At 41.7% G+C, this 72,089-nt stretch overlaps 1 protein-coding gene across 2 annotated transcripts; it reads right to left on the bottom strand.

The window, feature by feature from the left end:
* Window positions 1-29,459: 29,459 nt before the first annotated feature.
* On the bottom strand, window positions 29,460-62,292 carry LOC120060094 (serine/threonine-protein phosphatase 2A 56 kDa regulatory subunit gamma isoform). Of its 2 annotated transcripts, none has more exons than XM_039009160.1 (14): window positions 62,125-62,292; window positions 50,680-50,879; window positions 46,035-46,145; window positions 45,442-45,534; window positions 43,493-43,623; window positions 43,265-43,324; window positions 42,934-43,042; window positions 41,848-41,901; window positions 35,639-35,809; window positions 35,148-35,275; window positions 34,381-34,482; window positions 33,927-34,011; window positions 33,150-33,269; window positions 29,460-32,557 (listed from the first exon to the last, which is right to left on the bottom strand). In XM_039009160.1, the coding sequence occupies exons 1-14, from the start codon at window positions 62,216-62,218 to the stop codon at window positions 32,420-32,422; spliced, it is 1,596 nt and encodes a 531-aa protein (XP_038865088.1). In that variant the 5' UTR covers window positions 62,219-62,292; the 3' UTR covers window positions 29,460-32,419. The 2 variants fall into 2 exon arrangements, with proteins under 2 accessions (XP_038865088.1, XP_038865087.1); XM_039009159.1 differs by lacking the exon at window positions 33,150-33,269 and adding an exon at window positions 33,497-33,536 and having other exon boundaries at window positions 33,939-34,011.
* Window positions 62,293-72,089: the final 9,797 nt, after the last annotated feature.

The raw sequence follows: 72,089 nt of genomic DNA, 5'->3' as shown, positions 1-72,089 counted from the left end.
AAAGCCCATGCCCTATGTGTTAAATCATCTCACATATCAAAGTAAAGCCCATGCCCTATGTGTTAAATCATCTCACATATCAAAGTAAAGCCCATGCTCTATGGGTAAATCATCTCACATATCAAAGTAAAGCCCATGCCCTATGTGTTAAATCATCTCACATATCAAAGTAAAGCCCATGCTCTATGGGTAAATCATCTCACATATCAAAGTAAAGCCCATGCTCTATGTGTTAAATCATCTCACATATCAAAGTAAAGCCCATGCCCTATGTGTTAAATCATCTCACATATCAAAGTAAAGCCCATGCCCTATGTGTTAAATCTCACATATCAAAGTAAAGCCCATGCCCTATGTGTTAAATCTCACATATCAAAGTAAAGCCCATGCTCTATGGGTAAATCATCTCACATATCAAAGTAAAGCCCATGCTCTATGGGTAAATCATCTCACATATCAAAGTAAAGCCCATGCTCTATGTGTTAAATCATCTCACATATCAAAGTAAAGTAACAATAATAAGAAAAGTTATTTTTTTCTTTACTGTTACACAAAGACTTCAGTGCCCCTATTAGGCTCACTGTTCTGAGGACCGTGTTCTCATTAAAAGTCATTCAGATGATCACTTAGATAAAGCACTGAGAGGAGAGCTTCTGTCTGATCAAACTTTCTGTGTAAAAAGGAATACTCAAAAGTATCCACACTTAGGGAAAAAAAGGTGCTATCTACAACCTTAAAGGGTTATTTGGCTGTCCCCATAGGAGAACACTTTGAAGAACCCTTTTGGTTCCAGGTAGAACCCTTTTGGGATCTATGTAAAACCCTTTCCAGAGAGGAATCTACATGGAACCTAAAAGGGTTCTACCTGGAACCAAAAAGGGTTCTCCTATGGGAACAGCCGAAGAAACCTTTTGGAACCATTTTTTCTAAGAGTGCATGTATTCCTGCCTTGAGGAACCATCATATAGAATACGCCGTTTTGACCGCACTTGAACAACACTTGTGCTGCTGTGGTTACACTATGTTGCATTTATAACATAATTGAGCGGTCGTAAAGTTATGACCCACATGGGTGGTTCCACAGCATTTCAGTCATCATACTTCATAAAAAACGATCTGCTTTTCTCTGCTTTGTAGCATTGAGAGAGAAAAACAACACTGGTTCAATCACCAGATATCATGTAATCAAACCAGAATGTCCTAAGAAGAGGTGGCCTTTGTGAAAATAACATTTCTGAAGGTCATATTGTGAATGCATTCTCTATGAATGATTAATAATATATTGTAACAAAGATTTAACTTTCTTGTCGCACTGGTTATGGTTGCTGCCTTTGGTCATGGCGACCAGAGTTTGAGCTTCTGTAGGGACAATATAATGCATTGTTTATGTATGGGTTATCCAGTTCTTTGGGCTAAACAGTCTCTGCAACAGCTTCAAACTCATGCACATTCTTTCCAAATGTGATCCTGTGTTTTTCACAGCGCAAGACACCCCTGGCTAGACAAACTCACATCCTGTAATCAAACCATTCTGTCCCTACAAGAGCTTTCATTTTGAGTTTGTGCAAAACCTTGGCAAAATGTATTTCCACCAAAACCAATCCCATTGTGCAAGTGTCCTTTCAATGATACATTATACAGGTCCTTATACAGGTCCTGACTCCTTTCTCCATACGAACAAGTGCACTTTTAGAACAAAACGTGTCCCTCTTCACGACTATGATATCAATTAGCGTGAGCCTGGAAGATCACATATAAATCAGACAGAATAGTCTGACACTGCTTCATTTGTCAGCTATTTCTGACACCGCACAAGTTCTTTCCCCCTGTTGCTTGGTTACTGTTTTTTCATAGGTCGACAAGACCTAGACAGAGAATCACAACAGAATGGGTTCTCCTTGCCAGCTCCTCACCAACAACTCAACCCACCAAATGTTTTATAACAGATTACCAATTATTTCATCCCAAACATCAATACAATTATACTTGTAATATCACCATTATCAGTGTTGAGAAGGTTATTGAGTTTAGACTCAGATTTGCAGATTTCTTTGTGACTCACAATTCAATGCATGTCACTGATTATATAAGATACAGCGCCTTTTTCAGTCTTAAACCAGTTAACAGGTTTCCAAGTTAACAATAAAATGTCAAATGTCTTCTACTGGGAGAACGTGTGTTTGCATTTGTGCCAGGTTTTATTACTGTCACAAAGATAGTTTTTTCTTTGTCGCCAGAAAGCAGTTGATTCGTTATACTTCCCTCTCTATGTTAGACTATGGTGGTACTATTTATGCGCAAGCCTCAAGCTCTACACTGAAGGCTCTTGTCTGTGTATCATACAGCCCTTCATTTTGTCACCAACCAGAGACGTCTAACTCACCACGGTGATCTCTACAGTACTGTCGAGTGGACATCACTAGCAACACGCAGGCTCAAACACGGGTACGTTATTATTTATAACGCCATTTTATGAAAACTGCCATTTTAGTCATCCTGTCTTCTAGCTGGGAATGATAAACTGTACAAGCTCAGATCAAATCAAATGTATTTATATAGCCCTTCTTACATCAGCTGATATCTCAAAGTGCTGTACAGATCTCCATCTTGTTTAAAATGAAAAGTCCCGGGCGTTATAACAGAGCGTGGTAAGAGGGTTCTTTCATTACTCAGCCCACTGGTCTTGGAATTGCCTCCAAGCCCACCTACAACTACAGGACCTGGTGTCCCTGGAGGAGGTCAAAGGACAAATACATGAACAGATTGTTGAGACATGTAGTTGTCTCTAGTTGTCACTAGTTTGCGTTGTCTTACGTAAGGAAGCATGAGGTTTTACTTTACACACACACACACATCCACTGTTTGCTGTTGTATTTGTGCTGTTGCCAGTGTCTTCTGTCTGTGTTGTCCATTTTGTCTTTCATTGCTGTCGTTTTTTTTTTTTTTTTTACCCAGCCCTCGTCCCCGCAGGAGGCCTTTTGCCTCTTGCCCGGCCATCATTGTAAATAGGAATTTGTTCTTAATTGACTTGCCTGGTTAAATAAAGGATACATAAAATCAAATAGTATCTGTGTAAAACAAAGAACTGTTGTTACTTTATTCTAATGTAATTTTATATACTGCATACATTGGTAACACTTCCTTGAATACTCTCTTCATAATGCACAATAAGCACATTTATAATGCCTTATGAGTTATGCATAATGCAACATAACACATATGCACTAATACCTGCTCATGAACATCTATAAAGTTGTATAAGCAGGCAGCATACAACCTTATGATGCAAAGTGTTGTAATGCCTTATATGTAGCCTTTATGCTTATAGGTGTAAACTAATTTGTAAAGGTGAGAGTGAATAATGTCTCTATAACTGTCTATGTAGTGCTTAATATACTAAGCATTGATTATCTTTTAAGTCTGATTGGTCTGAGTCTAGATCTGATTGGTCTGAGTCTAGATCTGATTAGTCTGAGTCCAGATCTGATTGGTCTGAGTCGAGATCTGATTGGTCTGAGTCTAGATATGATTGGTCTGAGTCTAGATCTGATTGGTCTGAGTCAAGATCTGATTCATTCTCTCCTCTCTCAGAGAGGCATCTACACTTATGTTACCAAGGCAACCAATCCAAAAACGACCAAATCTTTGAGGTCATCGTGTCGTGGATGACGCTTCGTGAGCTCCATCCAAATGTGATACGACGTTATAAGCATTAGGTTCTGTACACCAGGGCCCAAAATGTGTACGTATACCTAGTGTTGTGGAAAATGGTTCAGATCAACTTACTGGGTGCATCTCCAATACTATTAACTGGCCTCCTCTCCTTGTCTCCTCTCCTTTGTCTGCTCCTTGTCTCCTCTCCTCGTATCCTCTCCGTCTGCTCCTCGTCTCGTTTCCTTCATCTGCATGGTTCCGAGAATACAACGTAGAAAATAACGTAATGGATCTCACCAGAAATTAGCTCTCACCCCAGTCAAGTTACTTCACATCTGTGCAAATGTAGGAAAGGAGACGTGACGATTATTAAGATGCCCCCACTGTTTTCTTTGTCTTAACAAATGATTAGAATGTGCCTAATGTATATATTTAAAACAGGGTTTGTTTCCTGTATCTAATCATTTTGTTTAATGACTAATATGTTTGTGTAGCGTTGAGATAATGTCCTAAAACACTAGCTTTGGTTAACTCAAATGGCAATGGCTCATGTAGAACTGAAAACAAAACCCTTATTGAAACCATACAAATAATGCACTGATTGACATTGGCAAGTATGTTGGGGAAAAAAGGGACACAATGCACAGTATACTGGAAATCAGTTGATATCTGTAATCATTTGGAATTAATGTTTGTCCCGTTTTAAATCAATACTTCTGCCATAAAATGCATGTATAACCTTTCATTTCAGAGTGGTTAATGTCCCAATATGTTCAGTTGTTAGGTAAATGCCATCTGGGAGATACTTGGGCACTATGTGATTCGTGCGTAGTTGTTGAATTAGAACGTTCTGCGTTGCCACTTGCTTGCAGTGACAGTTGTCAGGGAACTCAGTTCAATGTTGGAAAAACATTATTCCCATGACGTGGTTTTGAAATGAGAATTAGCATCAAGGCTAAGCCACGACCCATTGGCGTCATTGGGAGTGACGCATTAATAAACAACATTTTTTTTTCTGGAAACAACAATTGGAACGCACTTTGATAATCATTGTACAGATGACTTCCCTTTTGATGCCAAATGTTCCCATAATCTGATTCCCTTCCGTCTCAACCAAGTTGTGTTTAGCTTTGTGGGTCTGTTCGTTTCTGTGTTTTTAAAAGTCTGTCTTATTCTGACAAATCAAGATGCTTGTTGGCTGTTATTAATTACATTGCTATAACTGTATTTGAACACACTGTTGTTGAGCATTTATTTTGTTCAACGTAGAACTCCGTCTCTGATAACTCTGTATAATTTGTGGCATGACTTTGATGCCTACAGGACAAACAGCAAGAAGATACTGGCTGCATGGTGGATTTTAAACACAACAATCAGACAGAAGTGTTCAGACAAATATTGTTAAGTCTTTCCAACACAACAAGGTATCAGACAAACCCTCCTTTCCATGGAAAACAAAAAGAACAAAAAAAACTAAACAGCTTACTGTTCATTTGTCTCATATCATAAAATGTATTCTCAGGTGAAATAAAACATGCTTATGTCAAACGGGGAGACTGAAAATCCCCAATCATCGTGAGCGACCGTGACAGAGAGAGAGAGAGGGGGAGGGAGAGAGAGAGAGAGTCAGACAGAAAGACGTGCTTTGGTGACGGACTTGTTCTGCGGCAGCTGCTTAGATTACTGTGTTTGGGCTTAAGCCTGCCACCCCGTCGCTCACCTCAACTGCACTCTACTCCTCAGTCATATCCTCCCTCCCTCCCTCGCTCGCTCCCCTCCTCCCCCTCTCTGGCTCTTTCTACCTCTCTCTCCAGTAGAGCAATACCTCCCCCTACAGGCCTTCTCTCTGAGTCTTCAATGTGCTGGCTCCACAAGAATATCACCACTATCACTGTCCACATGGCAAGCACCAGCAACCAGACAAATATTTGGACCTGCATGGACTGGAAGTTGCACAGGCTGAGAGGAGGAGAGGAGAGGGATTCCCTTGTCTGAATGGATGGCTGGCTGATTGATGGCTTTTCCTCAAAACCAGCTGAACAACAGCCAGTGTGAGCTGAGGCTCTGTGACTTTAGCTGACCCCTGTTGCGACGAACTGGCTGACTCCCGTTGGGACAAAGTGGCTGACTCCAGTTGGGACAAAGTGGCTGACCCCCGGTGGGAAGGCGTGGCCAAACGGTCAGAACTCATGCATCTGGTGCACGTAGCTTCACGTATGGACCACAGGGTTCAGAGAAGAGGAGTGGGGGGAAGAGGGAAGGCTTCCATGAGTGCCTGTCTGGGGCTCAGATCAAATGGGGACAGTGGTCAGTGGGGGTTGGTGGGGTAGGGGATGAGCAGGCCTGGAACTTCTTGATTTTAGGAGCAAGGCTATTTGGCCTTCTAGGGGTGCCCAATCTACCAGGGCCATCTGCCAGGGCACCAAGGCCATCTGCCAGGGCACCAAGGCCATCTGCCAGGGCACCAAGGCCATCTGCCAGGGCACCAAGGCCACCTGCCAGAGCACCAAGGCCACCTGCCAGAGCACCAAGGCCATCTGCCAGGGAACCAAGGCCATCTGCCAGGGCACCAAGGCCATTAACCAGAATAGCCCATTTAAATTGATTTGAAAACCAAAAAACACAAACTATTCTGTTAAGAAAAACCTAAGTGTATGTAAATGTACATAAAAGACTAGCCTACATGTCGGAGTGTAGGGGATAGCCTGTCATATTGGCTACAGCCTATCATGTCTACACCGATGCTGACATGATGGAGGACCCAGAAAATGTAGCCAGTCAAAAGTTTGGACACACCTACTCATTCAAGAATGCCAAGTTGTCATCAAGGCAAAGGGTGGCTACTTTGAAGAATCTCAAATATACACTGCTCAAAAAAATAAAGGGAACACTTAAACAACACAATGTAACTCCAAGTCAATCACACTTCTGTGAAATCAAACTGTCCACTTAGGAAGCAACACCGATTGACAATAAATTGCACATGCTGTTGTGCAAATGGAATAGACAAAAGGTGGAAATTATAGGCAATTAGCAAGACACCCCCAATAAAGGAGTGATTCTGCAGGTGGTGACCACAGACCACTTCTCAGTTCCTATGCTTCCTGGCTGATGTTTTGGTCACTTTTGAATGCTGGCGGTGCTCTCACTCTAGTGGTAGCATGAGACGGAGTCTACAACCCACACAAGTGGCTCAGGTAGTGCAGCTCATCCAGGATGGCACATCAATGCGAGCTGTGGCAAGAAGGTTTGCTGTGTCTGTCAGCGTAGTGTCCAGAGCATGGAGGCGCTACCAGGAGACAGGCCAGTACATCAGGAGACGTGGAGGAGGCCATAGGAGGGCAACAACCCAGCAGCAGGACCGCTACCTCCGCCTTTGTGCAAGGAGTAGCACTGCCAGAGCCCTGCAAAATGACCTCCAGCAGGCCACAAATGTGCATGTGTCAGCATATGGTCTCACAAGGGCTCTGAGGATCTCATCTCGGTACCTAATGGCAGTCAGGCTACCTCTGGCGAGCACATGGAGGGCTGTGCGGCCCCACAAAGAAATGCCACTCCACACCATGACTGACCCACCGCCAAACCGGTCATGCTGGAGGATGTTGCAGGCAGCAGAACGTTCTCCACGGCGTCTCCAGACTCTGTCACGTCTGTCACATGTGCTCATGTGCTCAGTGTGAACCTGCTTTCATCTGTGAAGAGCACAGGGCGCCAGTGGCGAATTTGCCAATATTGGTGTTCTCTGGCAAATGCCAAATGTCCTGCACGGTGTTGGGCTGTAAGCACAACCCCCACCTGTGGATGTCGGGCCCTCATACCACCCTCATGGAGTCTGTTTCTGACCGTTTGAGCAGACACATGCACATTTGTGGCCTGCTGGAGGTCATTTTGCAGGGCTCTGGCAGTGCTACTCCTTGCACAAAGGCGGAGGTAGCGGTCCTGCTGCTGGGTTGTTGCCCTCCTATGGCCTCCTCCACGTCTCCTGATGTACTGGCCTGTCTCCTGGTAGCGCCTCCATGCTCTGGACACTACGCTGACAGACACAGCAAACCTTCTTGCCACAGCTCGCATTGATGTGCCATCCTGGATGAGCTGCACTACCTGAGCCACTTGTGTGGGTTGTAGACTCCGTCTCATGCTACCACTAGAGTGAGAGCACCACCAGCATTCAAAAGTGACCAAAACATCAGCCAGGAAGCATAGGAACTGAGAAGTGGTCTGTGGTCACCACCTGCAGAATCACTCCTTTATTGGGGGTGTCTTGCTAATTGCCTATAATTTCCACCTTTTGTCTATTCCATTTGCACAACAGCATGTGCAATTTATTGTCAATCAGTGTTGCTTCCTAAGTGGACAGTTTGATTTCACAGAAGTGTGATTGACTTGGAGTTACATTGTGTTGTTTAAGTGTTCCCTCTATTTTTTTGAGCAGTGTATTTTGATTTGTTTAACACTTTTTTGGGTACTACATGATTCCATATGTGTTATGTCATAGTTTTGATGTCTTCACTATTATTCTACAATGTAGAAAATAGTAAAAATAAATACAAATTCCAAACTTTTGACGGGTACTGTATAGACTAAACGCCAGTCATGTTTGACAAATATAATGTAGGATAAATCATATTAACATCTAAAAGCTTGATTCTGTTGGCATCCTGGAATCACTATTCGTTCGTTAGGAAAGGACAGGAAGGCCATTGGCTGTAATCTGAGCGGAGGCAGTCAACATTTTTAAACTATTTAACCATAAACGCAATGGTTTAAAACCTGGATTTTTTATTATTTCATTTTAAGAGGCATGTCTTACCTTGTTTAAAGTAGCCTAGCCAAATTCAGACCATAGGAATGTTGAGGGAATTATTTTCTCAGCACTTCCTCATATGCCCTTGAAACCAGTAGGATATTTCTACTGGTTTTCAAATTAACCTTCTTTCATTGTCCAGCAGCGATGGACACAATCCTTGTTATATTAGCAACCAATGCTAGTTGTTGCATCTTTAGATCATATTTTTTCAAAATTTCAAAATTATGTTTTCATCTCGGTCACATGAAACCACTTGCGTCAGCCTTATTTCTTAAAAAAAAAAAGTTTTATGGAGAGTGGTTGTATGAATTTGGGATCTATCGTCCCACAACAGTCCCAGAGTCTGTTTGGAATTTCTTTATGCCACAGAATGACAAGCTGACCAATAGAATAGGTAGGCAAAATGTTGTACTATGGGGGGATAGTAGATTGACCAGAGACGGTTAGTGGGAGGAGCTATAGGAGGATGGGCTCATTGTAATGGCTGGAATGGAATATATGGAACGGTATCAAACACATCAAACATGTGGAAATTCCATGTACTACATTACCTCCTATAGCTCCTCCCACCAGCCTCTACTGAGATTGACATAGGCTAGTGATTTTGCTGTTTGTTACTCCTCTATTTGGCTGAGGAAAAGTAAAGGTGGACAATTATTTTAACATCTTCAATGTGCGCCTCGGAATTCGATAAGGAGACGCTCCGTTGCGTCCCCGATGTGTCTGTCTTCACTTGTAGCCTACTTCGGAGCTGCAATGCATGTGAGAAGGACCCAATCATGTGACGGGCATTGGCTAATAAGAATTGAGATATCTGAGAGAGCTATGTGTGTGAGAGGTGCTTCGGAACACGACTATTGGCAGCCGGGAGAAGGGAATTATAATTATTATATTCAGCCTAAGGGCAACTTTGGCCGCAAGGCATGGATCTTTTTAGGGCCACACAAGGGGCATGGCTGATGCCACCGGGAATTTTGAAGCCTGGGGGTGAGGGATGAGGACATTTGAAGCCTGGGGGTGAGGGAGGAAGGACATTTGAAGCCTGGGGGTGCGGGAGGAGGACATTTGAAGCCTGGGGGTGAGGGAGGAGGACATTTGAAGCCTGGGGGTGAGGGAGGAGGACATTTGAAGCCTGGGGGTGAGGGAGGAGGACATTTGAAGCCTGGGGGTGAGGGATGGGGACATTTGAACCCTGGGGGTGAGGGATGGGGACATTTGAGGCTCCTTTGGTCCTGTTAATGAAGGCCTCAACTTGAAATTCCCCAAATTATTTCAACTAGTTTGCCTTGGCAGAGACTTCTAAGTATTTCCAAATGCTATTTGGTTTACCAATTTTGCCAAGCAATCAATGTCAATATAAAAGTAATTGGAAGTACGTTAACAGGCCGACATTACACAAATGACATTACACAGAAGTTTGTTGTCAGTGAAAACGTTGGTAGACTAAACTTTTTCTCATTTGAGTGGATGTTCAGACACAGTTCCATGAATCTCCCGACAGTCATTTCTCAGACCTTATATATCTGCTAAGTAGCGATGTGATGCTGCAGAAATAAAGGTTATCACCATGACGTACCGCTTGACCTATACCCTGTGTGACACACAGGGTATAGGTTTACTATTGGGCTATCTGCCTAAGAGATTCTTTATAAGACTGCAAATCTAAATATTGTGATGTGTATTCAGAGAAAAAATCTATTGATTGGCAATAGTTGTGGCTAAAATGCTTACAACTACGTATACATATATTCTAAAATCAAGGAGCCACTTGCAATGGCGTCGAGAAATCTGGGGCAGCCCTTTCCTGCAGTCAAATGACCTAGTGGCCTCATGGGTGGAACGCTTGATTTTTTTTTCTTCCGAAAATCCAGTGTTTCTTTGTCAAGCGGTTCTATTATATTTCAGTCTTCTGTAATGTATAGAAAGTGTAATATTGGGATGGACAAACTTTGAAGCATAAAAATCACATTGATTAATAGTTTAACCCAATAGCCTTACAATTTTTCTAATTCGTTTTTCTAAAATGCACAAACTTCTTTTGTGTGTGGGATTTGGCAGATGTGAACGTTGCATGGTGAGATAATCAGGTCTTTTCTGCAGGGCCACTTTAGTTCTGAAACATTTTGGAAGTGCTTTCTAATTAAGTTAGATCCAATTTATTTAATTCAGAAAATCCAGTCAAGTCAATTAACCAGGAGCGGTCGGGGGCAGTGAGTTTGATAGGTCAGAGGTGAATCGCATATGGCCTGAAGCCCAGTCCAGAGGGAGCCTCAGGAAACTCCATAGAGTTCAGAGAGAGCGAGAGACATGCACTGTGGGTTCATGTAGTACTTTGTCCGCAATGACCCACGGGATTATTGCAGATGACAACTTGGACCAAGATATAACCAACCAGGTTAAGTTGTTATTCGCCGTCCTCTATTATAAGGGAAGAAGAAGACTGGACAACGAAGTAAAGATCGTTTAGATATCACTATCCACATAAAATACAATAGACATTGTTCTTTGCCTGGAGTCACAGTTTGTTATGGAGTCAACCTGACACCAAATTGATGAATTCAAAGCAAAAACACTATCACTGCATTAAGATAATCACAGGAGGAAATGCCTGTCTGGCTGCATGGCAGCTGGCCATGTTTGTTACCCAAGGCCTGTGTTCTAAAGAGATGACAGGTTTGCCTCCCACAGGCTATCTCCTCTTGGCAGGTGACCAGCTCAGGTGGGGCACACAAGGACAGGCTGCAGCGGGACAAGCTGTAGCCTGGAGATACTAGTAGACGTACAGCAAAACACGGCTCATTATGGAGAGCTCTGAGAGTTCCGACGTAGCTCCTCTGGACAACACCCACTTCTATCAACTTCTATCCGAACTACTGTCTCATTAGTGGCTGCTGATGGGAATCTCACCCCCCCGGGAATGACGAGAGAACAACTCCAGTGTCAGTCCAAGTGTTATGCAATACAATGAGGCCTTTTGAAAAACTGGAACTTTCTGTTCGTCTGGCACATTCAGATTCACAAGGCAAGGCAGCGACATGGCTCGGAACGTGGATGGCTTGTTTGTATCACCACAGAACAAGAAACTAAAACCAATAATACAAATATTTTTTATCTGGGTAAATCACATCTGTCATCTATGTAAGAACTGAGTAATACAAGTTTGGCTAGCTTTGATGTAATGTATCCTCAACACATGCTAAATGAGTTCGCACAGCACAATGTTTTTTTTGCCTTATCTTAAAATGTGTGTTTTCCAACACATAGCTACATAGTGCCGATTCCAGCTACAATAGTAATTTCAAATCAAATCAAAGTTTATTTGTCACGTGCGCTGAATACAACAGGTGTAGACCTTACAGTGAAATGCTTACTTACAGGCTCTAACCAATAGTGCAAAAAAGGTTAGGTGAACAATAGGTAAGTAAAGAAATAAAACAGTAAAAAGACAGGCTATATACAGTAGCGAGGCTATAAAAGTAGTGAGGCTACATACAGACACCGGTTAGTCAGGCTGATTGAGGAAGTATGTACATGTAGATATGGTTAAAGTGACTATGCATATATGATGAACAACATTAACAATGTCTACACTATATTTCTGATTAATTTGATGTTATTTTAATGTACAAAAAAATCTGCTTTTCTTTCAAAAACAAGGACATTTCTGTGACCCCAAACTTTTGAACTGTAGTGTATTTATGTGGCAAGTACATGGTAATAACTAAATAAAATATCACATAGATGTTGTGACTAGGTATGTACTTATAAGGTCCTCAATAATAACCTTTGGGACAAAAATATACTATTTCATTACATTTTACTAAGTATGTAGTACTTACTTGCTTGGTTCCTAGTAATTAAGTTTGGGACTGAATAGTTACCATGCATTTACTTTTTGATACTAGGTATTTACCTGGTTATTAGGTAGTAATTACCGAGCTGTAAAATAAGGATTGCCAAAAGTATAAACACAAATATGACATTCTGCATGACATTAGCAGCCTTGTGGTCCAAATAGCATACCTGCTCTCTTTTAACACCAATAAACAATTTAAATTCTAATGGTCTACACACTGATGTAAGATTGTAAATCAATTTGTGTACCATTGGAATTTAAACAAACTGATTTACAATTTAAACAATCTTGAATCAGTCTGTAGACCATTAGAATTTAAACAGAGGTCAGTAGACCAAGTATAAACCAGCATTAAGTGTTGAGGAGCCTATTGTTGTGCCTTTTACTTGGAGTTTGAAAGAGGCTCTTCAGGGTCTCCATCAGTCTCAGCCCATTGGCATTCACCTGGAATGTGATTATACCCAAGATCACCCAAACGCCTGTGAACCCTGCAAGAGGATACTACATGCCAGAGAGTGACGACACTCCTCAACCAACATCCTGAAGGCTCTCAGCTTTCACATATTGGCAGGTACTGGCTCCATCTGCACAGGCAGGGCATTGTCCCTCACGTCTAAATCCTTCTGACTACCACACTCTGTATTAGAAAGCCACACTGTGTGCACTCCACAACTGCACCTTCGATAGGATTCCTGTGATACATTTCTTTGATGTACAGTCCAAGGCTACTGGGACAGAGGCCTTAAGGACTTTCTAGTAGGGTCCCCTATACGGATTTGTCAAAACGTGATCCCACAGACAGACATTCTGAGAATGTTAGAAACATGGCGTTCACGTCAGCTAGAGAATTTGGTTTGCTGAGTTAATTGATAATGGATACAGTTCAGGGGTATTTCCAATCCCGAAGAGCAACTCAAGCACTTGGTATGGAGGATTTACACTGGCTTCAGAAAGTATTCACACCCCTAAACATTTTTTTCCACATTTTGTTGTGTTACAGCCTGAATTTAAAATTGATTTTTTTTTTTCTCAACATTTTTACAAAATAATAAAAAATTAAGAGCTGAAATGTCAATGAGTCAATAATTATTCAAACCCCTTTTTTTATGGCAAGCCTAAATTAGTTCAGGGGGAAAAGTTTGTTTAACAAGTCGCATAAATTGCATGGACTCACTCATTGTGCAATAATAGTGTTTAACATGATTTTGGATTGACTACCTCACCTCTGTACCCCACACATACAGTACAATTACCTGTAAGGTCCCTCAGTCGACCAATGAATTTCAAACACAGATTTAACCACAAATACCAGGGAGGTTTTCCAATGCCTCGCAAAGGGGCACCTATTGGTAGATGCGTAAAATTGAAAAAAGTCAGACATTGAATATCCCTTGGTGCATGGTGATGTTATTAATTACACTTTGGATGGTGTATCAATACACCCAGTCACTACAGAGATACTAACTCCGTTACCGGAGAGGACGGATACTGCTCAGGGATTTCACCATGAGGCCAATGGTGACTTTAAAACAGTTACAGAGTTTAATGGCTGTGATATGAGAAAACTGAGGATGGATCAACAACATTATAGTTACTCCACAATACTAACCTAAATGACAGAGGGAAAAGAAGGAAGCCTGTACAGAATAAAAATATTCCAAAACACGCATCCTGTTTGCAACAAGGCAGTAAAGTAATACTGCAAAAAAAATGTGGCAAAGCAATTAACTTTCTGTTCTGAATACAAGGTGTTATGTTTGGGGAAAATCCATTACAACACAGTACTGAGTACCACTCTCCAAATTTTCAAGCATGGTAGTGGCTGCATCATGTTATGGGTATGCTTGTAATCGTTAAGGACTGGGTAGTTTTTCAGGATAAAAAAGAAACTGAATAGAGCTAAGCACAGGCAAAATCCTAGAGAAAAACCTGGTTCAGTCTGCTTTCCACCAGACACTGGGAGATAAATTCACCTTTCAGCAGGACAATAACCTGAAGCACAAGGCCAAATCTACACTAGTGTTGCTTACACTGCTGCTACTCTCTGTTATTATCTATGCATAGCCACTTTAATAACTCTACCTATATGTACATATTACCTCAACTACCTCGACTAACTGGTGCCCCTGCACATTGACTCTGTACCGGTACCCCCTGTATATAGCCTCGCTATTGTTATTTTACTGCTGCTCTTTAATTATTTGTTACTTTTATTTCATAATCATAATTTTTTTAGGTATTTATTTTACTTTAATTAAACTGCATTGTTGGTTAGGGCTTGTAAGTAAGCATTTCACTGTAAGGTCTAAACCTGTTGTATTCAGCATTTCACTGTAAGGTCTACACCTGTTGTATTCAGCATTTCACTGTAAGGTTTACACCGGTTGTATTTGGCGCATGTGACAAATACAGTTTGATTTGATGTTCCTGAGTGGTCGAGTTACAGTTTTGACTTAAGTCTACTTGAAAAACTATGGCAAGAAATAAAAATGTTTGCCTAGCAATGATCAACAACCAATTTGACAGACTTTGAAGAGTTTTGAAAAGAATAATGGGCAATTGTTGCATAATCCAGGTGTGGAAATCTCTTAGAGGTTTACCTAGAAAGACTCACAGCTGTAATTGCTGCCAAAGGTGCTTCTACAAAGTATTGACTCAGGGGTGTGAATACTTAAGTAAATAAGATATTTCTGTATATAATTTTCAATACAATTGCAAACATTTCAAAAAACATGTTTTAACTTTGTCGTTCTGGGGTTTTGTGTGTAGATGTCTGTAACACAACAACATGTGTAATAAGTCAAGAGGTATGAATACTTTCTGAAGGCCCTGTATGTAGTAGTGCTACTGCAGTTGTTGTAGGCTACAGTGCGTCTCTACACTTGATCATGGTTTTAGACGAGCCACTCCAGTGCCTTTAGGGTCAGCTATGGTGAATACGTAGAAAAACACCAAAAGGGATAACTTGTTTCTACACTAATCTGTGACTTTTACTATCACCGGGGCAGGGCGCATTGAGACACGCACTCTACATAGAGCGGATCAGCACCACCGCTTCATTTCCCAGCTGAAGTAACATAAGGAACACTCAGCAAATAGCAAACAAACCAAGCATTTCATCTGTTAATATCCCAAAGCAGAGTATCCCTCATTGTCCAAATGTCATCATGTTAGGAGTAATGCCACCGGAAAATCCCCACTAGTCTAGCTTCTAATCTCATATTTGACTGTAGTCTTTCCTAGATTTGCCAGAGTGAACACAGATTAGGATTAAATAACAGGAAATGGACCATATTTATGCACTTTCTAATTTATTTGTTTTTTTTTGCTTTTTAAATTTTGCTGTCCCAAAGTGAACCTTTAATTTACATTGTGCTAGCGGGATTGTAACATGAATTAGTTCACAAATGATGGTAAAATGCTATACAATTTCCTGGGGCATAAATTAGTACCCATAATGAACCACAAAATGATTATTCTGGGGTGGTAATGAATATCATTACCTTTTGAAACTTAATTTACCCTTTCCACTCTTCGCTTTGCTGAAGGCTTCTGGGGCTACAACTTCATGTCATAGTACCACAGTTCCTGAAAAACATGATCTATATGCTATAGGTGAGTCTCAATCTGATGAATAGACAATTCCATAATTACCCATGACCACCTCTGAAGAATAATTTTGTGTTTTATTATGGGTACTCATTTATACCCAGGAAATTGGATAGCATTTTACCATTATTTGTGAACTAATTGATGTTGCAATATACAATATATAACCTTCCAATCCCGCTAGCCCAATGTAAATTCAAGGTTCACTTTGGGACAACAGAATGTAAAATAAAAAAATTAAAAGCGCATAAATATGGTCAATTTCCTGTTATTTAATCCTAATCTGTGTTCACTCTGGCAAATCTAGGAAAGACTACAGTCAAATATGAGATTAGAAGTTAGACTAGTGGGGATTTTCCGGTGGCATTACTCCGAACATGATGACATTTGGACAATGAGGGATACTCTGCTTTGGGATATTAACAGATGAAATGCTTGGTTTGTTTGCTATTTGCTGAGTGTTCCTTATGTTACTTCAGCTGGGAAATGAAGCGGTGGTGCTGATCCGCTCTATGTAGAGTGCGTGTCTCAATGCGCCCTGCCCCGGTGATAGTAAAAAATCACAGATTAGTGTAGAAACAAGTTATCCCTTTTGGTGTTTTTCTACGTATTCACCATAGCTGACCCTAAAGGCACTGGAGTGGCTCGTCTAAAACCATGATCAAGTGTAGAGACGCACTGTAGCCTACAACAACTGCAGTAGCACTACTACATACAGGGCCTTCAGAAAGTATTCATACCTCTTGACTTATTACACATGTTGTTGTGTTACAGCCATCTACACACAAAACCCCAGAACGACAAAGTTAAAACATGTGTTTGCAAATGTATTGAAAATGAAATAGAGTAATATCTCATTCGCATAAGTATTCACACCCCTACTTTGTACAAGCACCTTTGGTGGCGATTACAGCTTTACAGTCATTCTGGATAAGTGTAAGAGCTTTCCACACCTAGACTGTGCAACATTTGACCATTATCCTTTTCAAAATTCTTCAAGCCCTGTGAAAATGTTGGTTGATCATTGCTAGACAACCATTTTCAGGTATTGACAGAATATCAAGAAGATTTAAGTCAAAACTGTAACTCAGCTACTCATGGACATTCACTGTCTTCTTGGTAAGCAAATCCAGTGTAAATTTGGCCTTGTGTTTGAAGTTATTGTCCTGCTGAAAGGTGAATTAATCACCCAGTGTCTGATGGAAAGCAGACTGAACCAGGTTTTCTAGGATTTTGCCTGTGCTTTAGGTCCATTCCATTTATTTTTTATTCAGAAAAACTCCCCCCGTCCTTAATGATTAAAAGCATACCCATAACGAGTGAGACAATTAAGCGCCACCTTAGCTTACTGGTCACAATAACACCCACCCAAAGCAGACGCTCCAGCAGGTATATCTCAGTGGTCATCCCCAAAGCCAACACCTCCTTTGGTCGCCTTTCCTTCCAGTTCTCTGCTGCCAATGACTGGAACGAATTGCAAAAATTGCTGAAGCTGGAGACTTTAAACATCAGTTATTTGAGCAGCTAACCAATCGCTGCAACTGTACATAGCCCAACTGTAAATAGCCCACCCAATCTACCTACCACATCCCCATATTGTTTTTATTTACTTTTCTGCTCTTTTGCACATCAGTATTTCTACTTGCACACCATCATCTGCTCATCTATCACTCCAGTGTTAATTTGCTAAATTGTAATTACTCCGCTACTATGGCCTATTTATTGCCTTACCTCACGCCATTTACACACACTGTATAGACTTTTTTCTATTGTGTTATTGACCGTATGCTTGTTTATTCCATGTGTAACTGTCGTTGTTTGTGTCGCACTGCTTTGCTTTATCTTGGCCAGGTCGCAGTTGTAAATGAGAACTTGTCAACTAGCCTACCTGGTTAAATAAAGAAGAAAAACAAAATGCACAAAAAAAAAAGTAGGACGCACAAATATCACCCCCCCAAAAATACTAACTTAACCTGTTATTGTAATGGTGAGAGGTTAGCATGTCTTGAGGGTATGATATAAAATACTAACTTAACCTGTTATTGTAATGGTGAGAGGTTAGCATGTCTTGAGGGTATGATATAAAATACTAACGTAACCTGTTATTGTAATGGTGAGAGGTTAGCATGTCTTGAGGGTATGATATAAAATACTAACTTAACCTGTTATTGTAATGGTGAGAGGTTAGCATGTCTTGAGGGTATGATATAAAATACTAACTTAACCTGTTATTGTAATGGTGAGAGGTTAGCATGTCTTGAGGGTATGATATAAAATACTAACTTAACCTGTTATTGTAATGGTGAGAGGTTAGCATGTCTTGAGGGTATGATATAAAATACTAACTTAACCTGTTATTGTAATGGTGAGAGGTTAGCATGTCTTAAGGGTATGATATTTGTAATGGTGAGAGGTTAGCATGTCTTAAGGGTATGATATAAAATACTAACTTAACCTGTTATTGTAATGGTGAGAGGTTAGCATGTCTTGAGGGTATGATATAAAAGGCTAACCTCCCCTGTTATTGTAATGGTGAGAGGTTAGCATGTCTTGAGGGTATGATATAAAAGGCTAACCTCCCCTGTTATTGTAATGGTGAGAGGTTAGCATGTCTTGAGGGTATGATATAAAATACTAACTTAACCTGTTATTGTAATGGTGAGAGGTTAGCATGTCTTGAGGGTATGATATAAAATACTAACTTAACCTGTTATTGTAATGGTGAGAGGTTAGCATGTCTCGAGGGTATGATATAAAAGGCTAACCTCCCCTGTTATTGTAATGGTGAGAGGTTAGCATGTCTTGAGGGTATGATATAAAAGGCTAACCTCCCCTGTTATTGTAATGGTGAGAGGTTAGCATGTCTTGAGGGTATGATATAAAAGGCTAACCTCCCCTGTTATTGTAATGGTGAGAGGTTAGCATGTCTTGAGGGTATGATATAAAATACTAACTTAACCTGTTATTGTAATGGTGAGAGGTTAGCATGTCTTGTAATGGTGAGAGGTTAGCATGTCTTGTAATGGTGAGAGGTTAGCATGTCTTGTAATGGTGAGAGGTTAGCATGTCTTGTAATGGTGAGAGGTTAGCATGTCTTGTAATGGTGAGAGGTTAGCATGTCTTGTAATGGTGAGAGGTTAGCATGTCTTGTAATGGTGAGAGGTTAGCATGTCTTGTAATGGTGAGAGGTTAGCATGTCTTGTAATGGTGAGAGGTTAGCATGTCTTGTAATGGTGAGAGGTTAGCATGTCTTGAGGGTATGATATAAAAGGCTAACCTCCCCTGTTATTGTAATGGTGAGAGGTTAGCATGTCTTGAGGGTATGATATAAAAGGCTAACCTCCCCTGTTATTGTAATGGTGAGAGGTTAGCATGTCTTGAGGGTATGATATAAAATACTAACTTAACCTGTTATTATAATGGTGGAGGTTAGCATGTCTTGTAATGGTGAGAGGTTAGCATGTCTTGAGGGTATGATATTTGTGCGTCTAACATCCTCACTCATTATTCATTCAGAATTATCCGTAATCGTGGTAGCATCCACATTATTGTAGAAGTGTTTAAAATCATATTCTATTCTTTTTTACAATTAAATTTACGCCAAAATGACAAAATACATAATTTACTATTTATTTCTATTGGGCACAAAATAATCTGAAACACAAACAAAACAAACAGAAAATGCATCCAAAAAATGTGTAGAATCTGTCACAGGCCGGCTCCTGTGACAAATGAGGGGACACGAACAACAGGTATAGGCCAATTAAAAAGGTTCTTTATTCTAAACAAAAACGATTAACTTTAAACAAAGAAAAAGGAATGAGGTGTGGAAGTATCATAATGTAGGGTGTATGTAAAGTGCAGAGATGCGTGAATCTGTGTGTGTGAATATGACTGAGTGAAAACTATATACAACTACAAAGGAACAAACAAAACAGGATCATACCTGGAGGAGCAGAGAGAGAGAGAGAAGTGATTAGTGGAGCAGTTTAAATACCCTGAGCCCAGGTGGCTCCAATCACTAACGACCCTCCTCTGCCTGCAGGAGGAACCGCCCCTGCAATGCAGAGGGGCCGTGACAAATCACAACGTTGATGTAGTCATTGCATACAATGGGACAAAATACAAGATGTTGTACTACTTTAACACACATGTAGTGTAAGTGAATTTGTCCAAAAACTTTTGGTCTCCTAAAATGGGGGGACGATGTACAAAAAGTGCTGTAATTTCTAAACAGTTCACCCTCAAATGAAAGCGGACAGTCTACACTTTAACCTCAAAGTCGTTGTATCATTTCAAATCCAAAGTGCCGGAGTACAGAGCCAAAACAACAATGTGACAGTAACAAATGTGTTACTGTCCCAAGACTTTCGGAGCTCACTTTATATCAATAGAGATTTATTGACGTGCTCAGCAACCCTAGACAGCGTTGCATTAGCGGCTGGAATGTTGCTCGGACATGGCATAGCCCAAATGGGATCAAATCAAATTCAATTTGATTGGTCACATACACATGGTTAGCAGATGTTAATGTGAGTGTAGCTAAATGCTTGTGCTTCTAGTTCCGTGCAGTAATATCTAACAAGTAATCTAACAATTTCACAACAACTACCTTTTACACACAAGTGTAAAGGACTGAATAAGAATATGTACATATAAATATATGGATGAGCGATGGCCGAACGGCATAGGCAAGCTGCAGTAGATGGTATAGTATATACATATGAGATGAGTAATGTAGGGTATGTAAACATTATATAAAAAGTGGCACTGTTTAATGTGACTAGTGATACATTTATTACATACAATTTTTAATTATTAAAGTGGCTAGAGATTTGAGTCAGTATGTTGGCAGCAGCCACTCAATGTTAGTGATGGCTGTTTAACAGTCTGATGGCCTTGAGATAGAAGCTGTTTTTCAGTCTCTCGGCCCCAGCTTTGATGCACCTGTACTGACCTTGCCTTCTGGATGATAGCGGAGGGAACAGGCCATGGCTCAGGTGGTTGTTGTCCTTGTTGATCTTTTTGACCTTCCTGTGACATCGGATGGTGTAGGTGTCCTGGAGGGCAGGTAGTTTGCCCCCGGTGATGCGTTGTGCAGACCTCACTACCCTCTGGAGAGCCATACGGTTTTGGGCGGAGCAGTTGCCGTACCAGGCGGTGATACAGCCCGACAGGATGCTCTCGATTTGGCATCTGTAAAAGTTTGTGTGTTTTTGGTGACAAGCCAAATTTCTTCACCCTCCTGAGGTTGAATAGGTGCTGTTGCGCCTTCTTCACCACACTGTCTGTGTGGGTGGACCATTTCAGTTTGTCGTGATGTGTACACCGAGGAACTTAACTTTCCACCTTCTCCACTACTGTCCCATCGATGTGGATAGGGGGGTGCGCCCTCTGCTGTTTCCTGAAATCCACGATCATCTCCTGTTTTGTTGACGTTGAGTGTGAAGCTATTTTCCTGACACCACACTCCGAGGGCCCTCACCTCCTCCCTGTAGGCCGTCTCGTCGTTGTTCGTAATCAAGCCCACCACTGTAGTGTCGTGTGCAAACTTGATGATTGAGTTGAACAGTCGTGGGTGAACAGGGAGTACAGGAGAGGGCTGAGAACGCACCCTTGTGGGGGCCCAGTGTTGAGGATCAGCGGGGTGGAGAGGTTGTTTCCTACCCTCACCACCTGGGGGCGTCCCGTCAGAAAGTCCAGGACCCAGTTGCACAGGGCGGGGTCGATACCCAGGGTCTCGAGCTTAATGACGAGTTTGGAGGGTACTATGGTGTTAAATGCTGAGCTGTAGTCGATGAACAGCATTCTTACATAGGTATTCCTCTTGTCCAGATGGGTTAGGGCAGAGTGATTGCGTCGTCTGTGGACCTATTGGGGCGGTAAGCAAATTGGAGTGGGTCTAGGGTATCAGGTAGGGTGGAGGTGATATGATCCTTGACTAGTTTCTCAAAGCACTGGTAAAGATCCTGGTAAACTTGAATAGCCCTAAGCTTTTTTCCATCTTGGGGGGCCTTCACATGCCAAATACCCGATCACCAGAACCAAAGTGTAGTACCACGCTGCTCCCGTCAATCTTGTCATATGATCTGTCTTTTGATTTTAACATTGTTGATTATATTCCTTTTTCTTTACCTCTTTTCTTAAGTGTGTTGGGACTCACTTTAAATGCACCTTTACATAAATATATACACACACAGTACCAGTCAAAAGTTGACACTCAAGAGTTTTTATTTTTACTGGTTTTTGTGACTACACTTTCAAAGTTCCTGAAATAAAAATGTTGAAATATATTTAGATTTGTTTCACACTTTTTTTGGTTACTACATGATTCCATGTGTTATTTAATAATTTTTGTCTTCACTATTATTCTTCAAATGTAGAAAATAGTAAAAATAAAGAAAAACCCTTGAATTAGTAGGTGGGTCCAAACTTTTGACTGGTACTGTATTGCTCAAACTTGACCTTAAAAATGTGCAGTAATTAATACTCTGAGAAAATAGATAAGCTGCAGCCTACAGTTAAAAAAAACACTCTCATTCGAAGTCCTTACTAGTGATATAGGATGTAATCCATCAAGCATGTGGATGCAGACTGGTGTCAAATCCAAATCCAGAAAATGCAGAGCAATTATGAAGTATCCTATTTGGCCTGGTGTGGCACAGTGCAAGTGGGCGTAGTGGAAAATGTGTTTCCGTGAAACTGCTTTTCCTGCTGATTGCTTGGCTCTTCCTGTGCCGGTGAAGCACTAGTTTGTGTATGGTTGGATCTGATATGTCGCGTCCAAGAAATTAAATACTGCAAAAAAAGATTTCATGATATAGGAGCTATAGCTACAAAAACCATGTCATTGTAAATATAACATTTAAAAAAATAAAACAGGGGGAAAAGTACACCAACTTTGCCTAACAAACCTGAGATCCAGTATGACAAAGTAGGTGCTGTGATTCTCACATAAAACTTTGAAAAGTGTTAAAGGGAAAATAGGTCCAGATTTCAAAATGACACATTGGTTTCCTTACCCAGAAAGGAGTCTAGGGACAAGGTATGACAGCAATCCATTCTTTGGTTTAGTTTCCCTGGCACCGTTTTCACATGCTAACATTTTGGCTATGTAGTCCTCCTGGGGCCCTGAATAGGTTTATACTCCTTAAAGAAGGCACTATTAATTTTATATGAATAAAAACATAATTCAATGTAAATGATCTAGGAACACACATCTAATTATGTTTCCTAATTGGTAGAGCTGGTCTAGAGCATAGAATAACAATGACAAGGTACATTAGTAGAGGAGTTTGCACTTTAAATTACCAAATATAACACCTTCCTTTCAATCTGACCTGGCAGTTAGATGTTGGCTTTGGGTCCATAACCACTACATGGTCAGGCAGTTAGGTGAGTCATTGCTATTATGCTGTGCCTTTTCTGTCCCCAGGAAATATAACTTATTTAGTGTAAAATGGGAGTTCCAAAAGGCTTTAAATATAGTCAGTAAATAGAAGTGTTCTTTGCCTTAAAAACAAACATTTGGATCTTGAAAGAGGAATTTTACGCATTTTTCACACACTTTCTTTCAGTGGATGTAGGCGTTTTTGCCATGTCCCCAGGTGTTATTAATCAACTTCCTAGTTAAATTCTCTCTCATCAATAACGTTTTTTTTTTCATGATTATTGTATTTATTTTATTAAAGATTTTCTGTGTCCCTTTTCCACCCTGTTAGCTTGTTATAAATCTCCATTTAAGAAAACAACCTCTTCCTACAAGGACACAGGAAGTGTCAGAATTTCAGTTTGATCAATGTTCCATGTTGTTAGTTTATATGTCCTATTCGTAAACTACAACCCTGTTAGGCTAAATTATATTTTAAAACATTTTTTTTTAACCAAATCTAAAAATGTTTGATGGAGAAGTTAAAATCCTGTTCAAGTGTTCACAATTATGCTAGCTCAAACTTGCTCGCTCACAGAGCTATGGACAATTTAGGCTCAAAATATCCACCCTGTTAGGATTATGCACCTAACAGGTTGGAAAATGCACCTAAAAATAATAAGTGGCTGAGCTTGACCAATTTGTTTTTCTGAAAGTTAAAGCGTCCTTTTTCTGATAGAATACATTTACAAAAGTTAGGAGGACCAAAAAGGCACCGCAAAGTAGAAATGACCCTGAGAAATTAGAAATGACACTAAGTTGTATTTTATGCCTGAAGCAAAATACAAGTCATTCAGTCAGACCAAATAGGTTTTCGGGGCCCTCTTGTGGTCAATGATGCTACCTACAATGAGTTCTTAGAGGTCAATTTCAGTAGCAAGCTCAGCTCAAAAGGGATACTACCCCAAATACACAATCATTACATTTGTATTACGGACAGTATATGCAAATTGACCTAAACAATCTTTGATTTAAGAAAATCATGGTCAGTTGTATAAAGGCAGTCACAGGAAAGGTGCTGTCCGCAACACTAACTTTTTTGCAGACTACTGTATAATACACTGTACAGAACATTAAGTACACCTTCCTAACATTGAGGTGCAGGTTTGTAGACATTTTTGCCAATATATTAAAACCAGAATACCTCATTTACATAAGTATTCAGACCCTTTGCTATGAGACTCAAAATTGAGCTCAGGTGCATCCTGTTTCCATTGATCATCCTTGAGACGTTTCTACAACTTGATTGGTGTCCACCTGTGGTAAATTCAATTGATTGGACATAATTTGGAAAGGCACACATCTGTCTAAATAAGGTCCCACAGTTGACAGTGCATGTCAGAGTGAAAAGCAAGCCATGAGGTTGAAGGAATTGACCTTTGAGCTCTAAGATCGGATTGTGTCGAGGCACCGATCTGGGGAAGGGTATCAAAACATTTCTGCAGCATTGAAGGTCCCCAAGAACACAGTGGCCTTCTTCATTCTTAAATGGAAGAAGCTTGGAACCACCAAGACTCTTCCTAGAGCTGGCCGCCCAGCCAAACTGAGCAATCGGGGGAGAAGAGCCTTAGTCAGGGAGGTGACCAAGAACCCAATGGTCACTCTGACAGACCTCCAGAGTCCATCTGTGGAGATGGGAGAACCTTACAGAAGGACAACCATCTCTACAGCACTCCACCAATCAGGCATTTATGGTAAGAGTGGCCAGACAGATGCCACACCTCAGTAAAAGGAATGACAGCCCGCTCGGGGGTTTGCCAAAAGACACCTAAAAGGACTCTGACCATGAGAAACAAGATTCTCTGGTCTGATTAAACCAAGATTGGCCATCCCTAAGGTGAAGCATGGTGGTGGCAGTATCATGCTGTGGGGATGTTTTTCAGCAGCAGGGACTGAGAGACTAGTCAGGATTGAGGGAAAGATGAACGGAGCAAAGTAGAAAGCTCCTTGATGAAAACCTGCTCCAGAGCGCTCAGGACCTCGGAAGGTGAATCTTCGCCCCCAGTCTAACAGGACAATGACCCTAAGCACACATACAAGACAACAAAGGAGTGGCTTCGGGACAAGTCTCCGAATGTCCTTGAGTGGCCCAGCCAGAGGCCGGACTTGATCAAACATCTCTGGAGACCTGAAAATAGCTGTGCAGCGACGTTTCCCATCCAACTTGAGAGCTTGAGAGGATCTGCAGAGAAGAATGGGAGAAACTCCCCAAACAAAAAGGTTATTCAACAAAGTACTGAGTAAATGGTCTGAATTTTTACCTAAATGTTTTTTTTTTTTTTATACATTTGCAAAAAATTCTAAACCCATTTTTGCTTTGTCATTATGGGGTAGTGTGTGTAGATTGAGCGATTAAAAAAAATAAAAATACGTTACAGCCTTATTCTAAAATGTTAGCCTTATTCTAAAATTTAACAAAATGTAGTAAAAGTCAAGGTCTGAATACTTTCCAAATACAAGCGGGTGCTTCCACACAGGTGTGATTCCTGAGTTAAATTAAGCAATTAACATCCCATCATGCTTATGGTCATGTATAAAAATGCCCAGTTGCCGATTATTTTGTCTACCATGGCTAGAAGAGATGTGACTTAAAGAGAGGGGTCTCAAAATTAGCATAAGGGTTTTAAAGGGTGTGTGTGTCAGTCACCAGATCTCAACCCAATTGAAAACTTATGGGAGATTCAGGAGCAGCACCTGTGACCGTTCTCCATCACCATAACAACAAATACGGAATTTCCAATGAAAGAATTGTGTCGCATCCCTCCAATGGAGTTCCAGACACTTGTAGAATCTATGCCAAGGCACATTGAAACTGCTCTGGCTCGTGGTGGCCCAACACCCTATTATGACACTGTTGGCATTTCCTTTATTTTGGCAGCTAGCTGTACATTGACTTCTACACGGAGTGTAAAAAAACATTTAGAACACCTGCCCTTTCCATGACAGACTGACCAAGTGAATCCAGGTGAAAGCTGTGTCACTTGTTAAAGCCACTTCAAAAATCAGTGTAGATGAAGGGGACAACACTGGTTAAACGATTAAGCCTTGAGACATGGATTGTGAATTGATTTCCCCCCATCTATCTTCAGAGTTCGTTCTGTTAGGTGACCTAAACTGGGATATGCTTAACACCCCAGCAGTCCTACAATCTAAGCTAGATGCCCTCAATCTCACACAAATTATCAAGGAAACCACCAGGTACAACCCTAAAATCGTAAACATGGGCACCCTCATAGATATTATCCTGACCAACTTGCCCTCCAAATACACCTCTGCTGTTTTCAATCAGGATCTCAGCGATCACTGCCTCATTGCCTGCATCCACTATGGGTCCGCGGTCAAACGACCACCCCTCATCACTGTCAAACGCTCCCTAAAACACTTCTGCGAGCAGGCCTTTCTAATAGGCCTGGCCCAGGTATCCTGGAAGGATATTGACCTCATCCCGTCAGTCGAGGATGCCTGGTTGTTCTTTAAAAGTAATTTCCTCACCATCTTAAATAAGCATGCCCCTTTCAAAAAAATGTAGAACTAAGAACAGATATAGCCCTTGGTTCACTCCAGACCTGACTGCCCAGCACAAAAACATCCTGTGGCAGACTGCAATAGCATCGAAAAGTCCCCGCGATATGCAACTGTTCAGGGAAGTCAGGAACCAATACACAGTCAGTCAGGAAAGCAAAGGCTAGCTTTTTCAAACAGAAATTTGCATCCTGTAGCTCTAACTCCAAAACGTTTTGGGACACTAAAGTCCATGGAGAACAAGAGCACCTCCTCCCAGCTGCCCACTGCACTGAGGCTAGGCGACACGGTCACCACCGATAAATCCATGATAATCGAACATTTCAATGAGTATCTGTCTACGGCTGGCCATGCTTTCCTCCTGGATACCACAACCCCGGCCAACAGCTCCGCACACCTCGCAGCTACTTGTCCGAGCCTCCCCAGCTTCTCCTTCACCCAAATCCAGATCGCAGATGTTCTGAAAGAGCTGCAAAACCTCGACCCGTATAAATCAGCTGGGCTAGACAATCTGGACCCTCTCTTTCTAAAATGATCCGCCGCCATTGTTGCAACCCCTATTACCAGTCTGTTCAACCTCTCATTTCTTCCGAAATCCCTAAAGATTGGAAAGCTGCCGCAGTCATCCCCCTCTTCAAACGGGGTGACACCCTAGACCCAAACTGTTACAGACCTATATCCATCCTGCCCTGCCTTTCTAAAGTCTTTGAAAGCCAAGTTAATAAATAGATCACTGACCATTTCGAATCCCACCATACCTTCTCCACTGTGCAATCCGGTTTCCGAGCTGGTCACGGGTGCACCTCAGCCACGCTCAAGGTACTAAACGATATCATAACCGCCATCGATAAGACAGTACAGTGCAGCCGTCTTCATCGACCTGGCCAAGGCTTTCAACTCTGTCAATCACCGTATTATTATCGGTAGACTGAATAACCTTGGTTTCTCAAAAGACTGCCTTGCCTGGTTCACCAACTACTTCTCAGATGGAGTTCAGTGTGTTGAATCGGAGGGCCTGTTGTCCGGACCTCTGGCAGTCTATGGGGGTACCACAGGGTTCAATTCTCGGGCCGACTCTTTTCTCTGTATATATCAACGATGTTGCTCTTGCTGCGGGTGATTCCCTGATCCACCTCTACGCAGATGACACCATTCTATATACATCTGGCCCTTCTTTGGACACTGTGTTAACTAACCTCCAAACGAGCTTCAATGCCATACAACACTCCTTCCGTGGCCTCCAACTGCTTTTAAAACACTAGCAAAACCAAATGCATGCTTTTCAACCGTTCGCTGCCCGCACCCGCCTAGCATCACTACTCTAGACGGTTCTGACCTAGAATACATGGACAACTACAAATACCTAGGTGTCTGGCTAGACTGTAAACTCTCCTTCCAGACTCATATCAAACATCTCCAATCCAAAAATCGGCTTTCTATTTCACAACAAAGCCTCCTTCACTCACGCCGCGCAACTTACCCTAGTAAAACTGACCATCCTACCGATCCTCAAATTCGGCGATGTCATCTACAAAATAGCTTCCAATACTCTACTCAGCAAACTGGATGCAGTCTATCACAGTGCCATCCATTTTGTTACCAAATCACCTTATACCACCCACCACTGCGACCTGTATGCTCTAGTCGGCTGGCCCTCACTACATATTCGTCGCCAGACCCACTGGCTTCAGGTCATCTACAAGTCTATGCTAGGTAAAGCTCCGCCTTAGCTCACTGGTCACGGTAACACCCACCCGTAGCACGCGCTCCAGCAGGTATATCTCACTGGTCACCTTTCCTTCCAGTTCTCTGCTGCCAGTGACTGGAACGATTTTTTTTTTTAATTATCACTGAAGCCTTACATTTCCCTCACTAACTTTAAACATCAACTATCTGAGCAGCTAACCAATCGCTGCAGCTGTACATAGTCCATCTACCTACCTCATCCCCATATTATTTTTTTTATTTACTTTGCTGCTCTTTTGCACACCAATATCACTACTTACACACCATTTGCTCATCTATCACTCCAGTGTTAATCTGCTAAATTGTAATTACTTTGCTACTATGGCCAATTTATTGCCATACCTCCTCATGCCATTTGCACACACTGTATATAAAATGTATATTTTTTCTATTGCGTTATTGACTGTACGCTTTTTTATTCCATGTAACTCTGTGTTGTTGTGTGTCGCACTGCTTTGCCTTGGCCAGGTCGCAGTTGTAAATGAGAACTTGTTCTCAACTAGTTTACCTGGTTAAATAAAAGTTTGGGGAAAAAATGTGCCATTCAGAGGGTGAATGGGCAAGATTTAAATGCCTTAACGGGGTATGTTAGTAGATGCCAGGCGCACCGGTTTGTATCAAGAACGGCAACACTGCTGGCTGTGTGTGTCAAGAATGGTCCACCACCCAAAAGGTGGTGGACCAGTAAGTAAATAAATAGTAAGTGATGAGGAAGAAATCATTTTTAGCCATATCCATTTTCCCTCAGATCAAATCCACTTTAAGACTGTCAAAACATATAATAACGGACTGCGTTTTGAGATTTCCGTGAAGTAAAATGCCTCCCAGAATTGATGTATGGTTGAAAATATAAAATTCAAATATTATCTTTATTCATTCTATTACAGATGAACACCACTTCAGATTGTGATAAAAGCACACAAAAGGATACGGACTGAAATCTGTTCACAGATAATTGGAAGAGGGAACAAAAGAAAATATTAGACGTGTTATTTCTAATAATGCAGAAAGTTACAGGGGAAAGAGAATGTATGTGCCACATTGACTTTGTCATTGCTATTGATTTTTATTCTGTACAGAGGACAATTTTGTACAAAATTAATCTAGATATAACACTACATAAAACAAAGTAAATCATATGTACAATATTAAATGAAGCCACATAGTACAGATCACAGACAAAAGGACACTTGTCAAGTTATTATATTCTGGAAAGTACATGTTCCATCTAAGAATTCCGGAAAACAATCCAAAACATTTGTTGTCTAACTTGCCATACGAGTAATTTATGTGTCTTTAAAAAAACACACAAAAAAACAGTTTGAACAACAAATAAAACTGATCAAACATCTTTCCAAATGATACTGTTATATAAAAGCAAAGATTATTTTTTTTGGGGGGGGGGTCAAATTGTTTCGGCGAGTGCCATTCGTCCAAGACAAAAGATACATGGTAGTTAAATGAACACCTTTTTGCATTTAACTATTAATAATGCAGTTACCAAGCCAAGCCTGGATGTCAGTCTTTCAGCATTGGCCTTTTCCATTGGCAGCTACAATGCTAAAACTAGCATCCAGGCTACCAGTTGCCAGGGACTAGAAACAGAAAAGACATTACAGATTGGATACACGTGCTAGATTTGCAAGTTCAAACAATGGTACCAGAGAAAGACTAACATTTACAATGGGGCCCCAATCAAATCAAATTGTATTCGTCACATGCTTCGTAAACAACAGGTATGGACTAACACTGAAATGCTTACTTATGGGTCCTTTCCTTGTCCAGTCCAGGAATTGGACAGCTTCCTGACCTTGAGAAAGCAGAACAGACTGTACATATAGACAAAACGGGACACTGAAGAGCGCTTCATTGAAGATACACAAACATGTCACATCTATCAAGTTTCAGGAAGTGCTTTTTCAATAGACTTATTCTTAACGGTTACAGATGTCATCCAAAGAGGGATTCAGGTTTGAAATCACCTCTTTCTATGCTCATTCAACTGTCACATGAAATGGTTGTCATCCAAACAGTGTTGCTGTTCTCATCCTGTAATATTCCTCCATTTGATAAACGGCTCTCTGATCCCCATTTGTTCAGTACTTCACACAAGACGAGTAACAGTCCTTTCAGCTCCACAGCAAAGCACCTCTGGGTAGGAGGGCACTGGTAAAAACCAACACGGGGAAACGTGAGAACGCTGGGGGGGGCTTCAGGGCATGGGATATCATGGGTACATCTGGGTAGGAGGGGACTGGTAAATACCAACACGGGGAAACGTGAGAACGCTGGGGGGGGGGGGCTTCAGGGCATGGGATATCATGGGTACCTCTGGAACGAATGGAGGACGATGCTTGACTAGTAAGCAGCTCCAGGGCTTCTGAAAAGCCTGCATCTGAGGACAAGATGTGCGTTTGAGAAGGACTTCATTAGTCTGGCTGCGCAGAATCACAGTTCTACAACATCACCCTGCATCCCAAATAACAACTTATGTGATCGAGAGGAGTAATTCTGCACCTCGCCTTCCTCAAACTGACACCCCCAGGTAAAGTGTCAATGTCATTTCAGTTGGAACGTTTCTGGAATGTTCTGCATAATGTAGCATTACAGTGTGTGTGGCTACAGGTGTCTTGATGGACTGTGTCAAACCAAACACTTCCTAGCTGGCCATTGAGAGTTAAATGAAGCTTCCCAATAGCAGTAAGAACTGGGGACATGCATTATGTATGAATTACGGAGACTGACATGTCTAAGAAGGGCTTTTGAATATGACAAACTGGGTGCAGACTAACAAACACCCAATGTGTTTCTCTGTATGAAATAAGTACCATTGTTTGAACTGTCAATATTTCATTGTGATCTGGCTCACATATTGCCAATGGACTTCAACAGAAGGGAAATCAATCCAACGAAAGAATGTGCATGGCACAAAGTGTAGAGTGTAAAGAGTCCAGTGTCCACAGAGAACCTCCCGTCCTCCCTCCATCCTAGTCATAAAGTGACTTCATCAGAACAGATGGATCAGTCACTTCAGAAAGTCCTGTTGCTCTTCATCTTATTAATGAAAAAAACAACAACAATTGAATCATCTGAGGCTCCAAAAAACAAAGGCAAACGACGCAGGCTGTCTACCTAGATAGTCATCCTGGTTTCTCTCACACAGAAAAACACGGACACAGAAAGAACACAAACGGTCTTGGCACTGGCAAATGTCCCTGGGATTAAACAAAATTAAAAAAATTAAACTAGAGAAGAAACAAAACGTCCCGAAAAGTCGATCCAACAGTCATCCCCCAACGGCTGTTCTTAGTTTTGTTTCCCCTTGACAGAAAATGACATGAGGAAATGAGAGGAGCCTCCCCCATTCTGTTTCTGCTCTCTACGTTTGTTGTGCATTCTACCAACTGCGCTCAATGGGGGAACATAGGAGCTTGTCATGTCACTAGTGGAACGGAACTTCCCCCATTTTCATTCATACAGTAAGAACCTGGAGGGATGAGCCGATACTGTTTTATGCACGATTAAGCAAAAAAAAATTGTTGGCAAGACTAAAAAAGAAAGTTGCGGCCCCACCCCTCCCAGAAAGAAACACCTGAGAAAGCAGAAATCCAGGGGGGGGGGGGGGGGGGTTGTGTACTGGCGACGATGAGGAAACTGGGCCAGTAATCTGAATGTGCTGTGTGGATGAGGGTCGAGAGAAGAGGGGACTTGACACTAGAGGAAAGAGAGAAGAGGGGACTGGACACTAGAGGAAAGAGAGAAGATGGGAATGGACACTAGAGAGAAAGGGGCAGACCTAGAGCCCATCGCGGGTAGTGATCATGACGTCGGCTCGGCGATGGGTCTCCAAGGCTTTTGCGGTGTAGATGTCCTGAGGGAGATCAGACTTACGCCGCACCATAGGCCGGTCTTTCCTCTGGTCTCTCGTTCGTAACTGCAACAGGGGAAGGGGAGAGTGTTAAAGAGAGTTAGGTCCAATGGAATAAAAATGCTTTGCTTGTAACTACAGTATCCTCCTGGGTATGGTCTAAGTTTTTGCCACAAGTACCACTCCTTTTTTCACATTACAAAGTCATGTTTAGAAACAATCACCAATTGACAGAAAACCGCTCACCATGCTTCATGCTAATGAACTAAGGCCAGCCATGCACCAAACAGGACAGTGAGAAAAGAGTTGGTGAAATGTTAGCTACCAGGACTACCCTCATGACATTTAAACAGAAAGAGAGACAGAAGGGAAGGAAAGAAAGGTGAGAGTAGAAGAGACAGAACAGACAATAACAAAAGTAGTTGATTCCAGTGTTCAGTCCATGGTCTGATGAGTCATCCCTCCTCTATAGGAGAAACAGTTGATGAGTCATCCCTCCACTATAGGAGAAACAGTCCAGGGCCCATTTTGAAAAGAGTGATCAGGGCCCAATGTCATAACATGTCTCAGAGTAGATCATAATGATTAAGATGACAGGTGCAGGGGGGGACCTGATCCTAGATCAGCACTGACGGACAGACCGAAGACGGACAGTTACCTGAGCGACTTCTTCCGTTACAGTCTTTTTTAACCTGTGAACTTCTTCATAGGTTAATGGACCATCAAACTCCATTGCTACTGGACCGTTGAGGCCAGTGGAATCAACACGGATAAGAGACTAATGTAACAGAAAACGAACACACAAAAAGAAAAAAATGGGAGAAAGAGACTTAAGTCGCATGCAAAGAAGAATGAATCAGAGCGAGTTTAGATAAACAGAAGGGTTTAGAAATTGGATGCTGGAGTCATGGCTTCTATTAGTGATCTGGTGAGAGTAGAAAATGATGAGGTTCAGGCAGACTAATTCAACTGATCATTAGTACGGTCATTAAGAGTAGATTTTACCTGATACTAGGACTGTTCAACATCCACCCTAGAAGACTACCTATAATAAAACAAAACATTGGGAATGTAGTTCACAGTAGGTACTTCCACCTTAGTTTGTATTTACTGAGACCAGAAATGAAGCAATATAAAAAAATGGGAATGCAGTTTAGGAAGACCATTCAGTCACCTGGCATTTCACTTGACTTAGTACAGGGTTGGCTACGGAGATCGCATGCCAATAGATCATTCAGCACCAAACCCATCTCCTGATCAACCTCCTGATCTTAAACCAGGAAAGGGTGATGCAGCGCATGTGGAAATGTTTTGATAGAAAAGACTGGTCATGCTCTGCACAGCAAACAGTCCTCAGAGGGAAGACAGAAAGGAAACTACACCAGCTCTTTAGATGGTACACGCATGTACACACTGCTGTGTGTCCTTCACACACACACACACACACCTGTGGGTTGGATTTGGCAAGGTTCTCAATCTTGATCCAGGCCTCTTCCCGGTCTTTTGACTTGGCCTTCTCTCTATAGGAGGAAACAAACATCTACAATCATAACCTCAGCCCCCCTCTACAGTCACTACAATGTATAGTCCTTCAGATATGAAATATTATCATTCAGATTTTCATATGTAGTAATCATTACAATACTGTCTAAACTTGAGACACAATATTTTCTTCCAGATTAGCGTATCATAATCTATTTACCATTACAATATGTAGTCAACATTTGATACATGCTAATCTGAATGAGAATATTTAATGAATATGGTGCACATTTGAAATGTAATATTAAATCATTCACATTAGTATATCATATTTTAGTCTTAACTACAATCTGTAGTCAAGATTTGAGATACACAATATTCTCATTTCGGATTAGCAAATGACATACTTGTTTTTCTCTGCTCTGAACTGCTGTGTGCAGTCATCAAAGAGCTTCTGGTTCATCTCCATGAAGAGCTTGAGAGCATTGTAGATGAGGCCATGGATGGTCCTGCACAGAGACAGACACACAGGCAAAGACAGCAGTGAGTCAGTCTGCCGTCATGTCTAAAAGGGTAGCCCTGTCCTCCAGCCCAAACCAAAATTAGATTCCAGTGAATGACTAAAGTAGGTCTGAACCACTGTTGAGCTCCCTGCAGTCAACACTAGCACTTTCAGAGCAGCTTAATGTTAAAGAAGTCTCATTCCACATAAAACAGTTTGGTAAGGTGTTGAACTTTCAAATCATAAAAAAAAAGTGTTAATTAAATATGCCTCCAAGGGACATGGGATGAAATTAGTTTTATTGGTAATCTGTTTGACTGAACCTGCCTGCAGTGCCAGATGGCTGTGCACTTTTGCCACTGTTCCATTGGTTATTTTGCACCAGGCAAGCTCACAAAAAGCCAGGCAAGCTCACAAAAAGCCAGGCAAGCTCAATCAAGAGCAGCTAAAAAGTTTATAGTATAGTATTTAAACCCAGGTCTTGCTAACACTACATGTTCTGAGATATTGGAGTGAGTGGCCTATGAGGGCAGATCAGGGTCACTGTTATTAGGTCACACAACGGAAAATGAAAAATGTCTTACTAGACCAGGTAATCCCTCCAAATCTTCGTTTGTCTTCTTTCTTTTGGTGCCTAATGAACACGGCTCTTTTTGAGGAGGGGCTACTTACTTGTTCCAGTGGGTCTTGGAGTTGCGGTAGAGCGCCGGGAACATGATGGGTAGGATCTTGGCTGCGTTGTCGCTGATCAGACTCATGATGTACTCGTTGTTCCAGTAGTACAGAGCCCTCTCTGCTACCTGCACAATGACCCAAAGCACACAGCACCATCGGTGAGGACAGCTCACTCAAAATGGTGACAGCAGGAGGCGCCATATAGAGAGATAGAGAAGCACACTTGATTGGTGAAACATCCTTCCATTAGCCTAGAAATAACTGTTCCAACATATCTCTAGAACCCCTCATGTTGGTTTCCACTACAAGGTCAAACCAGGCGGTACGGTCATTACATCCTGGATCTTGCTTTGTTTCAAATGGACTACTTAGTTCTAGGAACCAACTAGAAACATTTCACTACTCAAATTCACTTTCCCACATAACCGTAATGACTAAAAGTCAAAAGGTCACCAATAACAGGGTTCCCATGGCATGGGGTCAGTCACCTGGAAGTGTGGGCTGGACACACACTTGGCCAGCTGCCTGAACAGTGGCTCCATGACCTTGACAAACTCGGACGGCTCGATGACGTCTAGAATCTCTTCCAGCTCGTTAAGGAACATCACCTCTTTGGGGGAGTGAGTCTTGGGCCAGTATTTCAGAAGGGCCATGACCACCTGGGAGACACATTGAGCAGGGAGCGGAGTGGATATTGACCAACAGATCAGTGAGTAACACACACAATAATGTTCATGAATAAGCAAAAACATTACTTTAACTTTAAATTGAACTTTTTATAAATAGTGTATGTTAACATGCAAAGAGCATTTACACACATTAATGTTCATTAAAGTTAATAAATTATTTGTCACATGCGCCGAATACAACAAGTGCAGACCTTACCGTGAAATGCTTAAGCCCTTAACACAGTTAAGAAAATAATTACTAAATAGACTAAAGTTTTTTAAAAAGTAACAATAAAAGCTCCCGAGTGGGGCAGCGGTCTAAGGCACTGCATCTTAGTGCAAGAGACATGACTACAGTCCCTGGTTCGAATCCAGCCTGTATTACATCCGGTCGTGATTGGGAGTCCCATAGGGCAGCGCACAATTGGCCCAGCGGCATCCGGTTTTGGCCTGGGTAGGCCGTCATTGTAAATATGAATTTGTTCTCAACTGACTAGCGTAGTTACATTTTTTATTTAAATAACAAGGCTATATACAGCAGGTATCGGTACCAAGTCAATGTACGGGGGTACAGGTTAGTCGAGGTAATTTGTACATGTACAGCACCAGTCAAATGTTTGGGCACACCTACTCATTCTAGGGTTTTTCTTTAATTTGACTATTTCATACATTGTAGAATAATAGTTAAGACAAACTATGAAATAACACATATGGAATCAAATAGTAAACAAAAAAAGTTACAAAATTAAATATATTTGCGATTCTTCAAAGCCACCCTTTGCCTTGACAGCTTTGCACACTCTTGGTATTCTCTCAACCAGCTTCATGAGGAATGCTTTTCCAACAGTCTTGAAGGAGTTCCCACATATGCTGAGCACTTGATGGCTGCTTTTCCTTCACTCTGCAGTCCAACTCATCCCAAACCATCTCAATTGGGTTGAGGTCGGGTGATTGTGGAGGCCAGATCATCTGATGCAGCACTCCATCACTTTCCTTCGTGAACAAATAGCCCTTACACAGCCTGGAGGTGTGTTGGGGCATTGTCCTGTTGAAAAATAAATGATAGTCCCACTAAGCGCAAACCAGCTGGGATGGCATATCGCTGCAGAATGCTGTGGTAGCCATGCTGGTTAAGTGTGCCTTGAATTCTAAATAAATCACTGACAATGTCACCAGCAAAGCATCCCCACACCACCACCTCCATGCTTCAGTGGGAACCACACATGCAGAGATCATCCGTTCACCTACTCTGCGTCTCAAAGACACATCAGACCAAAAGGACAGATTTCCACCGGTCTAATGTCCATTGCTCGTGTTTCTTGGCCCAAGCAGTCTGTTGTTCTTATTGGTGTCCTTTAGAGGTGGTTTCTTTCCAGCAATTTCACCATGAAGGCATGATTCAGTCTCCTCTGAACAGTTGATGTTGAGATGTGTCTGTTACTTGAACTCTGTGAAGCATTTATTTGGGCTGCAATTTCTGAGGCTGGTAACTAATTAACTTTTCCTGTGCAGCAGAGGTAACTCTAGGTCTTCCTTTCCTGTGGCCGTCCTCATGAGAGCCAGTTTCATCATAGCGCTTGATGGTTTTTGCGACTGCACTTGAAGAACTTTTCAAAGTTCTTGAAATGTTCCAGATTGACTGAGCTTCATGTCTGAAAGTAATGGTGGACTGTCATTTAAATTTTCATATTTGAGCCATTCTTGCCATAATATAGTATTTTACCAAATAGCGCCATCTTCTGTATACCACCCCTACCATGTCACAACACAACTGTTTGGCTCAAACGCATTAAGAAGGAAAGAAATTCCACAAATTAACGTAGGGGTAAAATTGCCTATGCCTAGATAAACAGCAAGTAGCAGCAGTAAAAAGAAAGGGGGGGATGGCAGGAAGCTTGGCCCCAGTGATGTACTGGGCCGTACGCACTACCCTCTATAGAACCTTATGGTCAGATGCTGAGCAGTTGCCATACCAGGTGGTGATGCAACCAGTCAGGATGCTCTCGATAGTGCAGCTGTAGAACCTTTTGAGGATCTGGGGACCAATGACAAATCTTTTGAGTCTCCTGAGGGGGAATATGTGTCTTGCCGTGTTTGGACTAGAGGTCGACCGAATCATATAAAAAAAAAAAAATCTTCACAATCACTAGTTAACTACACATTGATGATTTTACTAGTTTAACTAGCTTGTCCTGCGTTGCAAATAATCATTGCGGTGCCTGTTCATTTATCATCGAATCACAGCCTACTTTGCCAAACAGGTGATGATTTAACAAGCGCATTCGCGTAAAAAAAGCACTGTCGTTGCACCAATGTACCTAACCATAAACATCAATGCCTTCCTTAAAATCAATACACAAGTATATATATTTTTTTACCTGCATATTTAGTTAAGAAATTCACTTTGCAGGCAATATTAACTAGGGAAATTGTGTCACTTCTCTTGCGTTCAATGCAAGCAGAATCAGGGTATATGCAACAGTTTGGGCCTATGATTTGATATTTGATAGAGCAGTCTGAGCGGTGGTAGGCAGCAGCATGCTCGTAAGCATTCACTCAAACAGCACATTCCTGCGTTTGCCAGCAGCTCTTCGCAATGCTTGAAGCACTGCACTGTTTATGACTTCAAACCTACCAATTCCCAAAATTAGGAAGCAATACTATAGTGCCTATATGAACATGCAATAGTCAAAGATATGAAATACAAATGGGAGAGAGAAATAGTCCTATAATTCCTATAACTACAACAACCTAAATCTTCTTAACTGGGAATATTGAAGACTCATGTTAAAAAGAACCACCAGCTTTCATATGTTCCCATGTTCTGAGCAAGGAACTTAAACATTAGCTTTTTTTACATGGCACATACTGCACTTTTACTTCCTTCTCCAACACCGTTTTTGCATTATTTAAACCAAATTGAACATGTTTCATTATTTATTTGAGACTAAATCGATTGTTATTTATTTATTATATTAAGTTTAGATAGGTGTTCATTGTTCATTCAGTATTGTTGTAATTGTCATAATTACAAATATATTATATATATTGTTTATTTTAAATACATTTTTAAATCTGCTTTTTTTGGTCATCCAATAATCGATATCGGTGTTGAAAAATCATACTCAGTCGACCTCTAATTTGGACCATGATAGTTTGTTGGTGATGTAGACGCCAAGCTCTCGACACACTCCACTACAGCACCGTCGATGTGAATGGGGGCGTGTTCGGCCCTCCTTTTCCTGTAGGCCACGATCAGCTCCTTTGTCTTGCTCACGTTAAGGAGAGGTTGTTGTCCTGGCACCCACACTGCCAGGTCTCTGACCTCCTCCCTATAGTCTGTCTCGTTGTCGGTGATCAGGCCTACCACCGTTGTGTCGTCAGCGAACTTAATGATGGTGTTGGAGTCGTGCGTGGCCGTGCAGTCGTGGGTGAACAGGGAGTACAGGAGGGGCCTAAGCACGCACCCCTGAGGGGCCCCTGTGTTGAGGGTCAGCATGGTGGATGTGTTGTTACCTACCCTTACCACCGGCGGCCGGCCGGATGAAAGTCCAGTATCCAGTTGCAGAGGGAGGTGTTTAGTCCCAGGGTCCTTAGCTTAGTGATGAGCTTTGTAGGCACTACGGTGGTGAACACTGAGCTGTAGTCAATGAACAGCAATCTCACATACAGTTGAAGTCGGAAGGTTACATATACTTAGGGTGGAGTCATTAAAACTCGTTTTTCAACCACTCCACAAATTTCTTGATAACAAACTATAGTTTTGGCAAGTCGGTTAGGACATCTGCTTTGTGCATGACACAAGTAATTTTCCCAACAATTGTTTACAGACAGATTATTTCACTTATAACTCACTGTATCACAATTCCAGTGTGTCAGAAGTTTACATACACTAAGTTGACTGTGCCTTTAAACAGCTTGGAAAACTCCAGAAAATGATGGCATGGCTTTAGAAGCTTCTGATCGGCTAATTGACATCAGTTGAGTCAATTGGATGTATTGTGGATGTGGATGTATTTCAAGGCCTACCTTCAAACTCAGTGACTATGCGTGACATCATGGGAAAATCAAAAGATATCAGCCAAGACCTCAGAAAAAAAGTGTAGACCTCCACAAGTCTGGTTCATCCTTGGGAGCAATTTCCAAACGCCTGAAGATACCACATTCATCTGTACAAACAATAGTATGCAAGTATAAACACCATGGGAACATGCAGCCGTCCTACCGCTCAGGAAGGAGACGCATTCTGTCTCCTAGAGATGAACGTACTTGTGTGCGAAAAGTACAAATCAATTCCAGAACAACAGCAAAGGACCTTGTGAAGATGCTGGAGGAAACTGGTACAAACATATCTATATCCACAGTAAAATGACTCCTATATCGACATAACCTGTAAGGCCGCTCAGCGAGGCAGAAGCCACTGCTCCAAAACCCCCATAAAAAAGCCAGACTACGGTTTGCAACTGCACATGGGGACAAAGATTGTACTTTTTGGAGAAATGTCCTCTGGTCTGATGAAACAAAAATAGAACTGTTTGGCCATAATGACCATTGTTTTGTTTGGAGGAAAAAGGGGGAGGCTTGCAAGCCGAAGAACACCATCCCAACTGTGAAGCACGAGGGTGGCAGCATCATGTTGTGCGGGTGCTTTGCTGCAGGAGGGACTGGTGCACTTCACAGAATAGATGGCATCATGAGGTAGGAAAATTGTGGATATATTGAAGCAACATCAAGACATCAGGCAGGAAGTTAAAGCTTGGTTGCAAATAGGTCTTCCAAATGGACAATGACCCCAAGCATACTTCCAAAGTTGTGGAAAAATGGCTTAAGGATGACAAAGTCAAGGTATTGGAGTGGCCATCACAAAGCCCTGACCTCACTCCTATAGAAAATGTGGGCAAAACTGAAATTGTGTGTGTGAACAAGGAGGCCTTCAAACCTGACTCAGTTACACCAGCTTTGTCAGGAGGAATAGGCCAAAATTCACCCAACTTATTGTGGGAAGCTTGTGGAAGGCTACCCAAAACGTTTGACCCAAGTTAAACAATTTAAAGGCAATGCTACCCAATACTAATTGAGTGTATGTAAACTTCTGACCCACTGGGAATGTGATGAAAGAAATAAAAGCCCAAATAAAGTCCCTACTATTATTGTGACATTTCACATTCTTAAAATAAAGTGGTTATACTAACTGACCTAAGACAGGGAATTGTTACAAGGATTAAATGTCAGGAATTGTGAAAAACTGAGTTTAAATGTATTTGGCTAAGGTATATGTAAACTTCCGACTTCAACTGTAGATGTTCCTTTGGTCCGGGTGGGAAAGGGCAGTGTGGAGTGCAAGTGAGATTGCGTCATCTGTGGATCTGTTGGGGCGGTATGAGAATTGGAGTGGGTCTAGGGTTTCCGGGATGATGGTGTTGATGTGAGCCATGACCACCCTTTCAAAGTACTTCATGGCCACCGACGTGAGTGCTACGAGCGGTAATCATTTTAGGCAGGTTACCATCGCGTTCTTGGGCACAGGGACTATGGTGGTCTGCTTGAAACATGTTGGTATTACAGACTCGGTCAGGGAGATTGAAAATGTCAGTGCCAGTTGGTCCGTGTGATGCTCGGAGTAGGCGTCCTGGGAATCCGTCTGGCCCCGCGGCCTTGTGAATGTTGACCTGTTTAAAAGGTCTTGCTCAAATCGGCTACGGAGAGCGTGATCACACAGCCGCCTGGAACAGCTGGTGCTCTCATGCACGCTTCAGTGTTGCTTGCCTCGAAGAGAGCATCATTTTTATTTTTTTTGCCCATCTGGTCACTGGGCAGCTCGGTTTCCCTTTGTAATCCTTAATAGTATGCAAGCCCTGCCACATCTGATGAGCGTCAGTCGTAGTAGGATTATAAAGTGTAACCGATCCGTTTTTATCAATGGGTCGATATGCATTGCAATACAAAAAACCTTCTGAGAAGAGGGAATACAACGTCACTGAAGGGGTAATCAATACACCTTACTTGTGAGCAGAAATTTCACAACTTACTGGTTCAGTGAGAGTGCTGTCCTTCTCTAGAAACTGCACCACACAGTATGCCAACTAGGGGGGACAAAAAGACAATGGGACACAATTACTGGCTGATCCTAAAATCAGTCTAATTGTGTTGACATTCACAACGACAATAGTCACTAACAAATAATTGCAGTCATGAAGTTGCAGTAACTGTAATACGTTGGACTCCGTAATACTAGCAGTATAACTGCAATGTAACAAACTGACTTTTTGTGAGGTGTTCTCATTTTGCATTAGGCTAGCTCTAACACAGTTGATCGAGCTGTAATGTAGATATTATGCTATGGTCCATAGAGCAATGTATAGCACAGCAGTTTCATTATATATATATATATATCTATCAATCTATCTAATGAAACAGTCCCGGCAGACACCGAGAGAAACAGTGCGAGCAAGAGGCTGGCCCAGAAAGAGAGAGGCCCCTGACAAGGACCTTTGTCTTCATAGTAATTCTGGCTTGTGAATAGCAGATATCTGATTCCAGCTAGCTTGTAGCAGCCAGGCCAGGCCCCATTGGAAACAAGCCCCACTGCCTGACCTACACCTAATATCAGTCATTTCCATAGTGTGCATTCAGTAGGGCAAAAGGGGCAGAACAATCAGAATGTGGCAGATAGAAAGGGATTAAATAGAGCTGAAACAGCTCCCTATTATTGATGGCAGAGAATCATGTCTGTTGTACACACTGTATTTCTGTGTGAACATTCTGTAACGTCGCACCCTCTTGAACAGAGCCCAGGGCAGCATGGCTGATAGAACAATCAGAGCTGTGTCGTGTTCATTAGGGTCACACAATGGAAAACGTTTTAAAATGTCCACACACACTACATGTTAAATTCTAAAGTATTTTGTAATGTCCTTTTCGTTATGGTCGGACCCCAGTAAGACTAGCTGTCGCCATTGGAGATGAATAAAATATTAAATCAAATCTGTCAACGGAAAACGAAAACACACGTTTCTTATTGGACAAGGAAGTCCCTCCCCCCCGTTTCAGTCTGTTTTCTTCCATTTTGTACCCAATGAACACGACCCAGACCCTAGACAGACACAAGGGCTTACCTGCGGATGGTAGACACTAAGTGATTTGACTTTGTGCAAAGGCAACAGGACCTTTAAAAGGAATATCTTGTGCTCCTCTTTTAGTGGTAAGGCAAACCCATTGATTATACTATGAAAGAGAGAAACAAATTACAATTAGAATGATTCTAATCTAAATCATTTCAACTGAACTCAAAATAGTAATGAATATGAAACAGATAAAAGGATAAAACAGCAGCAGAGCAATGGTTAGAGATCCTATCTGCAGTCCAGAAGACATTATGAGACTGGATAAAAGTCCAAAATAACTAACTGTACTGCAATACACGCCGAGTTAGAGCTTAAGGTGTACCTTCCAAGTATCTCCAGTAATTCTGCTATTCCATTATGGTGCTCAGTCTCATAGATAAACCTGTCAAAAACAGAGACATTACATTTTAGTTACACAAACAAACATCCATTTCTTAGTGGTTTGAAACAACAACAAAAAAACCACGTTGTCCCCACTGAATCTTTAGCAATCGATTTGATGTGTTAAAATATCTGACATAAAAACAAAAGCGGCTAAGATTAAACTCACCTATAAAATATATTATTGATGTGTTTTCTGATGTAGGCCCGTAGTCCCAGGAACTTCCCATATATCCTGTGGAGAGTTGTTTTGAGGAAGTCCCTCTCCCGTGGGTCTTCACTGTCAAACAGGTCTAAAAGCTGTGGACACATGACATCCCTCCAGTGCTTAACGTTTAACTTTTTTTTTTTTAGGAAAGATTTCTTTAGTAAATAAAATGGTTTGTAACACCATGTGCCAAAAAATGTGACTGAAAATTGTGTTGTATGATGCAAGGAAACGCTTGAATAAAAATATCCTTCATTAGTATCACTGGTGTTGACAATGGAAGACTGCTGGTCTCTGATCCCATGTAGTGCATCTCTTGCCGTTGTGCCATGCGCAAGGCACCTAACCCTCCCCAAAGTTAAATATTGCACTGATAGGCTAAAGTATAAAACACGTGGTCTGTCAACCCCCCCACCCCACACCTGGAGAGCTACTGGGCGTGCAGGCCTTTGATCCAACCCTGCTCAAAACACAAGAGTTAGCTTATCAAGGTCCTGTTGAGCAGCTCATGTTTTTTTAAACAAAATGAGCCATGGTAGAGCAGGTCTGGAGCAAAAGCCTGGACACTCCGTAGCTCTCCTGGACACTCCAGGAGGAGGGTTGGTCTCCCTGCAATATTACAACTACATCTAAATACTTTGTCTTTATAAAATAATTCCCTCATTCAAAGAACCAGGGATCAAAAGGCTAAGTAGGACGAGGTAGCTAACAAAGATGTTTATCCATTTGTAAAGGTTAAAATATTCAGGGGAAATCTTGACAGCATAGGTCATAGGAGTTACTTGTCAATTAGTAACTTTGTCAGAATTACATGGTCAGTATAGGTTAGGAGGCGAATCCTGGCCAATTTTGAGCGCTTGAAGGTTTTACAATTGGAGTATTCAGGATTTGCGGTTCCACATGAGCACCTGTACCAACTGGGTGTCGGGCATTTGCGGTTCTACATGAGTGCCGGTGGAAAGTTATTTTAGGACATTGGACATAAAATGAATACATGCTAATAGCTAAATAGTTAACTAGCTAAACTACACAATATATTTTGAATTGGCCATGTAGTTAAGTCTGTTGTATATCTTTATTTTACCTGCTGCGCAAATGTCTCCCTCCCCTCTGGCAACAGCCCACACACAGGTGATGCACACCATTACTTTTCTAGGATTTTCATTGCTATAACTGGGATTTTTTAAATTTTACCCCGCTTTTTCTCCCAATTTCGTGATATCCAATTGCGATCCAATTACCATCTTGTCTCCTTGCAGCATCTTGTCTCCGAAACATGACCCGCCAAACCGCGCTCCTTAACACCTGCCCGCCTAACCTGGAAGCACCAATGTGTCGAAGGAAACACTATTCAACAGACGACCGAAATCAGCCTGCAGGCACCCGGCCCGCCACATGGAGTCACTAGAGCATGATGAGCAAAGTAAAGCCCCCCCTGCCAAACCCTCCCCTAATCCGGACGATGCCGGGCCAATTGTGCGCCGCCCTATGGGACTCCCGGTTACAGCCGGTTGTGACACAGCCTGGGATCGAACCCAGGTCTGTAGTGATGCCTCAAGCACTGCGATACAGTGCCTTATACCGCTGCGCCACCCGGGAAGACCCCACACTAGTAATTATTATCAACAAATGTGTAAACACAGCTAGGCTCACTTTGTCTCAAAAACACATCTCACGACTGCATGATTAAAAGACCATTCGTGCCAGTCAATGTAGGTCAATATTAATTTCACTCCGATGCACTCTGCAGAGATTGGGAGGACACTGAGCTAAACATCGCATCAGGAAGACACTGATCCAATTCTGATCGGAGTAGCCTAATTGTTTGATATTGTGATTTGAGTGATTTTGTTTTACTTGTCCATTTGGACAATTTAAAATGCATAATCTATGTTTCTTTCAGCTCTTACCTGCATCACAAACTTCTGGTCGATGTACTTCTTTGCTATGTTCGGTTGAAAGTCAGGAGATTCTAAAAACCGAAGGAAAAATTCGTAGACGAGCTGGAAAGAAAACATTTTTAAAATGCATAATTTGCAGAATGCATAGCAAGTGCCCTTCCTTACAAAAACGCTTGGTAAAAAATCTAAAATATGTTTCATAAGATCACATAATTAGACAACCTAATTTTCATTAGATCACATAACAGCGTCAGTAATTTGGTGGGAAATATCTGTATATAACATCCTATCACAATGATCGATAATAAAAACAGACGTGCTCTTTTTGTCCAAGCCGAGAGGTAAGGAAGGTCCAATGACTGTTTATGCTGATTAGATACTTTAATTATACAGCACTGTACTTGAGAGAATGTAAGGTCTGCAACACTTCATTCTTACTCAAACAGCAGGGTCGTGTGTTCATTAGGACACGCAACTGAAAACAAATTTGCCGGGTAAAAGTCCATGTAGTTCCTTCCGGTTTAAGTCTGTTTTCTTCATTTTGGTGCGTAATTAACACGACCCAGGCCATGTGAGCTGGGTTAGTAAATATCCCTAGGTACCTGGAGATGTGGCCATGCAGCCTCAAGCGTAGGCTCGTCCTCCTCGGGGTCGAACTCTGCTCCTGTGGGGTTGGACGACGGAGGCAACGTTCGGAACATGTTCACCGCAAACTAAGGAGGGGGGGGAGAAGCAAAAGAGTATATTCAGAGTCAGTAGACCACAGTGATGAAGGCCAGTATGGAGTCAAATTGCTTCAGTGGCTGTTGTTTTACATTGAATGTAACAGAATTGACAAGAACACATACTTGACCTTTCCGTCATACCTTAAACCAGGGCTATTCAACTATATTCTTACTGGGGCCAGATGTAAAAAAAAAAAAAATCTATATATCTATATCTATTTAAAAAAATGTGCTACGTGTTTATTCTGAAGAAATGTATAAAAAAAAAAAAAAAAAAAGCGACACCAATAAAAGGAGTTCTCTTAAGCGTTGCTAAAAGTAATTTAGAAAGACGATGTCACAACCCAACAATTAGATCATAATTGAAAAGGAAAAGAAGCAACCATTGTTATTTTTATTTTTTTTCAACTAATAAAAGCTTCCTAAAACTTTAAGTAATCTAAAAAAAAAAATTAACTAAGCATCTCAATAAATAACAAAAATATGTCAAATCAGGTAATGCCAAATTTCAGTCTGAAGGAAGTATGCTTTGAATTCATTTCCCTCTGTCATTTGGTGCATTGTTTGTCTCACTCCCTTCAAACAAGTCCTTGTGAGCGTCAGAGGGGGAAACAAAAAAGGCACGTACGTGTTCCTTAGAGTCGTAGCTTTCAGAAGTATTTTGTAGCTTAAACCATTCAAAACGATAGAGCCAAATTCAAAATAAAGAAAATAGTCAAAATGCAACAAAGGCGCTAGAAACCGCTAAAACCCAGACAACCCACTATAGTACTGGTCATTTCGACACTGAAAGTCAGAGTTTGGATGAGATATTTTTTAATGTTCAGAATTGATCAAAGGGCCAGTCTAAATCAATAAAAACGGTCTGGATTTGGCCTGCGGACAGCCAGTTGCATAGCCCTAAACTAGTCACAGAGCTGAATTAGTGAAAGTGATAGACAAGAGCACGTTATCCCATCTAAAATCACTTCTAGACCTGTGTTTACCTCAAGGGAACAAGGAAGGGAAGAAAGGGGGGGGGGGGGTCTGAAGTATTCAAAACACGTCCCTAGTTAGTATCCACTTGGCACCGTTCTTTCCTTTGACCCAAGTGGGTTACCAATTGTCTCTGAACATCAACTGACTGACTGTAGGGTGCTATAACTGACTGACTGTGGGGTGCTATAACTGCTTCTGCCAGTGAAGACAGATCATGAGACAGTGCAGTTGGCCTGAGGAATAGAACACTGCTATTTCTGTTGGGCTGATAGCTAGGTACGCTATGTTCAAACCCAGATTTAGCTTTGGAAAAAAAGAGAGAGATGTGTTTCACATTTTAATATGTCATCTTGTCTGTATGTAATTCGAATAATGAACTGCCTTTTGAAGATATTTAAGAGTTCTCTGGATTTGAAGATCCATTCATTCAAAAGAGGGACGTTTTTTTAATTCAGTCAAATTATTATAATAACTCTCATTAGCTGCCCAGCTACATATGGAAGCTTAGATCTATTCTAGAGAAACATTTCAGACTGGACATGGGTGTTGACGTCAGACAGACAAGGAAGACTAGAGTTGGAGATTAGGCATTCGGGCGAAGAATTATGAAATTAATATATATATTTTTAAATCAGGACTAAACGGAAGGTTTTGACACATGGAAAGGTTTGCTGCTTTTACACTTATCCATGAAAGCATTACGCCGAGCCATAATGACACTTCACATTTAAAACCACGATGGGCTAACTTAACTGGGTGGCACGCATGCAGAGTATTGCTTCGCGCTCCATATTTCAATTCTAATTTATTTAATTTTTTTCATGGCTTTGACATCCATAGCTACTTCCTATTGAGCCGTAACCAGGGTTCATGTCAATTCTGGAAGTCAATTCCAACTTTCCTCATTGCCAAAGATTGTCTATTATATTGACAAGATGTTCGAGCAGTCACTTGACTAATGGAAATACATGTCCTCAAAGATGGAAGGCGAGATCAGGTGTGACCATTCTAGCCAATGAGGGGGCAGATACACAAGTGAACAACAGGCCATAGAGATAGGGGACTTATCTTTGTATCTGTACCATTATAGCATCTGTGAAAGCATGGGCAGTAGGGTTGAGCAGTATCCAGATGTTGATACTGTTATACCGTTTCTGTACCATACCGGGGTAAAAACACATACAGTTGAAGTCGGTAGCTGACATACACTTAGGATGGAGTCATTAAAACTCATTTTTCAACCACTCCACACATTTCTTGTTAACAAACTGTAGTTTTGGCAAGTCGGTTAGGACATCTACTTTGTGCATGGCACATAATTTTCCCAACAATTGTTTACAGACAGATTTTTTCACTTATAACTCACTGTATCACAATTCCAGTGGGTCAGAAGTTTACATACACTAAGTTGACTGTGCCTTTAAACAGCTTGGAAAATTCCAGAAAATGATGTCATGGCTTTAGAAGCTTCTGATAGGCTAATTGACATCATTTGAGTCAATTGGAGGTGTACCTGTGGATGTATTTCAAGGCCTACCTTCAAACTCAGTGCCTCTTTGCTTGACATCACGGGAAAATCAAAAGAAATCAGCCAAGACCTCAGAAAAAAAGTGTAGACCTCCACAAGTCTGGTTCATCCTTGGGAGCAATTTCCAAACACCTGAAGATACCACGTCCATCTGTACAAACAATAGTACGCAAGTATAAACACCATGGGACCATGCAGCCGTCATAACACTCTGGAAGGAGACACGTTCTGTCTCCTAGAGATGAACGTACTTGTGTGCGAAAAGTACAAATCAATCCCAGAACAGCAAAGGACCTTGTGAAGATGCTGGAGGAAACGGGTACAAATGTATCTATATCCACAGTAAAACGAGTCCTATATCGACATAACCTGAAAGGCCGCTCAGCAAGGAAGAAGCCACTGCTCCAAAACTACCATAAAAATGGAAGAATACGGTTTGCAACTGCACATGGGGACAAAGATCGAACTTCTTGGAGAAATGTCCTCTGGTTTGATGAAACAAAAATAGAACTGTTTGGCCATAATGACCATCGCTATGTTTGGAGGAAAAGGGGGGAGGCTTGCAAGCCGAAGAACACCATCCCAACCGTGAAGCACGGGGGTGGCAGCATCATGCTGTGGGGGTGCTTTGCTGCAGGAGGGACTGGTGCACTTCACAAAATAGATGGCATAATGAGGTAGGAAAATTTTGTGGATATATTGAAGCAACATCTCAAGACATCAGTCAGGAAGTTAAAGCTTGGTCGCAATCGGGTCTTCCAAATGGACAATGAACCCAAGCATACTTCCAAAGTTGTGGAAAAATGGCTTAAGGACAACAAAGTCAAGGTATTGGAGTGGCCATCACAAAGCCCTGACCTCAATCCCATTGAAAATGTGTGGGCAGAACTGAAAAAGCGTATGCGAGCATGGAGGCCTACAAACGTGACTCAGTTACACCAGCTCTGTCAGGAGGAATGGGCCAAAATTCACCCAACTTATTGTGGGAAGCTTGTGGAAGGCTACTCAAAACGTTTGATCCAAGTTAAACAATTTAAAAGGCAATGCTACCAAATACACTCAATAAGTATGTAAACTTCTGACCCACTGGGAATGTGATGAAAGAAATAAAAGCTGAAATAAATCATTCCCTCTACTATTATTCTGAAATTTCACATTATTAAAATAAAGCGGTGATCCTAATTGACCTAAAACAGGGAATTTTTACTAGGATTAAACGTCAGGAATTGTGAAAAACTGAGATTAAACGTAGTTTGCTAAGGTGTATGTAAACGTCCGACTTCAACTGTATACACATACTTTATTGTATTTAATTTGATGATGCACAAAACAATTTAGGCAACAGGGATATTGATCCAGGAGGGGATTGAATGTCTCTGCTGTCACCAAGAAGCTTGATCTTGGCATCAAGCTAGCAAGTCAGAAATCCAAAAGCATGGAGTCCTGAGCTTGATAATTTATTTGACATGTTAGATTTCTTATAGTTATACTTAACTTATAAGCAGTGGCTTAACTCATCAAATAAGCCTCATGTAGGAGTTTAGCGATTACATTTTTTTGTTGACCAAATTCGACACTCATTGACCTCCAAAAATTCCTAAATTCGTAATTTCATGGACAGATTTTGGGGCGGAGTAAAACCTCTCGCGTCGGCTCTTTCTGAATGTCATTGCTTTCAATAATTGGGGGTAGCACATCCTGAACAGTAGGTCAGATTGTCAGAAGGTTGTTTGTCCTACCCACTCTGAATGTGCTACCCACAATAGAGATTAGAGATTATGGTTGCACATTGGGTAATATTGAAACATGTGCTACCCTACCCTTTGTATTCAATTCTGAACAGTAGGGACACAATAGTAGCACATTCTGATGGACAGCTCAGACTGTCAGAAAGTAGCACATTCTGGGCAGTAGCAGAGATGATCATAGCACCAGCCCTACCCAGCCATAGAGACACCCCGCCCGAGCTGGCCTTAGGGGTGTCTCCTCTCCTCCAGTCAGTCTACTGACACTCACCACGTGCACCACCTCTGGGTAGATGGGCTCTGTGATGACGTTCCTGTTGTGCGTGATGTACTCCACCATCTCGCTCAGCGCCGCCCGCTTCACTTCCTTCCATTTCAGGTCACTTAGTGGGTCTGACAGGAAGTCAAAAAGCACGCAGCACTGGCGCAGCTTCTGCACAAACAGCTTCTCCTGCTCCGCCGGAGCACAGTCTGAGGGAGAGAGATGTCATTTTTAATTCAATAGTGCTCACTGCATGCAACAAACATACAGAAAAATAGTCAACCAAAAAAATACACTGTCAACAGAAGTACACATTCCAGTTGAGCCTGTTCACTTGAGACAACTTCTTTATAAACCCATATGGTCTTAAAGCTGGGGAGGTCCTTCATAGAATTTGAAACGCAAAGTAAAATTATTGCTCAAAATTCAAGTTCAAATCCCTGCTTGACCAGACAAAATGTTATGTCCCCTACTCAGATAAAAAAAGCCATCTTTGCCTGTTCCCACAAAAGAAGTAGATTTGTGGGGGAGGGGGGGGGGGAAATATAAAAGCCAGATGTGTAAGGGGGGGGGGGGGGGGGGCAATATATAAGAGTTGACAAATGTGTAGTCAGTCGCTTCATTTGGTCAAATACACAACTGAAAAGTGTGTGCGTACTATACAGAGTTAATTAAGAACTTTGTTTCCACCTTGGTAACCAAAATGCTCAGAACATACACTCTTGCTGCACAGCCTGCACCATGTCCCAAAGTCACCAATAACAACACTGCCAATGTAAACAAAGACAGCAGGCACATATGCCATCACTAATCCCTCATCTGCCATGGCAGGGTGGCAGGCAGTCAGCATGACAGAGAACTAGGGCTGGGCAATATCAAATTAATTTGATTAATTCCAATGTATATATGTTTGTGAGCGATATTCCAAATGCCTGTATCGCAATAGAAGTATTTTTTGTATTTTTTTTGCCAAGCCCCTCCGGCTGTCTCACACACACACAACAACGACGATGACATATCACTCCTTCCTCTGACAAGTGGTTTCAACTCGCTACTTGCATTTGAAGTTCAATTTCTGTTGGAATCAGTCATATGGACAATAGGAGTTCACTTTCCTAACAATATCCTTTTGATGTCTCAACTCATCAAATTGCAGAGCAGACACTACTGAAACGGGACTATCAATTATCATTGATTATGGCAAATGTATGCTCAGGTTGCATTTCAGAACCACATGCCGCCAGTAGCATTTTAGCCAAAGACGTATAATAGTCTCGTCTTTAAAAAAAAATGTATACAAAGTGTGCAATATGCATAAAAACACAATTATATAAAAAGGAATTGGCAACTCGTTCTCATTCTGAGAAATAAGGTAGGCATCTTAACAAAGTGGACAGGCTAACGTGCTGTTCAAACAGTTGGAGATGGATAGAAGGGTGTGTTCATAACAATTCAACTGTTCTGCCTTGTTAGCAAATAGATCCAAGTTGGCTAAACTTGAAATAAAAACATTAGCTGGCTAATCACTAGCACGTGGGCTTGTGCTTGAGAGATGGTTGATAAGACCTGTGTTCATTTTCTATAGTGCCTGCTACGAGAAGTGTATGTGCATTATGCATGGTTCTGGTTAAATTTAACAAAAATAGCATTTTCAAAGACAGATCAGTAATTACTGCAAAGAAAGCAGGTTAAACTATTCAGATAAAATAATGACATAATTAGCAGGCCTTATGGTTGTGGAAGGCTTAACTGAGGAATAATTTCACAAGGCCTGAATTCATTTGACTTTTTCAGACTTTTTGAAATTCAATGTATTTAACCTTCTCTTGTACAACAAAGCTTAAGAGAAATTTATTTTTGTCATTTTAAAAATCGAGATTGCGCAAATTGTCCGTCAGTTACGCAAAAAAAAATAAACGGAGATCTGATTTAGGCCATATGGCCCAGCCCTAGAGATAACGTCAGTAGAACATGCCAACATACACAAAATGGGACACATTCCACAGCGCATAATTTAATGTATTGGGGGGGGGGGGGTCAGTTTCGACGCAGAGAGCTGTCATGCTGCAGCACAGAGAGCTGTCAAATTAACATTTACTGTCCACCAAATTGTCTTAATACGTTGCTATGGGCACAGCCAAACAACGGAAGTGATGGATTCGACTTAAGTAGCTCATAGTAGGTCAAGTAAACAAGTGTCATTTTATATTTATTTTCACTCAAGTTGGCTAACGTTAGTTAGACCTACCTACAAGTAGATGTGTCAGAGTTAAGGGCCTGCCACCAAGCCAATAACTATAAAAGGATAACTAGGCGATAATGATCAACTATAGGTTTCATAACTAACACGTTGGTGAGCATCCACACCAGAGGAAAATGTATTATTCTACAGCAGTGGTTCCCAACCAGAGGTACTAGGACCCTGGGGGAACTTGAGAAGCCTAATGAGATCATAGGCCTACTGATAAATAAATAAAAACGAGGGGGTACTTCAGGGGTACTCCGATCAAAACAAAATTCAGTTGGTGGTACAGTAACCGAAAAGGGTTGGGAACCACTGCTCTACAGTCCTACACCTGTCAATCAACAGATCAATGCATCCTACTGCACACTGCCTATTAATAAGGTGGTAACACAAGACCCTTTAGTGCTTTCATGGTGTATTCTTTGTCAGTGACAAGTGTTGTGTCTTTGGCATCATTAAACTGAAGATGAATCAAAATCATAAATTCTCTGTAATTATTATTACGTGATTAAACTACTTAAACATGTAACTGTAATTAACTCAGAAGTCAGGGCACCAAGGAAAATATTCAGATTACAAAGTTATAATTTTGCTAATATAAAACTTTCAGATATTTTAATATCTGATCACTTAGTCTTCTGATGAATGAATTCTTCTTTACCTCACGTTAGTCTCATTCCAAATGTCGTAAATTGTTGGTTATCTGCACGAACCCAGTCTTCACTATGAGTCATCCATACATCAATTGTCTTAAAATCATTTATTTACTAACTAAGTACTCACCAAAATGCAAAAAAACAAACAAGATATGGTTACAAAGAAATGATCGGGGAATGTGCCCTAGTGGGCTAAACCGGTATGGCGGCTTGTTAGACAGAGTGATAATTATAACAATTGAAATGCTAATCCTTTGCACATGAACGCTCACTCATTCGGGAAGAATTGCAATCAATATGTATATTTTCGCTCAGTGTGTCGTCAGGATCTCTGTTGAAAAGTTTGTTTCTGTTGGAGTCTGTCCTCCCTCTGTCGTGGTTAGAATGGATAGTTCAGAGTGACATTCATTCATGTCGTTATAGATAGATGTTTCGGCGGTTGTCAGTCTTCGCGTTCAATGATACCGAATTCCTAGCTGCAGACTACTAATTAATATCAAATACTAGTTCATATTCTGTCGGTATCGATAGTTTAAGAGTTTAACCACGTGGTATGGTTAAAAGATTCAGCCATCTACTCAAACCTTAGCTTACACTCAGGTTTATGGTCTCTACTCAAACCTTGGCCCTCTCGTGGTAAGCTGGTCTGCAACCTTTAGCCATCTCGTAATTGAGGTAAGCTGGTCTCCTCTCAAACCTTGGCCCTCTCGCTATCGAGGTAAGCTGGTCTGGTGATAGAAAACCCGGGTGGGGGTTTTATTCGGAAGAGCAGAAAAGGCTGTCTCATGACGCCAGGTCCTGGCTGTGCCCCTGGAGGCGTGCCAATGACTTAGTGAAACTTTAGGGAATTGGAGTTTCCTTCATTAAAACAGTCCAAAATCACATTACACAATTTCACAAACAGTATCACCCTCACTCATCTTACACAACAATTAGATGTAAACCTCATAACTGAGGCTATTGTATAAACAGCGTTATGGTAATGTGGACGTATTGTCTCCCATGAGTTTCACAAAATTGTACCAAACGGACCAGTTCGTAGCTGGATTCTTCAATCTTTTGTACCTTCTCCAGAACATAAATGTCATTCGGTTCTCCAGTTCTGTGAGGTGGAAGAAATTCCTTTGTCCTCTCTATGAAACTCACTCTCTCTCTCTCTATACTGTGGCCATGAGGAGATAATCTCCTCCAGGAATTTACCACCTGAGGTCGCAGCAGCCTGAGTGTAGGAGATAGAGAGAGGGGGATGGTGCTCGCTGTACCCAAAGAGGGCAACGTCATGACACAAGACAGCCGTGAAGATGGCACAACAACACACCCCCCCAGGAGACTGGAAAGATTTGGTATGTGTCCCCAGATCCTCAAAAAATATATATATATATATAATCTACAGCTGCACCATTGAGAGCATCCTGACCGGTTGCATCACGGCCTGGTATGGCAACTTCTTGGTATACGACTGTAAGGCGCTACACAGAGGGTAATGCGTACGTCCCACTACATCACGGGGCCAAGCTTCCTGACTTCCAGGACCTACACTACCGTTCAAAAGTTTGGGGTCACTTAGAAATGTCCTTGTTTTTGAAAGAAAAGCACATTTTTTCCCCCATTAAAATATAAAATTGATCAGAAATACAGTGTAGACATTGTTAATGTTGTAAATGACTATTGCAGCTGGAAACGGCTGATTTTTTTATGGAATATCTACATAGGCGTAGAGAGGCCCATTATCAGCAACCAACACTCCGGTGTTCCAATGGCACATTGTGTTAGCTAATCCAAGTTTATTGATCACTAGAAATTGATCACTAGAAAAACCCTTTTCAATTATGTTAGCACAGCTGAAAACTGGCCTTCTTTAGACTAGTTGAGTATCTGGAACATCAGCATTTGTGGGTTTGATTACAGCCTCAAAATGGCCAGTGTCAGACACTAGGCAGTGTCAGAGTTACGCCCAAAACACTAGTCACCCAAGTCAGACTGTTCTCTCGGCTACCGTACGACAAGCGGTACCGGAGCGCCAAGACTTGGTCCAAAAGGCTCCTTAAAAGCTTCTACCACCGACCCATAAGACTACTGAACAATTAATCAAAATGGCCATCTGGACTATTTATATTGACACCCCCCCCCCCCATTGTTCTAACACTGCAGCTACTCACCGTTTAATATCTATGCATAGTCACTTTACCTGGAAATTCACAATAAGAGGAACGGCCTATAGCGGAGAGGCTTGCGTAGCCTATTGCGCATGGAAACAGCTAGAAGAGAGGCCAGTGATGTGTGTAGCCAAAGTAAAAAGCTAAATATTAGGGCTGTAGGCCAAATATTTACCAGTCAAAGTGCACAAAAAAAGGAAACAGATTATGAAATGGCATATCTGTCTGTTCCTCCAGGCTATGCTCAGTGGTCCCCGGGGATGCAACGCTCCACTATTGATTAGGCCTACGTTTTTACAACACAGTGCAATGAGGAATGTATTGTTATCAAGTGAGTACACAATTATTTTCTATAGGCTGTAAACTGTCTTGGTGAAGGCTAATGATTAGACCTGATTACCAACAATGACATGACAGCCTACAGGGAGGAGAAGAGAGCCCTGGCGGAGTGATGCCAGGAAAATAACCTCTTCCTCAACAAAACGAAGAAGCTGACTGTGGACTTCAGGAAACAGCAGAAAGAGCACACCCCCATCCACATTGACGGGGCCGCAGTGGAGAGGGTGAAAAGTTCCTCGCCGTGCACATCCCTGACAACCTGAAATGTTCCATCCACACAGACGGCGTGGTGAAGGCGCAACTGCGCCTCTTCAACCTCAGGAAGCTGAAGAAATTCAGCTTGGCCCCTAAGACCCTGACCGCCTGCAACCGCAGGGCTCTCCAGAGGGTGGTGCGGTCAGCCCAACGCATCCCCGGGGGCACACTGCCTGCCATCCAGGTCATCTACAGCACCTGGTGTCACAGGAAGGCCAAGGACGTCAGCCACCCAAGCTACGGCCTGTTCACCCCACTGCCATCCAGAAGGTGCAGGTGCATCAAAGCTGGGATCGAGAGCCAGAAGCTGTTTCTCAATCTCCAGGCAACACACACAAAATACCCCATAATGATGAAGCAAAAACTGGTTCAGATATGTTTGCACATTTATAAATCTGAAACACCACATTTACAAAAGTATTTCAGACCCTTTACTCAGTACCTTGTTGAAGCACCTTTGGCAGCGATTACTGCATCGAGTCTTCCTGGGTTTGACGCTACAAGCTTGGCACACCTGTATTTGGATAGTTTCTTCCATTCTTCTCTGCAGATCCTCTCAAGCTCTGTCAGGTTGGATGGGGAGCGTTGATGCACAGCTATTTTCAGGTCTCACCAGAGATGTTGGATCAGGTTCAAGTCCGGGCTCTGTCTGAGGTCCTGAGCGCTCTGGAGCAGGTTCTCATCAAGGATCTCTATACTTTGCTCCGTTCATCTTTCCCTCGATCCTGGCTAGTCTCTCAGTTCCTGTCGCAAAAAAACATCCCCACAGCATGATGCTGTTACCACCATGCTTCACCATAGGGATGGTGACAGGTTTCTTCCAGACATGATGCTTGGCATTCAGGCCAAAGAGTTCAATCTTGGTTTCATCAGACCAGAGAAGCTTGTTTCTCATGGTCTGAGAGTCTTTAGGTGTCTTTTGGAAAACTCCAAGCGTCCTGTCATGTGCCTTTTACTGAGGAGTGGCTTATGTCGGGCCACTCTATAATAAAGGCCTGATTGGTGGAGTGCTGCAGAGTTGGTTGTCCTTCTGGAATTTTTCTCCCATCTCTGTCAGAGTGACCATTAAGTTAATGGTCACCTCCCTGAACAAAGCCTTTCTCCCCGGGTTGCTCAGCTTGGCCGGGCGGCCAGCTCTAGGAAGAGTCTTGGTGGTTCCTGTCTCGGAGCTCTACCTTACATAGATAATGTATGTCATAACAAGATTCCCAGCGCTTCAAGACAAGCCTCCTCCACCCTCTCTAGCTCTTTCCCCACCCGCAAAATTTCAGTCGCATCTTGAGCTTTACACATGCAAAACACTGATTCGTTAAGTCATTTAATGGTCGAGTTAACGTAAAGTTTAAAAAGAATTGAATGATATATAAAACTGCTACTTTTTTGTTAGTTAGAACAGGTTCAGAACTTTATTTTGCAGTTCGGCACAGCGGAATGGATTGAAAAATAACAAGTGGTTCTGTTCAGAACTAAACGATTGTTAAAGAATTGTGGATCCAACCCCTGGTTTCAAGCGGGCCCTGCAGGTGAAGGTGGTGTGTGTTTAAAGCTATGGAACGCCATATGGGTCTTCGCGTGTCAAAAAATATACGTCAAACACTGTTCTATTATAGAATATTGTGTGTGCCGAATTTGCATGTGCAAGCCAAGCGCCACCATTACTATCACAGTCAAAGCTGTACAATACTACGTTGCTAATAAGGCATTATTTGTTCGACTGTTTGAGCATTTGAAATAGGATCAGGACCAAAATGACAAGGATCAAAATTGTTTGCTATTACCTTTGATACAGATGTTATTAGCAACTTCTGGGGTAGCTAGCTAGCTTTAGCTTGGTACCTAGCTAGCACCAATACAACCAGCCTGAAAACAAATGAAACTGCTGTCATTGTCAATATTCTGTGCAATGATTTAGGAATCCATGCGAGTAAGTATTAGCTAGGTAGCCACTTGTTCTTCTATTGAAATAACTAGCTAGCCAGCTACTTAACCTTGTTGCCCAAAACTAGCGTTACAAGCAGCCATCTAGCTAGTATGGCTTGACCGGACCGGGTTGTGTGTTGTGAAACTAGCCACAATAACGATTAGGCACAATAGTGGAATTTGCATTTCACCGTTCAAAATAAGTCGCTCTTAGAAAGCGATGCAGAAGGTTACAATTGGAATCATTCCATATTTAGACTAGATAATATTAAACAAGGTTGGACTATTGGAATGTGGAGCAATGAAATGGGGTATCAGTCTACTCGTTGACACCAATATTTGCAGGAATTTGACTGTGGGAAATCACCTCCCCAGTCAGCCTATTGTGCATATTGACATTCATATTGCACTGTACAGACTTACCTAAGGATTGGAGATCAATGAAATGGGTCTTCTCAGTACCCAATAGCTTTCTTCCCCCCAAAGTACTCCTCGGTTATCAGGCTCCAAAACATACATTGTCAATCAAATGTATTTATAAAGCCCTTTTTACATCAGCAGATGTCACAAAGTGCTATACAGAAACCCAGCCTAACTTAAATTGTTTTTCCTCTGGAATAGTGTTCAATACACATAGTAGGTTGACTGGTACAATAAATGTGCCTCAATTCACAGTGGTTTCAGAGTCCCGCAATAAGAGCTACGACGCTAATGTTCTCTGGGTGTCACTGAGTCGACTGATAACCTATGGATTGTGGATCAATGCCAGGGGGTAAGGCTGTACAGGTTAATAAGTATGCCACCAATGCAATTCTAAAGTCGAATACATCCAGTGGGATTTCAACAGATAAACAAATTAGTGTCATTTGTTTTTATATCGTTTAGCGTGATCTATTCCACTATTTGTATTAAATTGCATCACTTATTTTGAAGGCAAACTGCAAATTCCACTATTGTGGCTAGCTTCACATAGGTGGGTCCGACCACCAGTTAATCATAATAGGAACTGTCTTTATAAATTAGGGGTATTTTAAATGACGACACCTAACTAGATAGCTAGCAAACTAACTATAGCTACTGAAACAGATTGTCATTTTGCTAGCTTTATGACCAGCACTGTCCAGAGCTTGGGGAAGTGCGTTTGCGCTAGTGCGGCAGAAGCAGGTGCTCGAAACAAAACTTTACCAGCATCATAGCATACGTGTCATTGAGACAAATGAAATACGAGTGTAATAAATTAGTAATAACTAAAAAATGGTTAAAAAAAGTATGAATGTGTTAAATGATTGAGACGTGCAGTCATTCAGGTCCTGATTGGTCAACAAGTTATTTGACATGTCTGTTTTGACACGCAAAGATTCAAATGGCATTCCATTTCTGCTGGTGGGTATTTGCCACTAGGCAAAGACTCAGTTCGAATACATCAGAAAGGCCTCACAAATCCACATTGTTTGGATTGGGCAAAGTAATAAAGGCAGTGACATTTCTTTCAGCCATCCAATCACTTATAGATTTGTGTTTACCGCAAGGAAACAAGGACAGAATGAAGGATCAATAATGCATTCTAAAGTAATCTAACAGTGCCACTGTCAGTTAAAATCACCAGCTCTGCATGCACCCTTACCTTGCCTATGTCATGTGCAGACTTCTCCAATTACAAAAACGCTTGCTGATAAAGTTACTGTACATGTGCCTAAAATACCCTCTAATGGGATGTGCAAGAGAGATAAAAGCATCTACGTTAACCCTGATGTAACCCCCATTACTATAGGACACAATAGTGTCACAGAGGCAGCCTTGATCATCTTTACGTGACTATAATAACAGCAGTAATGGGAGTCACATTGGGTTAAGAGTGACATTTCCGTAGGTCATAATCACATAATAGTTAACAAAAAAATCGCAATCTGTTTCAGTACGGGCTACTGTAAGTTGTGAAAAACTTTCCAGGCAAACATTTTGGTTGTTTATTTCAAGATAGTGGTATTACAGCCAATAAATGGCTTTAGCAAGGAGCTCCAATGTGACATAAGGTCTGTTATAAACTGAGTGGTTCGAGCCTTGAATACTGATTGCCTGACAGCTGTGGTATACCACGGGTATGACAAAATATTTATTTTTACTGCTCTAATTACGTTGGTAACCAGTTTATAATATCAATAAGGCACCTCAGGGGTTTGTGGTATATGGCCAATATTCCACGGCTAAGGGCTGTATCCAGTCACTCTGCGTTGAGCATAAGAACAGCCCTTAGCTGTGGTATATTGGCCATATACCACACCTCCTCGTGCCTTATTGCTTAAATATACAACGGCTTTCAGCCAATCAGCATCCAGAACTCAAACGACCCGGTTTATAATATATGTCATTTAGTAGAAACTATAGTCCAAAGCAATTTACAACCATGCGTGCATGCATACATACATTTTTATTTTCTCATATGGGTGGCCCCAACGGGAATCAAACCCATGACCCTGACGTTGCAAGTGCCATGCTTTACCAACTGAGCCACAAAGGACCAGTGACATTTATTTTTTTTATTATTTTGACAGGTCACTGGCAAAGACATGGGCTCTGAATAGGTCAAACATGCCTCATTAGCAAAACACAATGCACCCATCGCATTCTCCACATTCCCATTGTACCTTTCTTTCTGAATAATACGTCTAAGGCCTTTCTACTGCCTTTTTTCCTATTATATTAGCAAGAGGGAGCCTCCGATGTCTTACAAGGACACAGGGGATGAGGGAGAGAGACCACTTGATTGTTCAAAACAAATGAATCTCATTCAATGTAGGGGTGTTGGTCGACTCCAATTCACAACCAAATCAATAACTTCCCAGACCATAATGGATCTTATTCAACACCACCAACTCCATTGGCTTTCACAGAACAGTGGGGGGCATAGGCCCACCTTTCCAGAAAAGGCCATGTCTGCGTGCTATTGACTCAGTGTGCTGGCTAGCCCAGAGCTTACTAAATGTGCCTACTGCTAGCCTATTAGCCTACTGCTAGCCTATTAGCCTACTGCTAGCCTATTAGCCTACTGCTAGCCTATTAGCCTACTGCTAGCCTATTAGCCTACTGCTAGCCTATTAGCCTACTGCTAGCCTATTAGCCTACTGCTAGCCTATTAGCCTACTGCTAGCCTATTAGCCTACTGCTAGCCTATTAGCCTACTGCTAGCCTATTAGCCTACTGCTAGCCTATTAGCCTACTAACTGTGACTCTCAAAGGTATGTTGTTTCAGGGGAGGGAAATTACAGGCTTTTGCCCTTCTTTGGCGGTGGCGACCTCTCCTTCGTTGGGAAGAGGAAGGAAGACAGATAAGGGCGGGGAGGCAGCAGAAGCAGAAAAGGGGCTGCTGCAGCGGAGGCAGTAAACTACACCTCTGGCCAATTTGTGCCCAGATTAACTGGAGTGTGACAAACCATGGGCCAGAAAAAAGAGGTAACGAACACAGGCCAAGTCTGCCGTACCCCATTCATGTATTTCTCCTACCTCTTAAAAAACTCTTACAAATAAATAAAAACATACAAATCACTCTCTCAAAACACACAGAGAGAAACATAATGAAAACCTTCCCTAGGCTATGACCTCACTGGGCTGTGCGGGGGATGGGCAGAGAGAGTAGAAAAACCAGCTTTTTCTCAATCTTTTCATGAAGCTCTGCCTGCAATCCCTAAGAAAACCATCCCCTGATCCCCTATAAGGAAACAATAAAACCCTTTCCAAACGTCTATCCTTCTGAAACAAAGACCCTTAAAGCTTATCTTCCCATCTTGGTGACAAATCAGCCAATAACCAACGGAGGGGAACAGAACAGATAGAGAAATGCTGTCTCTCTTCTCGAGGACAAAATGTAACAATGGTTCCTACGTACCTCTGAAGTGCATTAGAGCCACTGGCTGGAAAGGCCCATTGGAATTAGGTGCATCCACAACCATCCTGATTCCAGCTTTATTGCATGTCAACATCTAAACTCGACCAGGAAGGCAATCCACTTAAGGTAAAGGGCCAGCCTCCATTTTAGCACAAAAGCAGATGAGAAAATGAAGCTCTCTGCTGCTGGAGGGAACTGTCTAGTTAGTGACGTCAACGGTAAGGAGCAAGCCGGTTGGCTGAGCCCAGTCACATAAAGTGACGTAGGCAGGCAGCTCGGAAAGAGGATGTTGATTGGTAAACAGAGAGTAGGGGGCGGGACTTGCAGGGACAATATTGGATCTGTGATTGTTCAGAACCGTTTTGAGCTTGGCCCTGCCTTCTTTAAGGAATAGGAACTCAACAAATTCACTGTATTCTATTCCAGACATTACTGAATATGACTCCAAGTGCCTAATGGTTGGTAAAATTCTCAATTTGAATGACAAAGGTACATACATGATGGACCTATTGTAACGTGATCAAACGAAAACACAAACACTGCAAAAATGACACATCTCAAATAATACACTCCAAATATCACACTGGAAATACTGTAGTGTCAGTGAGTATAATTTAGGAAACATAAATAATCTAAATCTTCTATCAATTATTGTAACACAAAAACTGCTGTCTAACGTTGTAACCATTCCACTTACAGTGGCAGTGCTTTAAATGATTGGTGGAATTGGCCCACTGTGTCAAATCAAATCAAATATTATTTGTCACTAATAGTAAAATGCTACCCAACAATGCAGAGAGAGATAGTAGAAAAAAATGTAACAATTATAACACAGGGGAAAAACACAAATGAGTAACGATAACTAGGCTATATACACACGGGGTACCAGTACTGAGTCGATGTGCAGGGAGGGGTACGACGTAATTGAGGTAGATATGTACATATACAGTGCCTTCAGAAAGTATTCACACCCCTTGATTTATTCCACATGTTGTTGTGTTACAGCCTAAATTTAAAATGGATTCAATTGAGATTTCTCATCACTGGCCTAAACATAATACCAGATAATGTCAAAGTGGAATTATGTTTTTCAATTTTTTAGGAATTAATGACAAATGAAAAGCTGAAATGTCTTGAGGGGAGTTAGAGACTCATATCTCCCTCACTAACTTTAAGCATCAGTTGTCAGAGCAGCTTACAGATCACTGCACCTGTACATAGCCCATCTGTAAATAGCCCACCCAACTACCTCACCCCAATATTGTTATTTATTTATTTTTGCTCCTTTGCACTCCAGTATCTCTATTTGCACATTCATCTTCTGCACATCTATAACTCCAGTGTTTAATTGCTAAATTGTAAATATTTCACCACTATGGCCTATTTATTGCCTTACCTCCCTAATCTTACTTCATTTGCACACACTGTATATAGACTTTTCGATTGTGTTATTGACTGTACGTTATGTTTATTCCATGTGTAACTCTGTGTTGTTTGTGTAGCACTGCTTTGCTTTATCTTGGCCAGGTCACAGTTGTAAATGACAACTTGTTCTCAACTGGCCTACCTGGTTAAATAAAGGTGAAATAAAATAAATAAGAATTGAGTCAGTATTCAATCCCTTTGTTATGGCAAGCCTAAATAAGTTCAAGAATGGGTGAGGTGAGGAGGAGGATTTTTAAAGATACTGTTAGAAGAAGTAGGGTTTCAGATGTTTTCAGAAGATGGGCAGAGACTATGCTGTTCTAGCTTCAGGGGGAAGCTGATTCCATCATTGGGGAGCCAGGACAGAGAAGAGCTTTTGACTGGACTGAGCAGGAGCTGCATTCCTGTAGGTGTGGGAGGGCCATGAGACCAGAGGTGGCAGAACGGACTGCTCGGGTTGAGGTGTAGGGTTTGAGCATAACCTGAAGGTAGGGAGGGGAAGTTTCTCTTGCTGTTCCGTAGGTAAGCACCAATAATATTGTTTAACATGATTTTTGAATGACTACCTCATCTCTGTACCCCACACATACAATTATCTGTAAGGTCCCTCAGTTGAACAGTGAATTTCAAACACAGATTCAACCACAAAGACCAGGGAGGTTTTCCAATGCCTGTCAAAGAAGGGCACCTATTGGTAGATGTGTGAAAATATAAAAAGCAGACATTGAATATCCGTTTGAGCATGGTGACGTCATTAATTACACTTTGGATGCTGTATCAATACACCCAGTTACTTCAAAGATACAGGCTTCCTTCCTAACTCAGTTGCCGGAGAGGAAGGAAAGTGCTTGGGGATTTCACCTTGAGGCCAATGCTGACTTTAAAACAGTTACAGAGTTTAATGGCTGTGATAGGAGAAAACTGAGGATGGATCAACAACATTGTAGTTACTCCACATTATTAACCTAATTGACAGAGTGAGAAGAAGGAAGCCTGTAAATAATTAAAATATTCCAAAACATGCATCCTGTTTGCAACAAGGCACTGCATTAATACTGACAAAAAAATGTGGCAAAGCAATTAACTTTTTGTCCTGAATGCAAAACGTTATGTTTGGGGCAAAACGTTATGTTTGGGGCAAATCCAACATAACACATCACTGAGTACCACTCCACATATTTTCAAGCACGGTGGTGGCTGCATCATGTTATGGGTATGCTTGTAATCGGTAAGGACTGGGGAGTTTTCAGGATAAAAAAAGAAATGTAATGGAGCTAAGCACAGGCATAATCCTAGAGGAAAACCTGGTTCAGTCTGCTTTCCACCAGACACTGGGAGATTAATTCACCTTTTAGTAGGACAATAACCTAAAACACAAGCCCAAATCTACACTGGAGTTTCTTAACAAGAAAACAGTGATTTTCCTGAGTGGTCGACGTATAGTTTTGGCTTAAATCTACTTGAAAAATCTATGGCAAGACCTGAAAATGGTTGGCTAGCAATGATCAACAAACAATTTGACAGAGCTTGAAGAATTCTGAAAAGAATAAATGGGGAAATGTTGCACAATCCAGGTGTGGGACTTACCTAGACAGACTCACAACTGTGAGAAACAAAGTCCATGAAGTCAATAACTTGCTTGTAACAGATTACATTCATATTCTGACTATCTATGAAACTCACTTAGATAATACCTTTGATGATACAGTGGTAGCAATTAGAGGTCGACCGATTTATGATTTTTCAACGCCGATACCAATACCGATTATTGGAGGACCCAAAAAAGCCGATACCGATTAAATCAGCCGATTTTCTTTCTTTCTTTGTAATAATGACAATTACAACAATACTGAATGAACACTTATTTTAACTTAATATAATACATCAATAAAATCAATTTAGCCTCAAATAAATAATGAAACATCTTCAATTTGGTTTAAATAATGCAAAAACAAAGTGTTGGAGAAGAAAGTAAAAGTGCAATATGTGCCATGTAAGAAAGCTAACGTTTAAGTTCCTTGCTCAGAACATGAGAACATATGAAAGCTGGTGGTTCCTTTTAACATGAGTCTTCAATATTCCCAGGTAAGAAGTTTTGGGTTGTAGTTATTATAGGAATTATAGAACTATTTCTCTCTATACGATTTGTATTTCATATACCTTTGACTATTGGATGTTCTTATAGGCACTTTAGTATTGCCAATGTAACAGTATAGCTTCCATCCCTCTCCTCGCTCCTACCTGGGCTCGAACCAGGAACACATCGACAACAGCCACCCTCGAAGCAGCGTTACCCATGTAGAGCAAGGGGAACAACTACTCCAAGTGTCAGGGCGAGTGACGTTTGAAACGCTATTAACGCGCACCCCGCTAACTAGCTAGCCATTTCACATCGTTTACACCAGCCTAATCTCGGGAGTTGATAGGCTTGAAGTCATAAACAGCACAATGCTTGAAGCATTGCGAAGAGCTGCTGGCAAAACGCACGAAAGTGCTGTTTGAATGAATGCTTACGAGCCTGCTGGTGCCTACCATCGCTCAGTCAGACTGCTCTATCAAATCATAGACTTAATTATAACATAATAACACACAGAAATACGAGCGTAGGTCATTAATATGGTCGAATCCGTAAACTATCATCTCGAAAACAAAACGTTTATTCTTTCAGTGAAATACGGAACCGTTCCGTATTTTATCTAACGGGTGGCATCCATAAATCTAAATATTCCTGTTACATTGCACAACCTTCAATGTTATGTCAGAATTACGTCAAATTCGGGCAAATTAGGCAGGCCAAACTGTTGCATTTACACTGACTCTGCGTGCAATGAACGCAAGAGAAGTGACACAATTTCACCTGGTTAATATTGCCTGCTAACCTGGATTTCTTTTAGCTAAATATGCAGGTTTAAAAATATATACTTCTGTGTATTGATTTTAAGAAAGGCATTGATGTTTATGGTTAGGTACACGTTGGAGCAACGACAGTCCTTTTTCGCGAATGCGCACCGCATCGATTATATGCAACGCAGGACACGCTAGATAAACTAGTAATATCATCAACCATGTGTAGTTATAACGAGTGATTATGATTGATTGATTGTTTTTTATAAAGATAAGTTTAATGCTAGCTAGCAACTTACCTTGGCTTCTTACTGCATTCGCGTAACAGGCAGGCTCCTCGTGAGGCAGGTGGTTAGAGCGTTGGACTAGTTAACCATAAGGTTGCAAGATTGAATCCCCGAGCTGACAAGGTTCAAAATCTGTCCCTGAACAAGGCAGTTAACCCACTGTTCCTAGGCCGTCATTGAAAATAAGAATGTGTTCTTAACTGACTTGCCTAGTTAAATAAAGGTGTAAAAAATGTAATTAAATTTTTAAATTTTAAAAATCTGCAAAATCGGTGTTCAAAAATACAGATTTCCGATTGTTATGAAAACTTGAAAATCGGCCCTAATTAATCAGCCATTCCGATTAATCGGTCGACCTCTAGTAGCAATACATGGTTATAATATATCTAATGAAAAGACAGAAATGCCAACAGAGGCGGTGTTGCGGTCTATATTCAGAACCACATTCATGTAAAGCATGTTAAATACTATTGAAGTAATATGGCTACAGGTTCCTCTGCCTCACTTAAAGCCCATTCTTATTGGAAGCTGCTATAGACCACCAAGTGCTAACAGTCAGTATCTGGATAATGTGTGTGAAATGCTTGATAATGTATGTGATATCAACAGAGAAATATATTTTCTGGGTGATTTAAATATTGACTGGCTATCATCAAGCTGCCCTCTCAGGAAAAAACTTCAAACCTGAACCAGTGCCTACAACCTGGATCAGGTTGTCAGTCAACCTACCAGGGTAGTTACAAACAGCACAGGAATTAAATCATCAACATGTATTGATCACATTTTTTACTGACGCTGCAGATATTTGCTTTAAAGCCATATCCAAATCCATAGGATGTTGTGATCACAATATAATAGCCATATCTAGGAAAACCAAAGTTCCAGAGGCTGGGGCTAATATAGTGTATAAGAGGTCATACAATAAGTTTTGTAGTGATTCATATGTTGATTATGTAAAGAATATTTGCTGGTCTGTGGTGTGTAATGAGGAGCAACCAGACACTGCACTTGACGCATTTATGAAATTACTTATTCCAGTTATTAATAAGCACGCAGACATTTAGAAAATGACTGTAAAAACTTACATCCCCTTGGATTGATGAGGAATTTAAAAATTGTATGGTTGAGAGGGATGTGGCAAAAGGTATGGCAATTAAGTCTGGCAGCCCAACTGATTGGCAAACGTACTGCAAATTAAGAAATCATGTGACTAAACTAAAGAAAATGAAACTACACTATGAAACAAAGATAAATTATATAAAGAATGATAATAAACAGCTTTGGGGCACCTTAAATGAAATTTTGGGGAAAAAAGCCAACTCGGCCCCTTCATTCAATGAATCAGATGGCTCATTCATCACAAAGCCCACTGATATTGCAAACTACTTTAATTACTTTTTCATTGGCAAGATACGCAAACTTGGGGATGACATGCCAGTTACAAACCCTGACACTACACATCGGACCAAATTATGAAAGACAAGAATTGTACTTTTGAATTCCGTAAAGTCAGTGTGGAAGAGGTGAAAAATGATTGTTGTCTATCAACAATGACAAGCCACTGGGGTCTGACAATCTAGATGGAAAATTACTGAGGATAATAGCAGACAATATTGCCACTCCTATTTGCCACATCTTCAATTTAAGCCTACTAGAGAGTGTGTGCCCTCAGGCCTGGAGGGAAGCTAAAGTTATTCCGCTACCCAAGAATAGTAAAGCCCCCTTCACTGGCTCAAATAGCCAACCAATCAGCCTGTTACCAACCCTTAGTAAACTTCTGGAAAAAATTGTGTTTGACCAGATACAATGCTATTTTACAGTAAACAAATTGACAACAGAATTTCAGCACGCTTATAGGGAAGGACACTCAACAAGCACAGCACTTACACAAATTACTGATGATTGGCTGAGATAAATTGATGATAAAATGATTGTGGGGGCTGTCTTGTTAGACTTCAGTGCAGCTTTTGACATTATTGATCATAGTCTGCTGCTGGAAAAATGTATGTGTTATGGCTTTACACCCCCTGCTATAATGTGGATAAAGAATTACTTGTCTAACAGAACACAGAGGGTGTTCTTTAATGGAACCCTATCAAATATAATCCAGTTAGAATCAAGAATCAGAATCAGGAATTTTTACTAACGACATACCACTGACTTTGAGTAAAGCCAGAGTGTCTATGTATGCAAATGACTCAACACTATACACGTCAGCTACTACAGCGACTGAAATGACTGCAACACTCAACAAAGAGCTGCAGTTCATTTCAGAGTGGGTGGCAAGGAATAAGTTAGCCATAAATAATTCTAAAACTAAAAGCATTGTATTTGGAACAAAACACTCACTAAACCCTAAACCTCAACTAAATCTTGAAATGAATAATGTGGAAATTGAGCAAGGTCAGATGACTAAACGGCTTGGAGCAACACTAGATTGTAAACTGTCATGGTCAAAACATATTGATGCAGTAGTAGCTAAGATGGGGAGAAGTCTGTCTATAATAAAGCGATGCTCTGCCTTCTTAACAATACTATCAGCAAGGCAGGTCCTACAGGCCCTAGTTTTGTCGCACCTTGACTACTGTTCAGTCGTGTGGTCAGGTGCCACAAAAAAGGACTTAGGAAAATTGCATTTGGCTCAGAACAGGGCAGCATGTCTGGCCCTTGGACGTACACAGAGAGCTAATATTAATAATATGCATGTCAATCTCTCCTGGCTGAACGTGGAGGAGCGATTGACTTCATCACTGCTTATATTTATGAGAGGTATTGACATGTTGAATGCACCGAGCTGTCAGTCTAAACTATTGGCACACAGCTCGGACACCCATGCATACCCCACAAGACATGCCACAAGAGGTCTCTTCACAATCCCCAAGTCCAGAACAGACTATGGAAGGCAAACAGTACTACATAGAGCCATGACTACATGGAACTCTATTCCACATCGGGTAACTGACGCAAGCAGTAAAATTAGATTTAAAAAACAGATTAAAAAAACACCTTATGGAACAGCGGGGACTGTGAAGCAACATAAACATTGGCACAGACGTGCGCACACGCACACACTACTGTAGATATGTGGTAGTGGTGGAGTAGGGGCCTGAGGGCACACAATTGTATAAACTGCCTTAATTTTGCTGGACCCCAGGAAGAGTAGCTGCTGCTTTGGCAACGGGATAGATAATAAACAGTAACAGCGTATCTGATGAGTCAAAAGAGATTCGTGCAAAAAGTGTATTTGCAGATATTCCTGGTAGCTATTTGTTAACTATTTAGCAGTCTTACAGCTTGGGGGAAGAAGCTGTTCAGGGTCCTGTTGGTTCCAGATTTGGTGCATTGGTACTGCTTGCCATGCAGTAGCAGAGATAACAGTCTATGACATGGGTGGCTGGAGTCTTTGACAATTTTATGTAGCTCTGCTGTCAGAAGTGTTATCATCAGGACAGTTTGACAGTGAATAATAACTTATGAAATATGGAAACTATTTGTAGGTACGTGATATGGTTTAGAAAACCCTATTAAGTCTGCACAAAAAATGTTGTCTTCTCTACACAAGTGAAAAGAGGAGTGGGTAAACTTCAGTTTTAAGCCAAGTAGCAGAAAATTCACATGCAGGGCATTAAATGCCAACTGACAATTGAAGATGGAGAGGGTAACTAGACAAGAGTAATTTTTTGTTGTCCTTGTTTCAGCCTCCATCACGTCCTTGTTTCAGCCTCCATCACGTCCTTGTTTCAGCCTCCATCACGTCCTTGTTTCAGCCTCCATCACGTCCTTGTTTCAGCCTCCATCACGTCCTTGTTTCAGCCTCCATCACGTCCTTGTTTCAGCCTCCATCACGTCCTTGTTTCAGTCTCCATCACGTCCTTGTTTCAGCCTCCATCACGTCCTTGTTTCAGTCTCCATCACGTCCTTGTTTCAGTCTCCATCACGTCCTTGTTTCAGCCTCCATCACGTCCTTGTTTCAGCCTCCATCACGTCCTTGTTTCAGCCTCCATCACGTCCTTGTTTCAGCCTCCATCACGTCCTTGTTTCAGCCTCCATCACGTCCTTGTTTCAGCCTCCATCACGTCCTTGTTTCAGCCTCCATCACGTCCTTGTTTCAGTCTCCATCACGTCCTTGTTTCAGTCTCCATCACGTCCTTGTTTCAGTCTCCATCACGTCCTTGTTTCAGCCTCCATCACATCCTTGTTTCATTCTCCATCACGTCCTTGTTTCATTCTCCATCACGTCCTTGTTTCAGCCTCCATCACGTCCTTGTTTCAGTATATCAACACTTTTCCTCCTCAACCTGCTTTCAGTGTGTTGTCTTGTTTGCTTCTGATCTGGAAAAGACAGTCCGATGTGTTTTTATGGACTGTGTTTTCTCTTGCCAAAAAGGTTAAAGTGCTGACCTTTCATGAGCGGCCAAGCAATAATACACCTGTCAATCAAAACCCATAGATTGCAGCGCTGCGATGGCAAGAATAGGGCGGAGTAACGACAATTAGCATAATTGCGGATCACATGGATCTCTGAAGACAGAGAACTTAACGGTCTGCACCTCTTTCTAATTATACTCTACGAGCCAGGCTTAAGGTTATTAAAGGAGGGCAGCCTACCTGCCGCAATAGATGAGGGCAGCCTACCTGCTGCAATAGAAGAGGGCAGCATCCCTGCTACAATAGAGGAGGGCAGCCTATCTGCATAATAGAGGAGGGCAGCCTACCTGCTGCAATAGAGGAGGGCAGCCTACCTGCTGCAATAGAGGAGGGCAGCCTATCTGCTACAATAGAGGAGGGCAGCCTATCTGCACAATAGAGGAGGGCAGCCTATCTGCACAATAGAGGAGGGCAGCCTATCTGCTACAATAGAGGCGGGCAGCCTACCTGCTACAATAGAGGCGGGCAGCCTACCTGCTACAATAGAGGAGGGCAGCCTCCCTGCTACAATAGAGGAGGACAGCCTACCTGCCGCAATAGAGGAGGGCAGCCTACCTGCCACAATAGAGGAGGGCAGCCTATCTGCTACAATAGAGGAGGGCAGCCTATCTGCTACAATAGAGGAGGGCAGCCTATCTGCTACAATAGAAGAGGGCAGCCTATCTGCTACAATAGAGGAGGGCAGCCTATCTGCACAATAGAGGAGGGCAGCCTATCTGCACAATAGAGGAGGGCAGCCTATCTGCACAATAGAGGAGGGCAGCCTATCTGCTACAATAGAGGCGGGCAGCCTACCTGCTACAATAGAGGCGGGCAGCCTACCTGCTACAATAGAGGAGGGCAGCCTCCCTGCTACAATAGAGGAGGACAGCCTACCTGCTGCAATAGAGGAGGGCAGCCTACCTGCCACAATAGAGGAGGGCAGCCTATCTGCTACAATAGAGGAGGGCAGCCTATCTGCTACAATAGAGGAGGGCAGCC

This window comes from Salvelinus namaycush, chromosome 15 (genome assembly GCF_016432855.1).
Source record: "Salvelinus namaycush isolate Seneca chromosome 15, SaNama_1.0, whole genome shotgun sequence".
In the NCBI taxonomy this organism is placed as follows: domain Eukaryota; kingdom Metazoa; phylum Chordata; class Actinopteri; order Salmoniformes; family Salmonidae; genus Salvelinus; species Salvelinus namaycush.
This window is presented reverse-complemented; position numbering and strand designations above follow the sequence as displayed.

Coding starts and splice junctions, on each gene's coding strand:
- LOC120060094 (XM_039009160.1), bottom strand. CDS start 62,218: ATGTTGACATGCAATAAAGCTGGAATCAGGATGGTTGTGGATGCACCT. Junction 45,535..46,034: donor CTGCATGGCCACATCTCCAG/GTACCTAGGGAT, acceptor TTTTCTTTCCAG/CTCGTCTACGAATTTTTCCT. Junction 43,325..43,492: donor ATCAATAATATATTTTATAG/GTGAGTTTAATC, acceptor TGTTTTTGACAG/GTTTATCTATGAGACTGAGC.